General features: G+C 37.0%; 3 protein-coding genes across 3 annotated transcripts; 1 reads left to right on the top strand and 2 right to left on the bottom strand.

Annotated features, from left to right (window-relative positions):
* Positions 1–3,489: 3,489 nt before the first annotated feature.
* On the top strand, positions 3,490–19,286 carry LOC138309985 (lys-63-specific deubiquitinase-like). The gene is made up of 7 exons (XM_069251133.1): positions 3,490–3,662; positions 4,089–4,208; positions 7,314–7,401; positions 8,003–8,091; positions 8,826–8,884; positions 10,888–11,060; positions 18,533–19,286. The coding sequence occupies exons 1-7, from the start codon at positions 3,558–3,560 to the stop codon at positions 18,679–18,681; spliced, it is 783 nt and encodes a 260-aa protein (XP_069107234.1). The 5' UTR covers positions 3,490–3,557; the 3' UTR covers positions 18,682–19,286.
* Positions 19,287–19,657: 371 nt separating this feature from the next.
* Positions 19,658–28,323, bottom strand: LOC138309982 (putative leucine-rich repeat-containing protein DDB_G0290503). Its single transcript, XM_069251132.1, has 3 exons — positions 28,130–28,323; positions 24,892–25,278; positions 19,658–23,318 (listed from the first exon to the last, which is right to left on the bottom strand). Exon 3 carries the CDS (start codon positions 21,771–21,773, stop codon positions 20,856–20,858), a length of 918 nt encoding a protein of 305 aa, XP_069107233.1. The 5' UTR covers positions 21,774–23,318; positions 24,892–25,278; positions 28,130–28,323; the 3' UTR covers positions 19,658–20,855.
* A 9,422-nt stretch (positions 28,324–37,745) lies between these two features.
* Positions 37,746–38,741, bottom strand: LOC138310039 (uncharacterized). Its single transcript, XM_069251189.1, has one exon. The coding sequence runs from the start codon at positions 38,739–38,741 to the stop codon at positions 37,746–37,748; it is 996 nt and encodes a 331-aa protein (XP_069107290.1).
* Positions 38,742–63,094: the final 24,353 nt, after the last annotated feature.

The following is a 63,094-nucleotide window of genomic DNA, read 5'->3' as shown; positions in this document are numbered from 1 at the left end:
TACCATGCAGAAAATCTGCAGGTGTGTTCGCGCGGCATGAGCTAATGATCTGAGCTAGGTTAGCTTGTACCTCCACAAAGCATTTTGAACTCTCTGGTCTTAAAAAACTGTTTTGTACTTTGCCTTGACCATAGCACGCAGATGTAGTGTCACAGCCTGACCAAGCATGGATAAACAGTATGTATTTTTTCTGTGCTGGTGTGATGTGCTCACAAGCTTCCTGTATGTAATACAACTTCACTGCTTCTTGTTTTCCTTTCCGTCCTTCTCTCCGCAGATATACCTGAGCCATACCATCACCCCAATGATGAAGCAGCATAACAAAGATGTCTGTGTCCTCGGCAACGACAGTCACACTTTGTGAGTTGCGTGCAAAGGAGATTGCCTTGTTTACGATCATTGTGTCGGCATCACCTTTACTGATATGTATAGAATGATTACGCTGCTGTAAATGCTGTCCAAGCATTTTAATGAACTCAGTCTTATTTTTAGCATTGTTAAGAAAGGCGTCTTGCTTATCATGGGATTTCATGTCAGGCCTTGGAGAGACTGTAAGCTGATGTTTTGGATGCGGTCCGTCTCGAGTGCTCGTGGTCTTTGGTGTTACACTCTTCGTACCCATCGAAAACAACGGTGGTAAGACCAAATTGTCTCTCGAGATATGATGAATATTCGTTTACGATCTCCTCGTAAGTAAGGCCCTTTCTCCATCGTACCCAGTGTAGCAGCCAGCCGCCATCCACTACGACAATGGGATGCGTATCAAGTTCATGCGAAATGCAATTGCCCATGTCTTTCTGTATAACCTGTGCAAGATCTGCTTTGTCTGCTTTCCTCATGAATCCATCTTTGAAGAGGGCTGGTGGAATTGTGCACATTTCATGGGACATTGACATACCATCATTGTTGGGGCTATTCAAATCGCTTTTTGTCCGTGGTCCGTCGTCCGTCCTTCCGTCCGTCCGTCCGTCCGTTTCTCAGAAAGTACAGAAGGGATCTGTTTCAAAATTCATATGTAGGTTCCCCTAGGGCCCTAGTTGTGCATATTGCATTTTTGAGGCCGATCGGTCAACAAGATGGCCGCCAGGCCGCCATCTTGGATTTTGATAGTTAATGTTTGTTATCACTATTTCTCAGAAAGTGCTGAAGGGATCTTTCTCAAATTTCATATGAAGGTTTTCCTATGGCCCTAGTTGTGCATATTGCATTTTTGGACCAATTGATGAACAAGATGGCCGCGAGGCCGCCATCTTGGATTTTGATAGTTAAAGTTTGTTATCGCTATTTCTCAGAAAGAACTGAAGGGATCTGTGTCAAATTGCATATGTAGGTTCCCCTAGGGGTCTAGTGATGTATATTGCGTTTTAAGACCAATCGGTGAACAAGATGGCCGCCAGGCTGCCATCTTGGATTTTGATAGTTAAAGTTTGTTATCGCTATTTCTCAGACAGTACTGAAGGGATCTTCTCAAATTTCATATGTAGGTTCCCCTATGGCCCTAGTTATGCATATTGCGTTTTAAGACCAATCGGTGAACAAGATGGCCGCCAGGCTGCCATCTTGGATTTTGATAGTTAAAGTTTGTTATCGTTATTTCTCAGAAAGTGTTGCATGGAACATTCTCAAATTTCACATATAGGTTACCCAAGGGGCCTTGTTGTGCATATTGCGTTTTGGGACCGATCGGTCAACAAGATGGCCGCCAGGCAGCCATCTTGGATTTTGATATTCAAAGATTGTTATCGCTATTTCTCAGAAATCACTGAAGGGATCTGTCTCAAATTTTATATGAAGGTTCTCCTAGGGCCCTAGTTGTGCATATTGCATTTTAGGACGGATCGGTGAACAAGATGGCCGCCAGGCAGCCATCTTGGATTTTGATAGTTAAAGTTTGTTATCGCTATTTCTCGGACAGTACTGAAGGGATCTTTCGCAAATTTCATATGTAGGTTCCCCTAGGGCCCTAGTTATGCATATTGGGTTTTAAGACTGATCGGTGAACAAGATGGCCGCCAGGCGGCCATCTTGAATTTTGGTAATTAAGGTATGTTATCACTATTTCTCAGAAAGTGCTGAAGGGATCTTTTCCAAATTTAGTATGTAGGTTCCCCTAGGGACCTAGTTGTGCATATTGCATTTTTGGGGCCGATTGATCGACAAGATGGCTGCCAAGGAGCCATCTTGGATTTTGATAGTTGAAGTTTGTTACTGCTATTTTTTCAAAAAGTACTGAAACGATCTGTCTCAAATTTTGGTGTAGTATGTTTGAAAAAGTTTAAAAAGTAGAGAAAATATCCATCTTTCCATTGTCAGATATAGATCATTCTTTGGTGGGCGCTAAGATCCCTCTGGGATCTCTTGTTAACTTTTGTAACTGAACAAAAATACTAAATCGTCTGCTCCTGTTTTTGATAGTTAAAAATAATACCATTTGTCAGAGGTGGAGCATCTTAAAAGACCTACTAACTTTCCGAAACTGCTTTTAATTTTTTTAAATGGGAATGTAAAAAAAGGATTGATAATTTTGTTAAGTCGCAAATACTGAAATAGCTTACCGTTAATACTACACCTGTAATTACCTTTTGAACAATTAAATTTATATAAATTAAATGTTAGTTTTCATAACGCAGCTCGTATTATGTGTTCCGTCGTCATCCTAAATACTGTGTGGTAGTTGACTATCACTGCGCCAGGCGACAAAACAGCGAAATGAATCTTCACTGTTAAAATAGTTTACGTAGAAAATTTTGCATTTGTTTGGTATTGTAACCTCATCTTAGGCCATTGATATATATTTCCTTATGTTATCAATGCTTTTAAGAAACTTTTTTTTCTTTTTTTTTTTTGCTTCAGAATGGTAGTGGGCCTTTAAATGCCAAACCAATTGCACAAGAAAATCTATCATGCTACATTTATTTTCCATTCAATTTTTAAAATGCAAGTATAATTTATAAATATAAAGAACAGTGTATACATGTACATAGTTACATTTATACAGATAGCTGCATTTTGCATAATTTTGACCGAATAAATTGTTTTTAAATATACACACCTCTATCAACATATGAAAGTGCTCTGTATTGTCCCTCTTCTGTCAATCCCTCGATCATGGAATGGGTTTCTTACATTACAATTTTATCGAATAATATGACACTAACCATTCTCATAAATCGTATCTATTACATGAATTATACAAAATTCACAAAAAATAAAAATGATACTCTATAATTACACATTTGTACAGCCAATATTTCACACCCAAGGTTATAGACAAACATTTTTTACCTAGAATGTACATGAAGTAAAAAGATTTCTTTTATAATATTTCATCAAAATAATCCATTAGAACTGAAGTCCAAGACCATTACATGCTACAGGCAATTACATAATGTAAATTGTGCTCACGTAAAATATAACATTACATGTGTACGTGTAATCCGGTCACCGGTGGGATCTTGCTTTTAGTATTTCTCTTTCGCTCTTCTGTGTGTGAAGGTAATAAAACATTCATTTCCGGGTTGAATCATTTTACGAAAAACTGACAAATAACACTGAATATGGCTATAAATTGTGTTCATTTGGAAGCTGATGCATATATGGTCTGTCTCACACATGCATTATCCACAGAACGAGAAGAAGTCATGGGACTTTTAATCGGAGAGGTACGATATTTATAGAGAAACATACATATAAGTAGTCAGAAACAGGATTTGTTCTAATATTTTTGTTTTCAGATTGATGAGAACAGATCTAAAAGTATCACACATTTCGGCCGTTATATATATCTGTACAATGTATATGTGTTAGTGGTTCTAATATAAATTTTTTGGTTTGTTTTTAGATTGATGAGAATAGAGTATCACCAGAAACATATATACGTAACGTGAGAGATCATTTGGCAGCTGATTTATAAATATGAAACATTATTTAGCACAACATAAAGTTTCAAAAATGAAGGTGTCCTACCTGATATTTAATTGTATAAAATTGACAGAAGCAGGGATATGTTTCTGGTATCACACATATCTCTGCCGTTACATATATGTGTTTATGTGGTAAAGATTTTAATATCTTATTTTTGTTTTCAGATTGATGAGAATAGAGTTTCACACATTTCGGCCGTTATCATTCTGAGGAGATCTGATAAACAGCCTGATAGAGTAGAAATCTCGCCAGAACAGTTGTCTGACGCATCAACTAAGGCCGAGGTATAGCTAGTACATTATAATTGTAAATCAGATTTAGAAATGTGTAGGTCTTTTTTTCTTTTTTTTTTTTTTAATTTTTTTTTATTTGGGAATGGGACCTGTATGTGGCTTTCAATTTGGTAAAATTTGGGACCAAATCAAGATTTAAGAAAAAGGATAAAATTATATACCCCACGCAAAAAAAGTTAAGAGGGGCAGGGGTATAATTAGCTACTGTTGTAGCAGAAAAGATATCACCTTATGACTGACTGAAGAAACTAAATTTACCAACGCTAGCCTTCAGGAGAATCAGGGGAGATATGATAGAACTATATAAGACAACAAGTCATTTCTACGATAAAGAATGTTTCAATGCCATATTACTTTGGAAAGATGCATCAGACCGCAATAGTACTAGAGGATATACGAAAAAAATATTCCCAAAACGATCATCAACATTAGTCAGAAAGAACTATTTCGCTATAAGAACTGTAAATATTTGGAATGAACTGCCAGATCATGTAGTATCAGCATTTAATGTAAATTCGTTTAAAAATAAGTTGGATAATCACTGGAAGAATCAGGACCTTTTTTTCAATTACGAAGCAACAATATCATAATAACACAATTTTGTATGATGTGTACAGATTATAAATGCATTTATGACTTATGTAATATGTATCTATACGAGTGGGGTATAGAGGACTCATGATTGTCCTGAACCAGAATAAATGTTATCTTATCTTCATTCAGAAGGTGATATTTTTTCCACTACAACAGTAGCTAGGGTATACTGGAAGAGGGTTGTCCGTCTGTCTGTCTGTCTGTCTGTAGATCTCGACACAACTGAGGAACATCCACTAAGGCCAATGTATAGCTGTAGTATTATAGTTGGAAATCAGATTTAGGAATGTGTAGATCTTTTTTCCATTAATTTGGGAATGGGGCCTACATGTGGCTTTGAATTTGGTAAAATTTGTGACAAAATCAAGATTTCTGAAAAATGATCAAATGCTAATCAAATCATTATATTAACATTTCCGTTTTCACTTTCCTATATAACCTTACTAACGGGAAAATGTTTACACTTGTGTAAACGCAGAGGGGCTAGCTGCTGCGCAAGAACACAAACCGAAACACTGACTTCCGCCCTTATGTAAATGCGTATCTGGTTAGGCCAAAATATATGCCATGACAAATGTTCCATATTAACATCAGTTTAAAGGCAATAGAAAGCATTGTGTTAATATCAAAAAATGAAAAAAAAATGAAAACATGGAATAAATGGATTAAAAACAATAAAGTTATTGTGGAACTATATTTTATTTACTCCCGGAACTTGACACATTTTCTCACCAAATTGGAGCCAGCTGTTTCTGGGTTCCATCAATTACTCAGCTGTTCCATCAATCGTGTAACATTGGAAAAATGAAGGTTTATTTCACCAGAACACTAAATTTAAATGAAATGGTCGGTCGTAATGTAAACATAAGAAATGTTTTTAATTTTTTGTTGTTTACTGGTGTGTAAACTGCATTTTTTCAACATGACGTGCTGACGCGCGTCATATAAAATATCTGTACAAAAAAATGCAGTTTACACACCAGTAAATAACAAAAAAATAAAAATCATTCCTTAAATGAATGGGCCACAATCTCCGATGTATTCGTATCTTGTTTTCCTTTCTAAAGAAGATATGTAAGCCTTAAGTAACATAGTTCATCAAAAATAATGGTTATGATCATTTTCAAGTTCTCTGGTATATGGAGAAATATAAAGGCATGAATTAGGAAATGAAAACAATTGAGGCTTGCCATTGGGGATGGCACATAGAAGTATACTGTATAACATTTTATTTTTCACCACTCGCAAATTCCACCATTTATACCTGAAAATCGAATATTTAATTTTCGTCGCTTCATATTTTTGGTATTTAATAACATAGATTATAAATCAAAACCATCACCTGTGTCAAATATAAGGGTTCTCGCTGTGATAGCTACATGTATCTTCATTGTTTAAATACCATTGATGTATTGTAACAGAGACGTGATTTACACTGACCACTGTATCAACAGCGTAATTACAGTGTATAACGTAAAAAAAACATGGATAATTATATATTTTTTTTATTTGATGTGATCAATGTTCAGATTGGTCGCAGGTGAACTGGCATGCTTAGTATAATAAAAACATTTACACAAGTTTTATTTCTTGTCCGACTGTCCACGGGTAGGGTGGCAACGTATATACATGTACGTATACCCATTATTAGGTTATCAGCTAATTATGATATATGCATACTCCTACTCGACTGATATTTTCTGTTTATAATTTCGCAAAACTTTGATATATGGCAAAAATAGCAAAAATTAGACACTGGCAAAAAAACCACTGTTATACACATGCCAATCTGATTAAAATACAGATCCTTATTATCACTACGTTTGATAAGAGGATCTGAGAACATCCAATTAGGTGTCAAGTCAAGATGACCTGTGGAAATGGCCAATTAAATTGAGCCTGCCAGAATCTTGACTGGGGACGCAATAGTTTGAAAAAGCTGTTGGAAATATTTTCGTGTATGTAGTCATCTTGCCCAAAGTGCACATCAGAGCTAAACGTGTATGAACATGTGTAGTGGGACGAAAAGGCGTTATCAATTTACGTAGCAACGTGTGTAAATGTATTTGATCAGAAGTACACGTGGTAAAAAGGTCATCCGAACATAACCCTTTATGGGATGTTGTCAGATCCTCTATTGAACGGAGTGGTTATAGGGATCTGTATTTTAATCAGATTGATACATATGCATGTTCAGTATTTTGTCCCAATTAAATATTGACGGGAAAACAATCTCTGATTTTAGATTGTCTACTTCTTCATAGTTGATTTTTTTTTATAAATAATTTATAATTATAAAAGTGGCATTTAATTATTTTTACTTTTTAATGATATAAAGAAATAAAAAAATTAGAAATTAGATATCAATTTAATTCAATTGTTTATATTACATTAATGTATATAAAAGGGTTGCTTAATTTTGAAATTAGAAATTAATATACGTGCCTGATTTTTATTTTATATTTTGTATCTGATTCATAATTTTTAAATGTATCTTTTTAGGACTTGGCTAAAGAGCTCCAGCGTCCATTACGAGTTTTAGGCTGGTACCATTCTCACCCACACATAACTGTATGGCCTTCTCATGTAGGTAAGAATTGTGACAAACACCAGCCAGTGTAGTGAGAATAGGTCGTTCATTTGCTACAGGTACCTCAATTGAAAGAGCATCCATATTTTGACTTTACCATCAAAATTATCCAAAAAAATGTTATAATTCTCTGAAATGCAGAGGATTTTTATAAGTAGTATCTTTTATAGAGAATAAGAAGAAAAAAAAACCCATGATAATTTGTTTTTCAAAAAGCGGTCTTCCATATACAGCAAGATTACTCTGGAATCCACTTATTTGTCAGAAGAAAATATGTAAATAACCTGTGTACACCGTATACAACTTACATATTTTGTCTTTACCTATGATTGAGTTACCTCCCTTGCAGGTACATTTTCATTGTGACATCATTATTTATGAACAAAATGCACGTTGTTTTCTCTAAAATGTATGATTTTATGCTCGCAATCATATGGCGTCACAATCATAACCTACCCACAAGGGCAGATAACTCTGTAATATGCAATACAGAATAAGCGGAGATGGAATTTTGCTCCTCCCTTTGACCTTACACACATGTGAATTGTGAAATAGATTTAATGTAATCACATTTTCATTTTCTGTTTTCTTCCCCTGACAGATGTAAGAACACAAGCTATGTACCAGATGATGGATGAGGGATTTATAGGTCTAATATTCTCTGTATTTAACGAGGACAAAAACACGAAGGTTAGTATCTCTCAGTCGTATTAATTAATTATATAATGTCTTCAAAGGTAAGGGTCAGAAAAGTTATATCAACAGGATTTTCCAGATGACTAGGGATCCTATCAAACATAAGTCTGTAGGATATGAATTACTTCAAATGGTAGATATTGGACAAAGAAGTAATTCCAACTATGTGGACAACAAAATTGTCAAATTTTCGAAGCAATCCAAACCTTTATCATGACATCAAACAGTAAAACGGGACAATGAAAGTAGACAAACATTGTGCTGTTTAATATTTGTCTACTTTCATTGTCCCGTATTAATGTTTGTATCATACTATGTAATCGTGTTCGTTTAGTGTGTATTGATAAAAGGGCAGATTGCCTCGAAAATTTGATAATTGTTTTGTCCACATGGTTTGAATTACTTCCTTGTCCCATGTCTTCAAATGTAAACCTGTACTTAAACAAGTTCATTAAGGCTTACATCAATCTGGGCCCAGTTTCTCAAACAATTCTTGATATTAAGGAACCAAATCTAAGTTACTTAAGGTTAACGAATATTCACTCATGAAACTGGGCCTAGATTAAAATACAGATCTTCTCTATATACTATGCTACATAAATTAATGTATTATATTATATGTTTTTACAGTATACAATCTGAATTTTGATTGGAATAATACATTTTACCATAAATAATTCATTTTTAGAAGTGTTAAATTGGTGCTTTTTGTTGATTTCATTAAACAGCAAAATCGTATCCAAGTAACCTGTTTCCAGTCACAAGTGGTGGACAGTTTCCCTACACAGTATGTATGGAGTTAACAAAATTAAAGGGCTTAATTACGTTAAAGGGACAATTCACTCAGGCTAATTCTTTTAAATAACCAAGAAACAAAATATAGCATAAATGTATTGTTCTACATTTCTTATGCAACATATAACATAAAACATTGACAAATTCCATGACATTGTGAAGTATTTTAATTAATATCGATGAAATATCAAATTGTTGATCAATACGATTAAGCAGGTACAATATGGACGCTGTACCAATAGTGATACCCGAGCCAAAGTCACGCACGTCAAACAAATAAACTACATAACCACTGAGAAGGTGATAAAATGATTTTTAGACAAGACAATTAACCTAATAAGGTAAACATACTACTGTCAGAGCGATTTGAGCAGTTTCTTGACAACAGTTGCATTACTATACGAGCAAGGGACAGGGTTCGGCATACAAGAAGTTCGACCACAATGTGTAATGGTGGACAGCGAGAGAGTTTGAACATCTACACACATGTCACCACCATGGGCTTTTCTGGCATATCACAGTAAAACCAACTGATCAAATTTCCATTAGAACTGGGTTTTTTTCCGATATATGTACAAATTTTAATGTTCTCTTAGACTGAATTGTCCCTTTGAAGGACTTAACTAATGGACTGAATTGTTAAGTTGATTACAAATTATTGTATATAGTAAATACGGTCATATCGAACCTCTGGAAAACAACAAAATTGTTATACAATTTCAGTAATACACATGTAAGCATCAATTTGTTGTAAACATGTTTTGTTATAAACATATTTTACTTATTTTGATCAAAGTATTTTTATGAATGTGTACAGCGTTCGAAATTAACGCCTGTCCGTCTGCCCATGATCGGCAACTTTATAGTCGGGCAGACAATTTTTATCATGTAGCTGGTCCTTTGACCGGGAACTTTTGGTCCGAATAGAGGATATACAAAACAAAAATGGCAGTAGAATTATAGAAAGGTCAAAGATCAAATTGTACAAAACAAATTTTCGTAGTTCTGGTTTTCAGTCAACTTTGTTGAGAGCCTACGATACTAATCCGGATATGCAGATATATTTTGTTAGTAAAACTATTACTTTGCTAGTAATTATATAAACTACAAGAATGAATTGTAACTTTGTAAGGACCAGTAACTTTCAGTCAGGACCGGTAACTTTTAGGGTCAGCCGGTCCTTAGGACCAGCAGGAAAAAATCCTTAAGGGAAACACTGAATGTGTAATTTAAAGATAAAAAAATATTCAATATTATTGAATTTAACATGAGATGACAACTTTAAGATACAAATTTAGGTTTTAAGTAATATGATATATCTCCTTAAAATCAAACCAGCCAAGCACTAGTCTTTACCTGTAGTCCGATATACATGTATAGCACTGAAAAAGGGGAAGCAACTCTGATTGTCATAAACATCGATATCTTGTTATATTAATTACATTCAAGGTTCAAAGACTTTTAATCCTTGTTAACTTGGATTATCATCATCACAACACAAAAATATAATAGTGATTTATATGGCAATTGCTTTGGAATCAAGTTTTTTGTGTGTGACTCATCAAAATTTTGAGAACCAACTAATTTATATCAGTGTTCTGGACTTACATGTACCATTTTTCCTACTTAAATGAATTTACTGTAAAAATCACTTTAATAATGTTAAGACCGACATTGAAAGCAGACAATTATTTGCTAGTGAAAATGCTATTATATGATAACTATTTATTATGTTAACATATTAGATATACTCAAGCAGTACCTTTATAATTTATACTGTTGAAAGTTCTGATCAATCAGAGTTACTCCCCTTTGTTTCACTGGTTTGATACTTTGTATATCAGAATGAGTATAATATCATTATGATGTATCTTTACTGACAGAATTCCTGAATTTATTTGAATCCAGATCAACAAGTTTTCTGTATTTGAAGGACACATATATTTATGATGTAGTACAATTAATAGATTATGAACTATTTTCTTTATGTTCTAGGTACTCCCCAATAGAAGTGCCCCTCCACATTGTCCCCAGTTCGGGGCTGGGTAGGGCGTGTCTCGACTCCCTGGTAGAACTTCCCAAAATTCTCTCACAGGAAGAGGCTGAGGCATACCACAAGGTCACCTCGAATGACCTTGACCTTATCACCACTATACACAACTCATCAGGTAGGCATGGTAACAAACTCAGAATACCTACATTAAAACTTTGGTCTTTTGTATCAAATAAAGTTGCAATCTTGTAAAACTTTTAAAACTCAAAATTGCTGCTTTGAAATCATAAAATAGATCTATCAATTATTAGGTCACCTGAGACGAAGTCTCAAGTGACATATATTCTAATCACCTTTTGTTCGTCTTCGTCCGTCATGCGTCGTGCGTCGTATGTTCGTAAACAATTTACATTTTTGACTTTTTCTCCAAAACTGCTGAAGCAATTTCAATTAAATTTTGCACAAACCTTCTCAGGCATAAGGCCAATCAAATTGTGAATTACATAGTCCCCAACCCCCCAGGGGGCTGTAAGAAGGGCCAAAAGGGGTAAAATTGACTAAAATTTTAAAAATCTTCTTCTCCACTCACATATTTGGTGGAATCAAATACTTAATTGAAATTGGGGAGGGGGTTAAGTTTACTAGAGTTAAAATAGGGAAAACACATTTTTTAGCATTATTTGGTCATTTGTACCGATAATAGGATATGAGTCAAATATTGTCAGAATTATCAGTATAAGATGAGCATTGAATCCTATTAACAAATTTTCCATGACTGAACCCTAGGGGCCTTAGAGACAGGTTCAAATGGGGTCAAATATGCTAAAACTTCAAAAATCTTCTTCTGAAATTCTGGAAATGTAAGAATCATATACTCCTCATAGATTTAAAGATCTTAAGGTCCTTTACAAAAATTGTGAATTGTATGACCCTGGGGTCTCACATTTCTCCATGGGGAGGGGATCAAGTTTACAATAGTTTATATAGGGAAAACACATTTATGAGGTTTTTTTTTATTTTTGCTCGATTTTCATAGAAAATGAGTCAGACTTGTTTATATAATTATTAGCCTGAGATAACATTTTAATATATTAATATCTATATTGGTCCTGGTCGACCCTCTGGGGGCAGAGGGGCGGGGCCAAAAGGGGCAAATAGGCTAAAACTTCAAAAATCTTCTTAAATTCTGGAAACGGTAGAATCAAATACTCATTATAAATGGAAAAGTCTTAAGGTATTTTATGAAAATTGTGAATTATATGACCCTGGGGTCTCACGTTTTTCACTTGGGGTCAATTTATTTTAGTTTATATATGAAAAACACATTTATGAACATTATTTGCTCAATTTTCATAGGAAATGAGTCAACCTTGATTAGAATTATTAGCATGAAATATAGTATTTTAACATCCATATCAGTCCTCGCTGACCCTTTTGGGGACCAGAGGGGTGGGCCCAAGCAGGGCCAAATGACTTAAAATTTCAAAAAATCTTCGAGTTCACAGGTTTGATGGAAGCAAATACTCTTCATAGATTTAAAAGTTGAATTTAGAAAATCACTGACCGACTTCAAGGGCCAGTATATAAGTGTTCATATGTCTTTGTTTCATTCTATATCCGAACTCAGGTGACCGTTAAGGCCCATGGGCCTCTTGTTCTTTATATATTTACAAATAAACTAAATGCAAATACTTGGATAACTGTTATATAACATCCAGTCAAGACAACATCCAACATAAGACAGTGGCGTAGGAAGATGAAACGTCATGGGGGGGCAAAGGTCCTCAATATTTTGTAACCCCCCTCCCCCGCCACACCTACAGGAGGAGATTTATTCAACTCCCAACCATATAATATATGCTTTATGTTCATTTTTCATATATCACTAAATTTAATCCTTGTACACATTTATAGACAGTGGGGTCGCTAAAAGGAAATTAATGAATACGCTAATTGGCCGAATTAGCGTGTGAGCGTCGAAGGCGCGAGATTTTGGTGACCCCCGGGATTAGTTTTATGTATTTTGATGATTTTGCGATAGCCCGACAGCGCGAGATTTTGGTGTTTGGGGGGTCCGTGGGTCTCCCCGGGAAAAAATTACGATTAAGTATGGCTGAGAAGAGTTTTACGATGCATTTCGATGAATTTGCGAGCGCCCAAAGGCGTGAGAATTTGGTGTTTTGGGGGTCCGGGGGTCCCCCCTGGAAAAAAATACGATTTAGAATGGCTTAGATGAGTTTTACGATGCATTTTGATGTATTTGCGAGCGCGCAAAGGCGCGAGAATTTGGTGTTAGGGGGGTCCGGGGGTCTCCCCCGGAAAAAAAATTACGATTTAGAATGGCTGAGATGAGTTTTACGATAAATTTTAATGATTATAAAGCGTTCTTAACATGGTAATTTTTCGATTTAAAGCTACCTGCATTTAGAAATGATAATTGTGTCATCATAACATTATGCAACCCTACTCGATCTGAATATACCGGCTTCACACCATCGGCACATTGTTGTGTAACATAAAAAAATGAATTAATTGTCTCGCTAAGACATATAAACAAATTGATCTTTTAAGAGACATTTTTTTAAATAGTACATAGAATCCCTTGATGGACATTTTTAGTCTAGTTTGTGTGTATTGAATTTTTACTATTTAAGGTTTGACATTATGTGCTTGAACGTTTTAAGAAATGCGCCGCGCAGCGGAAAATTTTCTAGAATGAAGTACGAAAAATATGCAGGAGGACCCTTTTTAGCTCACCTGGTCCGAAGGACCAAGGTGAGCTTATGCCATACCGTGGCGTCCGGCGTCCGTCGTCCGGCGTCCGTCGTCCGTCGTCCGTCGTCCGTCGTCCGTCGTCCGGCCGTCCGTCCGTCCGTCAACAATCGACTTCTTCTCCATAACCGCTGGTCGGATTTCAACAAAATTTGGCTGGTAGCATCCTTATGGGCTACTAACTGAAAATTGTACAAATGATGGGTCTGACCCCCCAGGGGCCTGAGGGGCGGGGCCAAAAGGGGTCAATTTGGCTATTTCCATATAAACGACTTCTTCTCTGAAACCAAGCATGGGATAGCACCCATAATGCAATGGTAGCATCCTTATAGGGTGGGGATTCAAAATTGTACAAATGATGGGGCTGACCCCCGGGGGCCCTGAGGGGCGGGGTCAAATGGGGTCCATTTGGCTATTTCCATATAAACGACTTCTTCTCTGAAACCAAGCATGGGATAGCACCCATAATGCAATGGTAGCATCCTTATAGGGTGGGGATTCAAAATTGTACAAATGATGGGGCTGACCCCCCGGGGGCCTGAGGGGGCGGGGTCAAATGGGGTCAATTTGGCTATTTCCATATAAACGACTTCTTCTCTGAAACTAAGCATGAAATAGCACTCATAATGCAATGGTAGTATCGTTATAGGGTAGGGATTAAAAATTGTACAAATGATGTGGCTGACCCCCCAGGGGCCTGAGGGGTGGGGTCAAAAGGGGTCAATTTGGCTATTTCCATATAAACGACTTCTTCTCTGAAACCAAGCATGGGATAGCACCCATAATGCAATAGTAGCATCCTTATAGGGTGGGGATTCAAAATTGTACAAATGATGGGGCTGACCCCCGGGGGCCTGAGGGGCGGGGTCAAATGGGGTCAATTTGGCTATTTCCATATAAACAACTTCTTCTCTGAAACTAAGCATGAGATAGCACTCATAATGCAATGGTAGTATCTTTATAGGTTGGGGATTCAAAATTGTACAAATGATGTGGCTGACCGCCGGGGGGCCTGAGGGGCGGGGTCAAAAGGGTTCAATTTGGCTATTTCCATATAAACGACTTCTTCTCTGAAACCAAGCATGGGATAGCACCCATAATGCAATGGTAGCATCCTTATAGGATGGAGATTCAAAATTGTACAAATGATGGGGCTGACCCCCAGGGGGCCTGAGGGGCGGGGTCAAAAGGGGCCAATTTGGCTATTTCCATATAAACGACTTCTTCTCTGAAACTAAGCATGGTATAGCACCCATAATGCAATGGTAGCATATTTATAGGGTGGGGATTCAAAATTGTGCAAATGATGGGGCTGACCCCAAGGGGGCCTGAGGGGCGGAGTCGAAAGTGGCCAATTTGGCTATTTCCATATAAACGACTTCTTCTCTGAAACTAAGCACGGTATAGCACCCATAATACAATGGTAGTATCCTTATAGTGTGGGAATTCAAAATTGTGCACATGATAGGGCTGACCCCCGGGGGCCTGAGGGGCGGGGTCAAAAGTGGTCAATTTCCTTATAAATGACTTTTTGTCTGCAACTAAACATGGGATTACGCTCATAATGCAATGGTAACATCCTTATAGGGTTTGGATTCAAAATTTTGCAAATGATGGGGCTGACCCCCCGGGGGCCTGAAGGGTGGGGTCAAAAGGGGTCAATTTAGCTATTTCCATATAAACGACTTCTTCTCTGCAACTAAGAATGGAAGAGCACTTATAATGCAATGGTAGCATCCTTATAGGGTTGGGATTTGAAATTGTACAAATGATAGGGCTGACCCCGGGGCCTTAGACGGCAATAGATGCGAGGTCAAAAGGTCAATTAGGCTACTATTTTCATATAAATTACTTTGTCTCTGAACCTATGTATTGGATAGCATATTTGTATGGTATCAATAGCATCATTGTATGGTTGTGATTCAAAATTAAACTTTGGGAGTCAATTTTGCTTATTTTTCTAATTGTCTGAGTCTTGTGATAATTACTAACAAAAAACCAGGTGAGCGATACAGGCCCTCTGGGCCTCTTGTTTCTTTCAAATAAGCATTTTTAGAAAATTTCAGTCGGCGAAAATGGGGGGGGCAAAAAGACATGTTTGCCCCCCCCTCCTGGGGAACGGGGGGGCAGTTGCCCCCCCTGCCCCCCCGCTTCCTACGCCCCTGTAAGAGGTTTGACTGTATATAAATTGAAATATTTCAAAGGACTAGGTATGGTAAGGGTGTTTTATAGTCCCCAAATACCGCTATTTTTCAAAGTCTGTTATTTTAAGATGTGAATCTTGCAATTTGAATATTAACTACATACCTGACATATTTGATAGTGTTATTAGGTCATAAAGCTGTTCTAGTTGCCATGGCAACCATTTTTATTATACATAAATTATGCAAAATGTGAAAATTTCATCAAAATTGGCCCTTTTTATGCAGTTTTTCATCTAGTTAACATAGAGCGCATTCTAGAACAAAGTTTATATTTCTCAAAATGATGTATTCTTCGTATCTGCTCATTCCCTTGAAATATAGAGTTTGTTCTAGGTTGTGCTCTATTGTTCTTAAAAGAAAAACTAACAAAAAATATGCCAAAATTGAACAATTTTTCAAATTTGCATAATTTATGCAAAGTTACCATGGTTATATTGGAAAAACCTACTATCTGTCAACAAAAATATTACTAAGTTTTTATCAGGGGCGTATTCAATATTTCAAATGCAGCAAATTAATTTCTAAATACTTAATTTGAAATTTGGTACATTTAGGGGCCAAAAAGAGCCATTACTATATCTAGTCCTTTCATAGCTTGGAACCTGGATAATCAAGGAAATTTAACTCCAAGAGTACCTTCAATTTCAAATTTTAATTAAATACTGTAGCAAGAAATCCATCTTTTGAATAATAAGTCCTATTATGTGGAAATTCAAATCTATGATCTAATAATAATTTTTAATCTCTACATGAACACAGCATTGAACAATATACTGAGCTTAATTAATAATAACGGGAAGTTTGGATTTATTACTGTTAAAAACATCTGAGAGCCAGAAATATTTGTAAATATGCTTGATACTTATTACTATTCTTTGCCATTTGTCTGGCTGTTCGGATGTCTCAGAGTGTTGGTTTCTTGAGAATGTGGGTAAAAAGGTCAACTAAAAAAGTCACTGTTGCTAACAATAGAATGTTTTGGCAAATGTTCAGTGTTGGTTTTTTCCAGGCAATTGTATCAGAATAGGACTCACCTGGAGATGGATTTTTGTGTTGCCTGCAACGCAAGGGCGACACTTAGGTATCACTATGTCGGCGTCGGCGTTGGCGTAAACGGTTTCCGTGCGATAACTTAATTACTTATTGTCCAATTTCAACCAAATTTGGTATACATGTACTGCTTTATATCAATATGATCTCGGATGAGTTCGATAATGGTCAAAATCCTTCAATATTTGCAAGAGTTATGGGACTTTAAAATCTTCAAAACAGATAAATCCCTGGTTTTCGCTCGATAACTAAAATACATGTATTTATTATCCATTTTCAACAAAAAATTTTAAATTGCTTAATATCAATTAGATCTCGGATGAGTTCGTTAATGGTCAAAATCCATCAATGTTTGCAAGAGTTACGGAGTTTTAAAATCGTCAAAACAGATAAATCCATGGTTTCCGCTCAATAACTTTTAATTATTACTTATGTCCGATTTCAACCAAATGTGGTATACTGCATTACATCAATGAGATCATTGATGAGTTTAATAATGGTCAATATCTATCAATATTTGCAAGAGTCATGGGACTTTAAAATCGTCAATACAGATATATAAATCCCTTGTTTCCGCTTGATAACTTAAATATTTATCGTCCATTTTGAACAAAATTTTATAAATTGCTTTTTATCAATGTGATCTCGGATGAGTTTGATAATGGTCAAAATCCGTCAATGTTTGCAAGAGTTACGGGACTTTAAAATCGTCAAAACAGATAAATCCATAGTTTCGACTCAATAACTTTATTATTTATTGTCCGATTTCAACCAAATTTGGTGTATTGCTTTACAGCAATGAGATCTAAACTGGGTTCGATACTGGTCAAAATCTGTCAATATTTGCAAGCGTTATGGGATTTGATAAGTTCATCTAATTATTAACAACATTTTCAACTGTAAATAACTATTTTGTGTGATGCTGTGCAGGCGACACATCCACTTTCGTTGAATTCTTGTGTTGAAATTTCATGCAATGTTAGCTTAGTTATGATATAATCCAACCTGGGATTAGAATTAGTATCAGAAGGTCAATTATATAGGTCACTGTTACTAAAGATATGTTAAGCTCAATGTAATAGGTTGTCAATCTGATTAAAATACAGATCCTTATAATAAAAGATCTGACAACATCCCATACGGAGTCATGTTCAGATGACCTTTATACCAACTGTAACTTTTTACACCTTGCTACATCAATTGAAAACATTATTTTTCCCGGTACACATAAACATTTAGCTTTGTTGTGCTCTTTCGGCGAGATGACTTCATACAGGAAAATAATTCTGACAATTTTTCAAACTGTTTCATTCCCAAGAAAGATTCTTGCGGCAGCTATTTGATTGGTCATTTCCAAAGGTCACCTTGACATGATCCCTAATGGGATGTTGTCAGATCCTGCTTATCAAACATAGTGATAATACGGATCTGTATTTTAATCAGATTGACAGCTTGTGGAATGATAGATCAGGGCATATATTGCTTCAAAAATCTTGTTTTATATTAAGAATAATTGGTAGTTTAAAAAAATATTTAGAATTTCAGTATTTTTTCTGATGTTCCTTTGAACTCTATAATCTCAGTGTATACCAACATTTATCCTAATATTATTTACTTTCAGTTTACACCAAATCCCTGTGCCACATCATGGAAGTTATGAGCGCTCCTCTTATACAATCATTAGAAGACCGCCTGGAACAAAATAAATCACAAATCGCTCAGCTACAGAAGGAAAATGATGCACTAAAACAACAACTGAACTCTACCTGACAAAAACAGAACTTAATTTATGTATAAAAATACCTATATCCATGATCTTCCAGTCAGAGTTGGATAAACAATGTCACATATCCATTGCTTCATACACATAGACAAACACAATTGTTAATTTTAATTGTGTTTAAGAGGCTATGTGTCGGATTTCTCCAAAAGATATTCGATAAACGCTCTGATTCTTAGCTGATGTCTCACATGTTATTGGTTACATATCAAGAATTAAATGAAATGGCAGTGTTACCAGATAAGATGCACTTTCATTTCTCAGTCTTGCTTTGAGATTGACGGGTGGCTATGAAGCTCAGATTGATGCATTTGTAACCTACTGGAATGAAGGACTATCTTGTTTCTTCAAAAGATTTACCTTAACCTTCATGCAGAGAATAAAATTATCCATGTCTCTGCTTCATGCAATGTCTCACTGATACGGTGTCCTTGTAATACCCATGTACAAAATGTAGTTACATGTACTAGAATTACCAGCAAGTGATTAGGATCCATTGGGCCTTTTGTTAAAGAACTTTGAAACTATTGCAATAATTCCTTCAGCATGTTTATTATTCTATAGATAGAGGAATAAAATATGAATTTTCGATCTATACCTGGAATTACTTATATTATTCTATATTTGATTTTGATTGTTGGCTCCTATTACCTGGTATTATGTAAGATGAAAATACCATAACACCAGCTGATAATTAAGTTAAAGTACCATATTCGACCTAATAAGCCCTCAGGGTGTTTAAAAAAATGAAAAATTAAAAGATGCTTAATAAGACGAAATCATTGCAAAGTAAACTGCAGACCTATAGTGTTTTGATAGTTTTAGTCTTTATTGATGTGCGGGCAATTGAAATTGAGGCTTCAAAAGGGCAGGGGCGCTAATAGGGACATGGGTGTTTATTGGGTCGAATACAGTACTATATGCAAGTTGAGTAAGTCTGGAAGACCATTTTAGTGTAAGTCCATTTCTCCTGGTATATTACATTTGTAAATTGCATTTTAAGTAAAGAGAAGTAATTCTGGAAGACCACTCCGGTAAAAGTCCATTCTTCTTGTTCGAAATCCGAGATAAGTTACAAATATCAATTGTTATAAAATAACAACAATAAAAAGGATACATTATTTTTTTTTATAAATGACAGCAAATATACATGTATATGCACGTGTATGTAGAATATAATAGTATGTACATTATTGATGCAAATAAATCGTTCACTTTTAAGTAGGAGAATTATTCATCAAAATTAAATAACACATTATTCCAAAATGTTGATAAAACATCTATTCTTAACGAGTCCTTTGTGGGATATATGTGTGACCATGCACTTATCATGAATCAACATAATCAAGATCGGATAGTGCTGAACCAAAATTAAAGTCTATATATGTTCTTCTCTCGTTAACATGACACATCACACATAATTTGAAATTATATTAATGATTTTCAACAGTTAATGAGATTAGGGAATATCACCTATCTTTCTAACCACATCTTCACGTTCCACTTCATCACACACGATCTCCATCTTAGTCCGATTATTTTCAAGTAGATACAGTCTGGTGAGTAACTTTTGTGTTAAATGTAAGGTTTGTAGTAGGGTTACCATTGTGATATTTGTAACATACGGAAACTTCCGCACGTTTTGTCACGATGTAAAGATGACGAAAGAAAAATGTTGAAGTTGAACTTTGAAATTTAATGATGATAACTTTGACTTGACGGATGGCTATTCTGGAGTGTCCAGAATGTAGCCGTTGTGTTCCGTACAAAGTCGGAGACCTAACTGCTCTACAAATAAAATATTTCATGCTTAAATAATGTACATACAATAAAATTACAGAATTATGATTGGCAGATATCGTTCATTGGCAGATTAATCAGCCGTGGTCAGTGTCCTTTAGGCAATTAGGATGGCCGTGACATTAATCCGGTTACGTAATAGTATACACAGTTATCACACATAAGGATTTTATCTCAAATGTCACAAACGTAAATATGATCAAGAATATAACCTTAGGAATGTCAAATTACACACAATAGTATTAACTGATAATTGATGTTAAAATTTAGCAACTATTAACGCAAAGTTCAAAGCACTTTAAAATTTATCACAAAATTCTTTGTGATAACTTCCTTCCGCTCCGGGAAAGACGCGTCCCGCGTCTTAATTAAACTGTCCTCTGTTTTGATGGAGTCTATTCGCTCGGTTTTCATAGGAAATGTGTGGTCGCTGGCGTCGTGAATTATTTTGTGGTTGGTTTCGTGGTCCGGGAAAAGTATTCAGTCTGGTAGTATTTGGAGCGCTGTAGTAACTAAGTTGTTTTTGGAGGCTTGTGATTATGTTTTGTTTCTGTTTTAATTCCTCGTCCTTCTCCGAAATTTTGAACTTTAAATTCGCAATCTGTCGTTGTGTCTGTTCTTTTTGTTTCGCGGTTGTTTGTAATGTACTGATTGTTTCGTCTTTGCTTTTCATAATTTTCTTTCTGTTGTCCAATGCTTTTTCTAGTTCCTTAATTTGAGACACATAATTGGTTATATTCACATTTTTGACGCGCGCACATTCCTCTTCTAGAATTTCGTTTGATCTTTGTAATTTTGCACACTTTTCTGATATTTTGGAGATGGGAATTTTGGTACGAACAAGTTTTGACTGTAATGAAATTATCTGGTTGCTGTAGTTAGAGTCTTTCTGGAAATCGTTTTGAAGTTCACTATTTTCAATGTTACTGAATGGAAAAATACACAATACCTTTTTGGTTTCTCGGAATTTCCTGAGACGTTCAGAATCTCGCCGTCGTTTAGATGTTGACTTGGCCTTTTTCTTTGGTGCAGTGCGAATAACGGACTTACTGTCCGAAGAGTTTTTCGGGACAGGAACAGGATGGATAGGCAGTTGTCGCTGACTGGTCCAGGGATAATATCCTGTTGTACCAACATTTGTAGTACAATGTCCGGTTCGATTAAAACACATTCTCGAGAAGTGGCCAATGTTTCCACATCGGAAACAGTAACATCCGTTTGCTGGACAACACATCGGATGGTTTGGGGCGAAGTGGCCTCCACATCTATAGCATAATGCCATCCTGAATGGTTACAGTCAAAACGTTACCCTGGTTAACTCCAAAGTATGGCGAACACAGTCTTGGTTAAAATCCAGTCCGTGTGATTCCGAATAGAGTTGGTCCTTCTTTGAGTCACTCGCGGGAAATACTTGCTTGGCAGTTGAGGTTTCGGGAAAGCGTACCCAGCGTAGAAGTGGGTACTACCAGGATTATCTCCACCAATTAACATACGGAAACTTCCGCACGTTTTGTCACGATGTAAAGATGACGAAAGAAAACTGTTGAAGTTGAACTTTGGAATTTAATGATGATAACTTTGACTTGACGGATGGCTATTCTGGAGTGTCCAGAATGTAGCCGTTGTGTTCCGTACAAAGTCGGAGACCTAACTGCTCTACAAATAAAATATTTCATGCTTAAATAATGTACATACAATAAAATTACAGAATTATGATTGACAGATATCGTTCATTGGCAGATTAATCAGCCGTGGTCAGTGTCCTTTAGGCAATTAGGATGGCCGTGACATTAATCCGGTTACGTAATAGTATACACAGTTATCACACATAAGGATTTTATCTCAAATGTCACAAACGTAAATATGATCAAGAATATAACCTTAGGAATGTCAAATTACACACAATAGTATTAACTGATAATTGATGTTAAAATTTAGCAACTATTAACGCAAAGTTCAAAGCACTTTAAAATTTATCACAAAATTCTTTGTGATATTTGCACAACGCAGTAAAAACAAACCACGTAACCACAAATTCCGGAGTAGAAAAACCCTGCAGATGCTAAGTCCTTGGAGTGCTGTTTTACTTGAGGAGCCCAGTGTTGAATGACTTAACCCGGTCTCCATGGAACAAATAGTTTGAATGAATAAGTCTGATATCTGTGTATGGCATTCCATACTCCTACGGCGCTGGATTGTGTCGAAAATGTCGCACTGGCTGTCTTCTGACTTCCAATTATTTCACACCACCCTTTACAGTAAAACTTTCGCTTGTAAATGGTAAAAAAAGTCTAGTGGTGTGGCGGATTTCAATACTCGTTCTTCAAATTCTGCAAGGACAAGTTCCTTGTCTAATGTTTCTGATGCCTCGGAGAAATAGAAAAATAAATCCTCTTCGTTATGCATTAGCCAAGAGTATTGCCTTTGGCTGGAGTGGTCAATTTCACAGCAGAACGTATAGCATTTGGGTGGTGGCGACATCTTGGATCTTTTTTCTAATGAACTGACAATAGATGATCTTTCATTCGCTGTTTATGTTGTGTGGATACGTCCGTTCCATGTTGAAAACTTCTGATATTCACTTTAGACTTGATGGCGTGACAGTTGACACAAGACAATGTGGAGATCTTAAGACAATTTGGACAATCCCTCAGCGTTCAGTGGTCCACGCAAATTGTGTAAGACACTTATAAGGTTCATTAAGTTCCTTCAGAATGAAGATGCTTATTCATTACAAAAACCAATCCGTCACAAATGTAGAAGACAAGGTGTTATTGTCACACACATCGACGAAGAATTCCACTCCGATCTCCTAGACGTCCGGAACCTGGCAAAACAATGATGGAGTTCAGTATTTGTTAGTTTCTTTGGATATAAAGTCAAAGAGTATCATACAAGAGTTAAGGTCAATATTTACAGCTGGGAGAACTCCAGAGAAGTTTTATACAGATAAAGGGAGCAAATTTCATAACAGATGGGTTAAAAGCTACCTTCATTCTCAAAATTTACATTTCTACACTTTCCATATCACAGAGACTGAAACATCTCTAGTGGAGAGTGTGAATAGGACATACCGTGACAAACTATTTCGCTGCTTAACCAAAAATTATACCTACAGGTACGGTGATCACATACAGAAGATTAACAACTACAATATTACACCTCACATCTCTCAACGGTCAAAGTCCAGCACACGTTTTTCATCAAAACGAGGCAGACGCTTATAACAAGGATTTATAAGTGAGACGTCCTTGCTTATACGCTTTCCAATATCTGCGCTCTAAACACATAAAGAGAGGTACATCCAATATAAACTCAAAGTGGGGGATAAGGGAGGACTTATTCAGGTCACACCCTTTCAGAAGATCCTATCAAGAACAGCGGACGGCGGACTTATTTAAAATCAGTCAAAGGTTTCGACAACAAAGCATTTCCATGTACACAGTCAAAGACTTCGAATAAAAATCTATTAATCTATGCCAATCAGAAGTATAGAAAGTTCAGAAGAATGAGGATGAATTATCTGGAAGATTTCTAAGATCTTACAACCTTGCATTAGGGCAGCAGGCATAATAATAACATCCTACCTCAGTGAAGGCGTTGCTTGAAATAAAGCTCATAAACCCAGTCTAAATGATTTGAAATCATGCTTTGAACATGGGAAAACAGCATATACATAGTGGACAAATGATACCATCCATTGAATATGAACCTAATTTATGCACGTGACCGAGCCAATGTGACCATAGGATGTAATCATTTTAAGCAGGTCATTTCAAGATCCCATATGGAGTATTAAACAACAATTTCAAGCTATCAAGTATTTTAAAAAATCCTGGTTTTCAACAAAAAATATTAAGGTTTCAATGCTCAATTGTAATAGAATAAATGCTTAACTAGGTCACTGTGACCTACTTTTAATTTTTGATCGGTTTGCTAAATTGAATTTCATAAACCCAATATTTACAGGCAAAACATGCAAAAAATGTTATATCTGTTCTAATATTTAATTAAATAGGACTTAAACAATGAAAATGTGAATTTTCACCCTTTGACCTCTGAAATTACCATGAGCGCAGAAAAAATGGATATTCTGAAAAGCATACAATATGCAGCTGACCCTAATGTATCTTCATGCAAAATATTTTGCTTATCACTGAGCGGCCGTAAAACGGCCCAAAGTGATACCCCTCCTTTAAAAGAGATAGTCGGTTGAAAAGTTGATGGAAGGAATGCTTTTATTTTTGTTGTTGTTTACTGGTGTGTCATTTAAAATATCTGTCCAACAAATGCAGTTTACACACCAGTAAAAATAAAAAAAATAAAAATCATTTCTTTAATGATGTAGAAGTTTGTTTCGTATGATAATTTGCTTAATAAAATATGACAACACCACTTACCTTTGTTACGAACCATACATCCTCTTCTAAACACGTGGTGGAATACTGCGCATGCTTCAACACGAGCGCCACCTATCGGTCCGGACCTTTGATCTGTCTTTAACACGGTCAAAGTCATAGCCATTGGTCGTTGAGTCGTGAAAAGTCTATTGACCATCCTCGATACTCCAGGGCTTCCGATCACTTACGATCTATAGAGATCGGAAATGATGGGAAGCCCTGGTATATCGAGGATATCTATTGACAAAAGTACTGAAGCTTATATTTAGGTGGGCAGCTTTTGTTTACAGTAGTATTTAGAGTCATTCGTCAATTCTTTGCCTGGTTAGTACTATAGACAGATAGAACAAACACACTGACATCGTTGATGACATTTATTTTCGATTTCTGAAAAGAGAGAAGGACAACTGTTAGAATGTATTCAATATAAGACATTTCGTTCAGAATGAAAGCTATAAAATAATCATTTAGTCAAATTGAAAAGTTTAAAAATTAAATCACACTTACTCACATTACATCTCTAATCAGGTGTTGCGCGCCTTAAATATTTTCTTATATATTTTAACTGTGTGGAAGTCGAATGTTAAGTGAAATGAGGATGATTGAATATGAAAACTTTTTAAAAGTAAAATCGTAAGCGTAAAAAGAGAGAAAGACAAATATTAAAATGTATTTAATATATATTCAGAATGAAAGATATAAAACGGTATAGACAATGAATTGCTGTGTGACTACATTTGTTTTGGTTGATGGAATACTAAGTCTGAATAAAAAACAGATCCTTTAAACCACTCCGTTCAATAGTGATAATAAGGATATGTGTTTCAATCAGATCGATAAACAAGGATTCGGAGGCCACCTTTACGTTGTTGATTAAAGGTTCCGCTAAACCATTTTGTAAACCTGTCAGTGACGAATCGTATGTATATGTTTTAATTATTTTAATTTTTCAAATAAAATTGTTGAAGTTTCAAATTTTATATTGGTTAGAATTTACATATTTTATTATCATAGAAATATATTTGAAAGTAGGTAATGGATTGTTTGAAAAAAATGTGAGTACAGAATCATTTGTATATTTTTAATTATTTAAATTGTTCTAATAAAATTGTTGAAGTTTAAAAAATTTTAATGGTAAGAATCTACATATTATCATAAAAATCATATTTGAAGGTATATAATGAATGGTTTGATAAATGTGTGAGTGAGAAATCATATGTATATACATGTATATATTTTTGAATTGTTCTAATACAATTGTTGAAGTTTAAAATACGTTTAAAATGTTGGTGGATAAAACAGTTTTTTATCTTGGTTAATGTGTGATCGATAATTGTAGATTATAACTGTTCGGACTAAATCCTTAGGATTGTTAAATGACCTAAATATAAAAGTGGTTTGAAAGATGACGATAATAGTGGACAAATTCATCTCCTGAGCAAATGAATGTGTATTTGACCTTGAATGTATTTATGACAAGGAATTTTTCACTTGTTATACAAAATGTTGATTTCGTAAAAGAAACAAGGATCCGTAATGATTTCTTTTGACGGTCTTTTATTATGTATACAATAGCAATTTGGCCGTGAACGGTAGGCATATCCTGGATATTCCAAAATAGTGCCGTGTTGTCCGTTCGGTGGTCGTGGCTTTCGAATTCACTGATCTTACAGAGTATAAACATAAGCTTAAATGAAATACATACGATAACCACCTGACATTTACTGCTCTAAATATACTGGTCAGGCGGGTAGGCTAATTATACTTAATTGGCGTGTCCATTGTCCTGAGGCTAATATAAGTGTCATACCACCTGGTTGCCCCGTGTACGTAATATAATTACTCAATTAACTTTATGTGACAAGCAAATATAATTACCGCGGTTAATCGAACAACAATAAAATCAAGGAAATTTGTATAGCAATGTCAAATGTAGTGTCTGAAATAAATATATACATCCATCTGTCCGTTAAAATTATATGTAGGTACGCGTTCACTGTCCTTTGTTTTACAATATTGTACTGTATTACGTGTATTATAGAAAGCACTAAAATCCTTATGATATAATACTGAAAGATTGACGCGACTATTCATTTGACATACGCACGCGATTTATTATAAATATAGGGAATAGAAATTTATAAGCATTATTTACTCAATTTTCTTAGGAACAAAACTGTTTGTAAAATTGTTAGCATGAGATATCATTTAAACGCCATGTCCAAAATTATCCTTCTTCTGAATTCGCAGATGTCGTTGAATCAAACTTTAATACTCTTTATAATTTCAAGGTCAAATTGATAAAATCACTGACTCACTTCAAGGGTGTATATGGGCCATTTTTTTAGGAATTTATGTCTTTGTTTCATGATGTGTCAGAACTCGGGTGACCGTTAAGGCCCGTGAAGCTCTTAAATTATGTATCGTTTTTTTTTACATTTCTGAAGACAATTTGATAAAAATACAGATTATCACTGTGCCACGATTAACGTATGTAGAGTATAATGGTGATCTATATTTTAGTCAGGCTGTTTTCAAGAATATGTTATGTTACTTTAAATGATTTAAATGATATTATTGCTATCAAAAAGAAGATGATGCGCGTAGTGTTAGAATCAAACTTAAAGAATATTCCACCTGATTTGAAATACCATCACTTTTAATTGATTTTAAGATAATATTTATTTTAACTGATTCTAAAATAATATTAATTTCTATTGATTTTAAAACAATATCAATTTAAATTGATTGGAAAAGTAATATTAGTTTTAATTGATATTATAATAATATTACTTTTCAATAATTTAAAATTGTTCTACCTACCTTTTCATGCTGTTGATGAATTCATATATCATATACCATATCATCAATAATCAGGAAATGCATGTAGATCTGTTAACAACATTTGCAAATTGTCTGTTTACGTGTATACATGTAGCTATATCCGCTAAATATTTATATGTCTTAAGTTTTTAATATAAAACCTCCTAAATAGCTTATGAATACAGCGGCAGAGATTAAGACAGTAAGGCTACGTTGATGAGGGCTTCTTATCCCTATTGTTATATATCTAAATCTCGGATAAAGTGGTGATAATGATGACGTAAGCCGGTCTACGTACTGACTTCCCACCACTGCTTACCTCGCGTGTTAACATGTTTTAGATTAACAATCACTGATGTTACGTAATCATATAAGTAATGTAAGGTTATAATTATAATTGACTTCAAATACATACATTATTTTTCGTACGATTATACAATACTACAAATCGATGACAAACAACAGTTGATTAACATCGTTTCCGTTCATCAAGGCATGTTCCGGTGACGTGATTTCTAAAAATATACTTAAACTTCATATCCAATTTTAGTAGCCAATCGCAATCGAGATTGTCTGGCTATATATACCCACTGCTTGTCATATGGAGCTCTCTCGCGGCGTAAATACGAGTCAGATCTCCTCTAGACCCATAATACACGCCGCTTTAGGTTAATACAGAAGGTTTTTTTTTTTACATTATTTATTACTAATAGTAGGTATCGTAATTAAGTTCTAGACTATGTACGCCTGAATTTGTTTTTATTTAAATGTGTCAGTGTTTTGGTAATAGATTTGTGTTCTCTCATAGCTAATTAAGTTGCTTCGTGGAGAAGACCTAGGGTAATTAGGGTCCTGAAAAAGGATATTAATGTTTGAATTATATTTACACATGTATATATAATTAATGTCACGTGTATATATAGTTGCAGTCATTATATATAGTTGCTCTCCTATCCGGCCCGAGCCGTTGAATTTCTGTGTAATCAAAAGTGAAAGTAAAAAACATTAACATAAACAAACAAAAACTCAAAATTACAATATGTGATGTAAATTGGTCTTCAGTTCGCATTTGTAGAAAATGTATCTTAACAATTCCCTAATTACATCATTTCCCTAAACAAATCACGGACGCTTCTCATTATTTATATTTTTCCCAAATATCGATCTTCTACTGGCGTTGTCGTTAATTATCTGTGTTGACTGGGGGTTACCCATGTTCATGTGTTTCATTATATTACCCGGATATATGGATGATCACTCAGTGACTTATTCCTTTTGGACTTATTGTGTTATTCCGAGGATTCCTTTGTGTAAGGATCGCGTCATCTGAAGATTCAGTACAGATAATCTGTAAGTATATTTTCATTTCAATTATACAATCTACAGTTGAAAGAGACATACACCCGACATAAGTTGTTTTGTATATTTATATATATTTTAAATGTATGAACATTTTTTTCTTACAACAATTAATTGGAGCTAGTAAGGACAATTTATTGGGAGCTAGTATGAACATTTTTTTGTTACAACAATTAATTGGAGCTAGTAAGAACAATTTATTGGGAGCTAGTATGAACATTTTTTGTTACAACAATTAATTGGAGCTAGTAAGAACAATTTATTGGGAGCTAGTATGAACAATTTTGTGTTACAACAATTAATTGGAGCTAGTAAGAACAATTTATTGGGAGCTAGTATGAACAATTTTTTTGTTGGAACAATTAATTGTTAGCTAGTATGAACAATTCATTGTTCGACCAGAAGTTGTGTAGCCAATCAGAATCCAGTATTCTGTGACGTAGTAAGAACAATTTTTTGTTGGAACAATTAATTGTTCGACCAGAAGTTGTCTATATATCAGCGGAACCGTATAGCTTGTGCTCATTTGAAACCCTTTACGTGGTACGGTATGGACGTTAGTGGCGTTGTCGTTAATTATCTGTGTTGACTGGGGGTTACCCATGTTCATGTGTTTCATCATATTACCCGAATATATGGATGATCACTCAGTGACTTTTCCTTTTGGACTTATTGTGTTATTCCGAGGATTCCTTTGTGTAAGGATCGCGTCATCTGAAGATTCAGTACAGATAATCTGTAAGTATATTTTCATTTCAATTATACAATCTACAGTTGAAAGAGACACACACCCGAAGTTGTTTTGTACATTTATATATAATTTTAAGGCGTAATTGATGATTTAATTACAATTACTGGCTATCTTAAACGTCAGTAAAACGTGGGGAATACCAACCCCCAACATTTAATATATATATATATATATATATAAATAAAAAAGAACAATGTCCATGTGATGGTTTCCATATACATAAAAAGAAAACACAACTATAAAACAGTTTTTTCCTCCCTAGCGCTTTCTCGGCTCATGCCGGTCTTCAGGGGTTTGAATTCTTTTTTGAATTCTTTTTTGAAAAGAATTCAAACCCCTGAAGACCGGCATGAGCCGAGAAAGCGCTAGGGAGGAAAAAAAAACTGTTTTATAGTTGTGTTTTCTTTTTATGTATATATATAGTATGATTTTTTGTTTGTTTCAACAATTAATTGGAGCTAGTAAGCACAATTTATTGGGAGCTAGTATGAACAATTTTTTGTTACAACAATTAATTGGAGCTAGTAAGAACAATTTATTGGGAGCTAGTATGAACAATTTTTTGTTACAACAATTAATTGGAGCTAGTAAGAACAATTTATTGGGAGCTAGTATGAACAATTTTTTGTTACAACAATTAATTGGAGCTAGTAAGAACAATTTATTGGGAGCTAGTATGAACAATTTTTTTGTTGGAACAATTAATTGTTAGCTAGTATGAACAATTCATTGTTCGACCAGAAGTTGTGTAGCCAATCAGAATCCAGTATTCTGTGACGTAGTAAGAACAATTTTTTGTTGGAACAATTAATTGTTCGACCAGAAGTTGTCTATATATCAGCGGAACCGTATAGCTTGTGCTCATTTGAAACCCTTTACGTGGTACGGTACGGACGTTAGTGGCGTTGTCGTTAATTATCTGTGTTGACTAGGGGTTACCCATGTTCATGTGTTTCATCATATTACCCGAATATATGGATGATAACTCAGTGACTTTTCCTTTTGGACTTATTGTGTTATTCCGAGGATTCCTTTGTGTAAGGATCGCGTCATCTGAAGATTCAGTACAGATAATCTGTAAGTATATTTTCATTTCAATTATACAATCTACAGTTGAAAGAGACACACACCCGAAGTTGTTTTGTACATTTATATATACTTTTAAGGCGTAATTGATGATTTAATTACAATGACTGGCTATCTTAAACGTCAGTAAAACGTGGGGAATACCAACCCCCAACATTTTGAAAATATACCGTCAAATTTATATTTTTGGAACACAAAACAAAAGCTGGACGAAAGCGAGGATAATTAAAGTTGCTGACTCAGCATGGAACATTCCTATTTATGTAATAGGCATTTTTAGCTGACTATTAACATTGGACTTCAATTACACACATTATTTTTCGTAGTACAAATCGATGACAAACAACAGTTGATTGACATCGTTTCCGTTCATCAAGGAATGTTCCGGTGACGCGATTTCTAAAAATATACTTTAACTTCATATCCAATTTTAGTAGCCAATCGCAATCGAGATTGTCTGGCTATATATACCCACTGCTTGTCATATGGAGCACTCCTAACCGGCTCTCTCGCGGCGTAAATACGAGTCAGATCTCCTCTAGGCCCATAATACACGCCGCTTTAGGTTAATACAGTAGGTTTTTTTTACATTATTTTTTACTAATAGTAGGTATCGTAATTTAGTTCTAGACTATGTATGCCTGAATTTGTTTTTATTTAAATGTGTCAGTGTTTTGGTAATAGATTTGTGTTCTCTCATAGCTAAGTTGCTTTGTGGAGAAGGCCTAGGGTAAGGGTTCTGAAAAAGGATATTAATGTTTGAATTATATTTATACATGTATATATGATTACTGTCAGGTGTATATATAGTGGCAGTCATTACTTCAAAAGCACAAGCTCTCCTATCCGGCCCGAGCCGTTGAATTTCGATGGAATCAAAAGTGAAAGTAAAAAACATAAACATAAACAAAACAAAAACTGAAAATTACAATATGTGATGTAAATTGGTCTTCAGTTCGCTTTTGTAGAAAATGTTTCTTAACAATTCCCTAATTACATCATTTCCCTAAACAAATCACGGACGCTTCTCATTATTCATCTTTTTCCCAAATATCGATCTTCTACTGGCGTTGTCGTTAATTATCTGTGTTGACTGGGGGTTACCCATGTTCATGTGTTTCATCATATTACCCGAATATATGCATGATCACTCAGTGACTTATTCCTTTTGGATTAATTAACAATTAATTGGTAGCAAGTATGAACAATTTATTGTTCGACCAGAAGTAGTGTAGCCAATCAGAATCCAGTATTCTGTGACGTAGTAAGAACAAATTTTTGTTGGAACAATTAATTGTTCGACCAGAAGTTGTCTATATATCAGCGGAACCGTATAGCTTGTGCTCATTTGAAACCCTTTACGTGGTACGGTACGGACGTTAGATTTTTAAAATTATTAGTGTTGATGATTTAGTTTAGTTATAGGGTTATACATCAGAACGTCGTACAGGTCGGGTCTGTTTTTCATTCTGAGTGTAAGAGAAATGAATATCCCTCTCGTTTGATAAAACATGACTCTGACCGACGGACTGTGTTAGTATCGTACCGTATCCGGGGGTTTCATCAAACCTAACCTGTTGATTCTAATTAGGGTTAGGTTTGTGATCTATAGTACAGGTTTCGTGTATAGAACAGGTTATACCGTCATATTCTATTTTTGGAACACAAAACGAAAGCTGGCCGAAAGCGAAGATGATTAAAGTTGCTGACTCGGCATGGAACATTCCTATTTCTTTCATAACTACGGGTGTAATACTGGCTGGTCTAGGGCAATAAATTCATGTCACCTGAGGCTGTATTGCATGACTACCCATGCAATAAAGCCTCGTGACGTCACGGCGTCAACAAAATTGCTATTTCCTCCGTAAAATTTTAAGATTGTTTTACTGGTTTTAATATAAAAGATGCAAACAACGGAATTTTTGTTGAAAATATCACGTAATTTTTCATGTATGGAAAATTGACTCTCAGTCGTGGATTTCTTGGAATTTATTTCAAAATGGCGGGATATTATAGTTGTAAAATTGCAATAAAACGTTGAGGTATGAAAGAAAAATACTCTTTCATAAGTGGATATGAAGGATAGGGATATTCTACCCTCGGGATCACAAAATGTTGCAAAACCCTCGGAAAGCCTCGGGTTTTACTACATTTTGTGACCCTCGGGTAGAATATCCCTATCCTTCATATCCACATATGAAAGAGTCTTATATTATGTTATAGGCATGTTTAGCTTACTACATGTATGTGCACATGTTTATATATGTTTATTTATCATAGTTCAGCCTGATATCTATTAATTTCGCCCGTTTGATATATATTTCTGCATACACGCAGTCACTAGTGTGATACATGTACATGTATAGCCTAGAATTGGCTGTGCCTGGCAGGAAATCCACTGTGATGTGATGACAGAAACAAAATATAACGCCTAGAAAAATGATGTGATTTCAAAATTGCTGCCTGGATTTTTGCGTAACATTTTGGCATTTAAATTTGTGTTAATTTCATATGAGATTTTATCAAAGTTCTCTCGCAGTATTTTGTTCTCGCAAAGACCCGGGGAGAACACTACATGGACCCTTATTTTTTCTTATTGTTAGTTACAGTAATCAGAGACTAGGTAAAACCATTATCACTGACCATAAACGGACCCCACACAATACATGTACATCCTATATTGATTTACTAATTCAAAACCAAAAGAATATAATCCAAGGGCATCAATTTAGGTAAATAATCCAAACTAAAACCTCACACATAAGATCCACATTGAAATGAACACTTATGTATGATCCTTTATATATAAATAATATTATTATATTTGATCAAATAAACTCCCAGGTTTTTTTGAAAAATAAAAAATGAAAGGGTGCTTAATAAGACAAATTTTGGGGTAACATTTCACAAAATTACTGCAGAGAATAAGCCACTAATCCATTTACAAAATAAATGAAATGGAGAAACGTGTTTACGTGTATACATGTAGCTATATCCGCTAAATATTTATATGTCTTAAGTTTTTAATATAAAATCTCCTAAATAGCTTATGAATACAGTGGCAGAGATTAAGACAGTAAGGCTACGTTTATGAGGGCTTCTTATCCCTATTGTTATATATCTAAATATCGGATAAAGTGGTGATAGTGATGACGTAAGCCGGTCTACGTACTGACTTCCCGCGACCGCTTACCTCGCGTGTTAACATGTTTTAGATTAACAATCACTGATGTTACGTTATCATATAAGTAATGTAAGGTTATAATTATTAACATTTGACTTCAAATACATACATTATTTTTCGTACGATTATACAATAGTACAAATCGATGACAAACAACAGTTGATTGACATCGTTTCCGTTCATCAAGGCATGTTCCGGTGACGTGATTTCTAAAAATATACTTAAACTTCATATCCAATTTTAGTAGCCAATCGCAATCGAGATATCTGTATATCCGGGATAATCTGTAGCTCTGTGTTACTATAGTGAAGATCTGAGGTGTATGAATGTAGGCCTGTGTTGCCATGGTGAAGGTCTGAGTAATGTGAGTGTAAGCCTTTTTTACCATAGAAAATATCTGAGGTGTGTGAGTGTAGGCCTGTGTTACCATGGTGAAGATCTGAGGTGTGTGAGTGTAGGCCTGTGTTACCATGGTGAAGATCTGAGGTGTGTGAGTGTAGGCCTGTGTTACCATGGTGAAGATCTGAGGTGTGTGAGTGTAGGTCTGTGTTACCATGGTGAAGATCTGAGGTGTGTGAGTGTAGGCCTGTGTTACCATGGTGAAGATTTGAGGTGTGTGAGTGTAGGCCTGTGTTACTATAGTGAAGATCTGAGGTGTGTGAGTGTAGGCCTGTGTTACCATGGTGAAGATCTGAGGTGTGTGAGTGTAGGCCTGTGTTACTATAGTGAAGATCTGAGGTGTGTGAGTGTAGGCCTGTGTTGCCATAGTGAAGGTGTGAGGTGTGTGAGTGTAGGCTTGTGTTACCATGGTGAAGATCTGAGGTGTTTGACTGTAGACCTGTGTTGCCATAGTGAAGGTGTGAGGTGTGTGAGTGTAGGCTTGTGTTACCATGGTGAAGATCTGAGGTGTGTGAGTGTAGGCTTGTGTTACCATGGTGAAGATCTGAGGTGTGTGAGTGTAGGCCTGTGTTACCATGGTGAAGATCTGAGGTGTGTGAGTGTAGGCCTGTGTTACTATAGTGAAGATCTGAGGTGTGTGAGTGTAGGCCTGTGTTGCCATAGTGAAGGTGTGAGGTGTGTGAGTGTAGGTTTGTGTTACCATGGTGAAGATCTGAGGTGTGTGAGTGTAGGCCTGTTTTACCATAGTGAAGATCTGAGTAATGTGAGTGTAAGCCTGTGTTACCATGGTGAAGATCTGAGGTGTTTGACTGTAGACCTGTGTTGCCATAGTGAAGAAGTGAGGTATGTGAGTATAGGTCTGTGTTGCCATAGTGAAGATCTGAGGTGTGTGAGTGTAGGCTTGTGTTACCATGGTGAAGATCTGAGGTGTGTGACTGTAGGCTTGTGTTACCATGGTGAAGATCTGAGGTGTGTGACTGTAGGCCTGTATTTCCATAGTGAAGATCTGAGGTGTATAAGTGTAGGCCTGTGTTACCAGTGTGAATATCTGCGGTGTGTGCATGTAGACATGTGTTATTATATAGTGAAGATCTGAGGTGTGTTACTTTAGGCATGTGTTACCATGGTGAAGGTCTGAGGTATGTGAGTGTAAGCCTATGTTACCATAGAAAATATCTGAGGTGTGTGAGTGTAGCCCTGTGTTGCCATAGTGAAAGTCTGGTGTGTGAGTGTAGGCCTGTGCTGCAATAGGAGATTTCAGAAAAGATGGCGATGACGTCACACAAAGGTACATCCGGGCGCTCAAAGGTACAACTCCGTATATGTACACATAAACATAGTGGGAACACAACCGCTTGCGATGTTTGTTTACATTTTATTGTAATAAATAGTACGACAATCTGAGAACTATTGCGTTATTTTAATTTTAAAAAGTGTAAATAAAAATATTTAACAATTATATTTAGATATAACCATCTGGTATTCATATATTTTACTCTGTTTATACTCCATTTTCGACCGCCACGAGATAAAACACGGTCGCCATTAGACCTACGTATAAACATTGACAGATATTACAAAATTGACGGAAATTACACATTAAATTCCAAGTTTCCCAAAATATTATACTGACATTTTAATAAGCGGTTACTGTTATCTAAATCTGACTTGGTAAAACACCTTACGATGTGTGATTATGACCAAATTAAAATTTGCCTTCGTAGATTACCCCAAACGCACGGCAGCCATTACGTACAGTACTAGTACTGCCGAGATCCCGAATTTCGTCATTTTCCAGAGTCACAAAATAATGTATTCTGGATACCTTTTCCGTCAGAAATATTGGAATTTAGTTTATGACATTCAAATGAGTCATTTTATAGTTACTTTTTATCATATTTTTAAACAAAACTTCGAGTATTTTAAGATTCTCGAAGCCGTGCGCAATGTGTCCTGGTCGGTATTTATAGTAGTTATATACTACGATCTAGCTATATTCATCAATTTAAATGTTGTCTATCTAACATGTATTCAAATTATTTAAAAGTAATATCACTTCAATTTGGTACTTCACATAGCGGCACATGGAATAAAAGTGACTGAAAAAATACGGCCCGGCACCGCTTCGCAAGATGGCTTCAACACTAAATCTACACAAATATATTTAGCAATAAACAATTGTAAATATGAAAATATCAATGTCTGTAACCTCTGAAACAATAAGAAACCATTTTAAAATCAGAATTTGCAAGTATGAATGTGTACACTTTTGTCAAAGTATCGATTGTACGTATCTGTTATTGTTTTTATAAGTCGCCATACTGTGTTTGTACCTTTGAGGACCCGGATGTAAACTTTCTGTGACGTCACGCCATCTTTTCTGAAATCTCCTATAGTGAAGATCTGAGGTGTGTGTGTATAGGTCTGTGCTGCCATGGTGAAGATCTGAGGTGTGTGACTGTAGGCTTGTGTTGCCATGGTGAAGATCTGAGGTATGTGTGTGTAGGCCTGTGTTACCATGGTGAAGATCTGAGGTGTGTGTGTGTAGGTCTGATGTGTGTAGGCCTGTGTTACTATTGTGAATATTTGAGGTATGGGAGTATAGGTCTGTGTTATAGTAGTTACGATATGAGGTATGGTAGTGTAGTGTTATAGTTGGGGGTCTCAGGTTAGAATCCCGGTTTGTCATGCATTGTCCTGCTCCTGTCCCACTAGTATCGGTAGAATATAACATGTTACCATGGTACCGTGTTACCATGGAGAAGATCTGAGGTGTGTGACTGTAGGCTTGTGTTACCATAGTGAAGATATGAGGTGTGTGACTGTAGGCCTGTGTTGCCATGGTGAAGATCTGAGGTGTGTGAGTGTAAGCCTGTGTTGCCATGGTGAAGATCTGAGGTGTGTGACTGTAGGCCTGTGTTGCCATGGTGAAGATCTGAGGTGTGTGAGTGTAGGCCTGTGTTGCCATGGTGAAGATCTGAGGTGTGTGACTGTAGGCCTGTGTTGCCATGGTGAAGATCTGAGGTGTGTGACTGTAGGCCTGTGTTGCCATGGTGAAGATCTGAGGTGTGTGACTGTAGGCCTGTGTTGCCATGGTGAAGATCTGAGGTGTGTGAGTGTAGGCCTGTGTTACCAGTGTGAATATCTGCGGTGTGTGCATGTAGACATGTGTTAGTATATAGTGAAGATCTGAGGTGTGTTACTGTAGGCATGTGTTACCATGGTGAAGGTCTGAGGTATGTGAGTGTAAGCCTATGTTACCATAGAAAATATCTGAGGTGTGAGAGTGTAGGCCTGTGTTGCCATGGTGAAGGTCTGAGGTGTGTGTGTGTAAGTAACCCTGGGTTGCCATGGTGAAGGTCTGAGGTGTGCATGTAGGCCTGTGTCACCATTGTGAATATTTGAGGTGTGTGTGTAGGTCTGTGTTACCATGGTGAAGATCTGAGGTGTGTGAGTGTAGGTCTGTGTTACCATGGTGAAGGTCTGAGGTGTGTGTGTGTGTGTGTGTAGGCCTGTGTTGCCATGGTGAAGGTCTGAGGTGTGTGTGTGTGTAAGTAACCCTGGGTTGCCATGGTGAAGGTCTGAGGTGTGAATGTAGGCCTGTGTTACCATGGTGAATATTTGAGGTGTATGTGTGTAGGTCTGTGTTGCCATGGTGAAGATCTGAGGTGTGTGAGTGTAGGTCTGTGTTACCATGGTGAAGATCTGAGGTGTGTGAGTGTAGGTCTGTGTTACCATGGTGAAGATCTGAGGTGTGTGAGTGTAGGCCTGTGTTACCATGGTGAAGATCTGAGGTGTATGAGTGTAGGTCTGTGTTACCATGTTGAAGATCTGAGGTGTGTGAGTGTAGGTCTGTGTTGCCATGGTGAAGATCTGAGGTGTGTGAGTGTAGGCCTGTGTTGCCATGGTGAAGGTCTGAGGTGTGTGTGTGTGTGTAAGTAACCCTGGGTTGCCATGGTGATGGTCTGAGGTGTGAATGTAGGCCTGTGTTACCATGGTGAATATTTGAGGTGTGTGTGTGTAGGTCTGTGTTACCATGGTGAAGATCTGAAGTGTGTGAGTGTAGGTCTGTGTTACCATAGTGAATATCTGAGGTGTGTGAATGTAGGCCTGTATTACCATGGTGAATATTTGAGGTGTGTGTGTGTAGACCTGTGTTACCAAGGTGAATAATTGAGGTGTGTGTGTGTAGGTCTGTGTTACCAGTGTGAATATCTGCGGTGTGTGAGTGTAGGCCTGTGTTGCCATGGTGAAGGTCTGAGGTGTGTGTGTGTAAGTAACCCTGGGTTGCCATGGTGATGGTCTGAGGTGTGAATGTAGGCCTGTGTTACCATGGTGAATATTTGAGGTGTGTGTGTGTAGGTCTGTGTTACCATGGTGAAGATCTGAGGTGTGTGAGTGTAGGTCTGTGTTACCATAGTGAATATCTGAGGTGTGTGAGTGTAGGCCTGTATTACCATGGTGAATATTTGAGGTGTGTGTGTGTAGACCTGTGTTACCATGGTGAATAATTGAGGTGTGTGTGTAGGTCTGTGTTACCATGTCGAAGATCTGAGGTGTGTGAGTGTAGGTCTGTGTTGCCATGGTGAAGATCTGAGGTGTGTGAGTGTAGGCCTGTGTTGCCATGGTGAAGGTCTGAGGTGTGTGTGTGTAAGTAACCCTGGGTTGCCATGGTGATAGTCTGAGGTGTGAATGTAGGCCTGTGTTACCATGGTGAATATTTGAGGTGTGTGTGTGTAGGTCGGTGTTACCATGGTGAATATCTGAGGTGTGTGAGTGTAGGTCTGTGTTACCATAGTGAATATCTGAGGTGTGTGAGTGTAGGCCTGTATTACCATGGTGAATATTTGAGGTGTGTGTGTGTAGACCTGTGTTACCATGGTGAATAATTGAGGTGTGTGTGTGTAGGTCTGTGTTACCATGGTGAAGATCTAAGGTGTGTGAGTGAAGGCCTGTGTTACCATGGTGAATATTTGAGGTATGGGAGTTTAGGTATGTGTTATCATAGTTAAGATATGAGATATGGTAGTGTAGTGTTACAGTTGGGGTTATCGGGTTCGAACCCCGGTGTGTCGTGCATCGTCCTGCTCCTGTCCCACTAGTATCAGTAGAATATACAATACTCCACACAATTTCTAGGGACAAGGAAGATGATGAAATTATTATAAATTTTGCCTCTGATCCCCTTAAGCAGGAAGGGTGAAAGAGTGGTAAGATTTTGTAACCCTATCGTTTTTGTATATGAGATTTTATGAAACAAGTCTAATACGTTGTAATTTTCGCAAGTCTTGACGAGTAAAAATCTGATATGGAGCAGAGGCCGCCTTGTTGTCCCGTAGTCCTTGAAATCCTGAAGTCCCGTCATTTTTTCCTGACGTCATTTTATTGTTTCTGTCATTACGTTACAATGAATTTTCAGGCTATATTACGCTAGTGACATATACAAAAATATCATACGGATTATCTTAAAAACGAGACAAGCAATAGATTTATAACAGCTATATTGCCAATTTATTTTGAAAACCTGGCTATTTCGGCCTAATATTATGGCCCTGATGACATCTGTTTTGAACAGTTATGCTGTATTGTGGTTCACATGTGGTTCGTATGCTGACGTATTAAATTTGAGATATGTCGAGCAGAGTTTTCGGCAGTATTTTTGTCGTACAATCGTTATCAGCCCATCAACGTACATTAACTTCATTGATGAAATATGCGGTACAATCACACTACAGAAGATACTGGAATGAAAACACTACCTGGAATATACAGTGGAGAAAAAGGTAGGTTAAAACTAAATCTGTTAATTATATTGTTTTGTCTGAGGTGTACGTCACGCATGAATTAGGTGTATTGGGCTAGGGCGATGTCACAAGTCCACAACGGAAAGAGGGCGATATAATGTGACATGTCCCCGAAATGCCCAAGAAAATCTTTCCGGCCAATAAATCATGCGGTCCCAATGGGTGCTGCTCGTTACTGGTGACAGTAGACGAAGTTCTTCGCACGAACGCCATAGGACCTTTGTAACGAGGTCCTTTAATCAGACAAACTAATAAACATTTTAAATTTAACAATAGCGAATATATATCACAATATAAATACACTAATGATAGTTTAGCCATCACCATACGAACAACGATCGTCAATAACCTGGTTATCACCATATGTGCGATGGCATTCATCAGATTGGCCATTACTGGATGTATGTTTAACATCGCGAACCAGGCCATCATCACATCTACCAATACCGTTGACAACCGGTCTATTACCACGTCTATGATTATCGAAATTATCCTTCCCATTAACTCGTCTAGGATTCTTGTAAGAAGTCTTGTCAAGGACAAGGTAACAATGTGAGTAAGGAGTGACATCGGTTCATCCATAATAGCAATAGTAGTGGTGGTAGTTTGTTGTCTTTTCCTGAAGGAGTTGAATATCTTTTAATAATTTAAAACTCTATGACTGCGATATGTATACATGTAGTGATTTGCTTAGTGACGTCATATATTTCGGAGTCATATTCCAACCTATAGGATACCTCGTACCATCACTAGTCTGATCACGTGATATCGTATATAGAAATATCGAAAAGCCAATTCGTCAATTATGAGAAACACAATCCGGAATACGGACGTGGATGATCCGCTATGATATGGTCTGGGGTGGTGTTTGATTTAAATAGGGTGTCTAAATCAAAGACCATCTGACAGCGGACGTCTCAATCAAAGACCATCTCATAGTGGATGTCTTAATCAAAGGCCATTTCATATAAGGTGTCTGAATCAAACGCCATCTCCTAGTGGATGCCTAAACTAAAGACCATCTCATAGCAGATGCTTAAATCAAAGACCATCTCTGATAGGATGTCTAAATCAAAGACCATCTGATAGCGGACGCCTCAATCAAAGGACCATCTCATAGTGGATGCTTTAATTAAAGAGCATTTCATATATGGTGTATTAATCGAAGACCATCGTATAGCGGATTCTTGAATCAAAGACCATCTCGTAACGGATGTCTAAATCAATGACCATCTCATAGCGGATGCCTAAATCAAAGGCTGAATGATAAACATGTGTGCATTGCCGCAATCAATCTGGCCAATACTATTTGAAAATATCACAGAAGTTTGAATATTATATGGTAAGAAGTTGTTTTATTAAGGATTGATGAGGAACTGAAGACAGACAATCTGAAGAAGCCAGCGTGTGTGATGACACAGCTAAAGGAGCCGCACGTATCGTACAATGTCGTGAAATATAGCATTATGCTCTCAGCAGGTCAGTTTTTTCTTTGATGTCGGCGACGAGATAATCTTCAAAATTGACTAGTGTTTCGTCTTTAATGACATTACGTCTCCATCGTGGATGTCTTTCTCAGAATGACTAGTGATGCAATGTCGAGTCCGAATCGAAGTGAGTAAATTATAGATCCTTCTTGATAATCATCAGACTATTGCTGTCCTCAATCTCGCCACTACCGTGTTAATTATTCTTGTCCGAAGTTTAGCCATCACCATACGAACAACGATCGTCAATAACCTGGTTATCACCATATGTGCGATGGCATTCATCAGATTGGCCATTACTGGATGTATGTTTAACATCGCGAACCAGGCCATCATCACATCTACCAATACCGTTGACAACCGGCCTATTACCACGTCTATGATCCTTCCCATTAACTTGTCTAGGATTCTTGTAATAAGTCTTGTCAAGGACAAGGTAACAATGTGAGTAAGGAGTGACATCGGTTCATCCATAATAGCAATAGTAGTGGTGGTAGTTTGTTGTCTTTTCCTGAAGGAGTTGAATACCTTTTAATAATTTAAAACTCTATGACTGCGATATATATACATGTAGTGATTTGCTTAGTGACATCATATATTTCGGAGTCATATTCCAACCTATAGGATACCTCGTACCATCACTAGTCTGATCACGTGATATCGTATATAGAAATATCGAAAAGCCAATTCGTCAATTATGAGAAACACAATCCGGAATACGGACGTGGATGATCCGCTATGATATGGTCTGGGGTGGTGTTTGATTTAAATAGGGTGTCTAAATCAAAGACCATCTGACAGCGGACGTCTCAATCAAAGACCATCTCATAGTGGATGTCTTAATCAAAGGCCATTTCATATAAGGTGTCTGAATCAAACGCCATCTCCTAGTGGATGCCTAAACTAAAGACCATCTCATAGCAGATGAAATCAAAGACCATCTCTGATAGGATGTCTAAATCAAAGACCATCTGATAACGGACGCCTCAATCAAAGCATCTCATAGACGCTTAATTAAAGAGCATCTCATATATGGTGTATATCGAAGACATTTAGCAATTAAAAAGCATTTCTAAATAAGACATGTGTGTATTTCATATAGTTATTAATCGAAGACCATCGTATAGCGGATTCTTGAATCAAAGACCATCTCGTAACGGATGTCTAAATCAATGACCATCTCATAGCGGATGCCTAAATCAAAGGCTGAATGATAAACATGTGTGCATTGCCGCAATCAATCTGGCCAATACTATTTGAAAATATCACAGAAGTTTGAATATTATATGGTAAGTAAGTTGTTTTATTAAGGATTGATGAGGAACTGAAGACAGACAATCTAAAGAAGCCAGCGTGTGTGATGACACAGCTAAAGGAGCCGCACGTATCGTACAATGTCGTGAAATATAGCATTATGCTCTCAGCAGGTCAGTTTTTCTTTGATGTCGACGACGAGATAATCTTCAAAATTGGCTAGTGTTTCGTCTTTAATGATTTTACGTCTCCATCGTGGATGTCTTTCTCAGAATGAATATTGATGCAATGTCGAGTCCGAATCGAAGTCAATGAGTAAGTTATAGATCCTTCTTGATAATCATCAGACTATTGCCGTCCTCAATCTCCCACTACCGTGTTAATTATTCTTGTCCGAAGTTTAGCCATCACCATACGAACAACGATCGTCAATAACCTGGTTATCACCATATGTGCGATGGCATTCATCAGATTGGCCATTACTGGATGTATGTTTAACATCGCGAACCAGGCCATCATCACATCTACTAATATCGTTGACAACCGGCCTATTACCACGTCTATGATTATCGAAATTATCCTTCCCATTAACTCGTCTAGGATTCTTGTAATAAGTCTTGTCAAGGACAAGGTAACAATGTGAGTAAGGAGTGACATCGGTTCATCCATAATAGCAATAGTAGTGGTGGTAGTTTGTTGTCTTTTCCTGAAGGTGTTAAATACCTTTTAATAATTTAAAACTCTATGACTGCGATATATATACATGTAGTGATTTGCTTAGTGACATCATATATTTCGGAGTCATATTCCAACCTATAGGATACCTCGTACCATCACTAGTCTGATCACGTGATATCGTATATAGAAATATCGAAAAGCCAATTCGTCAATTATGAGAAACACAATCCGGAATACGGACGTGGATGATCCGCTATGATATGGTCTGGGGTGGTGTTTGATTTAAATAGGGTGTCTAAATCAAAGACCATCTGACAGCGGACGTCTCAATCAAAGACCATCTCATAGTGGATGTCTTAATCAAAGGCCATTTCATATAAGGTGTCTGAATCAAACGCCATCTCCTAGTGGATGCCTAAACTAAAGACCATCTCATAGCAGATGCTTAAATCAAAGACCATCTCTGATAGGATGTCTAAATCAAAGACCATCTGATAGCGGACGCCTCAATCAAAGACCATCTCATAGTGGTTGCTTTAATTAAAGAGCATTTCATATATGGTGTATTAATCGAAGACCATCGTATAGCGGATTCTTGAATCAAAGACCATCTCGTAACGGATGTCTAAATCAATGACCATCTCATAGCGGATGCCTAAATCAAAGGCTGAATGATAAACATGTGTGCATTGCCGCAATCAATCTGGCCAATACTATTTGAAAATATCACAGAAATTTGAATATTGTATGGTAAGTAAGTTGTTTTATTAAGGATTGATGAGGAACTGAAGACAGACAATCTAAAGAAGCCAGCGTGTGTGATGACACAGCTAAAGGAGCCGCACGTATTGTACACTGTCGTGAAATATAGCATTATGCTCTCAGCAGGTCAGTTTTTTCTTTGATGTCGGCGACGAGATAATCTTCAAAATTGACTAGTGTTTCGTCTTTAATGACATTACGTCTCCATCGTGGATGTCTTTCTCAAAATGAATATTGATGCAATGTCGAGTCCGAATCGAAGTCAATGAGTAAATTATAGATCCTTCTTGATAATCATCAGACTATTGCCGTCCTCAATCTCGCCACTACCGTGTTAATTATTCTTGTCCGAAGTTTAGCCATCACCATACGAACAACGATCGTCAATAACCTGGTTATCACCATATGTGCGATGGCATTCATCAGATTGGCCATTACTGGATGTATGTTTAACATCGCGAACCAGGCCATCATCACATCTACTAATATCGTTGACAACCGGCCTATTACCACGTCTATGATTATCGAAATTATCCTTCCCATTAACTCGTCTAGGATTCTTGTAATAAGTCTTGTCAAGGACAAGGTAACAATGTGAGTAAGGAGTGACATCGGTTCATCCATAATAGCAATAGTAGTGGTGGTAGTTTGTTGTCTTTTCCTGAAGGGTTGAATACCTTTTAATAATTTAAAACTCTATGACTGCGATATATATACATGTAGTGATTTGCTTAGTGACATCATATATTTCGGAGTCATATTCCAACCTATAGGATACCTCGTATCATCACTAGTCTGATCACGTGATATCGTATATAGAAATATCGAAAAGCCAATTCGTCAATTATGAGAAACACAATCCGGAATACGGACGTGGATGATCCGCTATGATATGGTCTGGGGTGGTGTTTTTATTTAAATAGGGTGTCTAAATCAAAGACCACCTGACAGCGGACGACTCAATCAAAGACCATCTCATAGTGGATGTCTTAATAATCAAAGGCCATTTCATATAAGGTGTCTGAATCAAACGCCATCTCCTAGTGGATGCCTAAACTAAAGACCATGTCATAGCAGATGCTTAAATCAAAGACCATCTCTGATAGGATGTCTAAATCAAAGACCATCTGATAGCGGACGCCTCAATCAAAGACCATCTCTGATAGGATGTCTAAATCAAAGACCATCTCATAGTGGACGCTTTAATTAAAGAGCATTTCATATATGGTGTATTAATCGAAGACCATCGTATAGCGGATTCTTGAATCAAAGACCATCTCGTAACGGATGTCTAAATCAATGACCATCTCATAGCGGATGCCTAAATCAAAGGCTGAATGATAAACATGTGTGCATTGCCGCAATCAATCTGGCCAATACTATTTGAAAATATCACAGAAGTTTGAATATTATATGGTAAGTAAGTTGTTTTATTAAGGATTTATGAAGAACTGAAGACAGACAATCTGAAGAAGCCAGCGTGTGTGATGACACAGCTAAAGGAGCCGCACGTATTGTACACTGTCGTGAAATATAGCATTATGCTCTCAGCAGGTCAGTTTTTTCTTTGATGTCGGCGACGAGATAATCTTCAAAATTGACTAGTGTTTCGTCTTTAATGACATTACGTCTCCATCGTGGATGTCTTTCTCAAAATGAATATTGATGCAATGTCGAGTCCGAATCGAAGTCAATGAGTAAATTATAGATCCTTCTTGATAATCATCAGACTATTGCTGTCCTCAATCTCGCCACACCGTGTTAATTATTCTTGTCCGAAGTTTAGCCATCACCATACGAACAACGATCGTCAATAACCTGGTTATCACCATATGTGCGATGGCATTCATCAGATTGGCCATTACTGGATGTATGTTTAACATCGCGAACCAGGCCATCATCACATCTACTAATATCGTTGACAACCGGCCTATTACCACGTCTATGATTATCGAAATTATCCTTCCCATTAACTCGTCTAGAATTCTTGTAATAAGTCTTGTCAAGGACAAGGTAACAATGTGAGTAAGGAGTGACATCGGTTCATCCATAATAGCAATAGTAGTGGTGGTAGTTTGTTGTCTTTTCCTGAAGGTGTTGAATACCTTTTAATAATTTAAAACTCTATGACTGCGATATATATACATGTAGTGATTTGCTTAGTGACATCATATATTTCGGAGTCATATTCCAACCTATAGGATACCTCGTACCATCACTAGTCTGATCACGTGATATCGTATATAGAAATATCGAAAAGCCAATTCGTCAATTATGAGAAACACAATCCAGAATACGGACGTGGATGATCCGCTATGATATGGTCTGGGGTGGTGTTTTATTTAAAATAGGGTGTCTAAATCAAAGACCACCTGACAGCGGACGACTCAATCAAAGACCATCTCATAGTGGATGTCTTAATCAAAGGCCATTTCATATAAGGTGTCTGAATCAAACGCCATCTCCTAGTGGATGCCTAAACTAAAGACCATCTCATAGCAGATGCTTAAATCAAAGACCATCTCTGATAGGATGTCTAAATCAAAGACCATCTGATAACGGACGCCTCAATCAAAGACCATCTCATAGTGGATGCTTTAATTAAAAAGCATTTCATATATGGTGTATTAATCAAAGACCATCGTATAGGGATTCTTGAATCAAAGACCATCTCGTAACGGATGTCTAAATCAATGACCATCTCATAGCGGATGCCTAAATCAAAGGCTGAATGATAAACATGTGTGCATTGCCGCAATCAATCTGGCCAATACTATTTGAAAATATCACAGAAGTTTGAATATTATATGGTAAGTAAGTTGTTTTATTAAGGATTGATGAGGAACTGAAGACAGACAATCTGAAGAAGCCAGCGTGTGTGATGACACAGCTAAAGGAGCCGCACGTATTGTACACTGTCGTGAAATATAGCATTATGCTCTCAGCAGGTCAGTTTTTTCTTTGATGTCGGCGACGAGATAATCTTCAAAATTGACTAGTGTTTCGTCTTTAATGACATTACGTCTCCATCGTGGATGTCTTTCTCAAAATGAATATTGATGCAATGTCGAGTCCGAATCGAAGTCAATGAGTAAATTATAGATCCTTCTTGATAATCATCAGACTATTGCTGTCCTCAATCTCGCCACTACCGTGTTAATTATTCTTGTCCGAAGTTTAGCCATCACCATACGAACAACGATCGTCAATAACCTGGTTATCACCATATGTGCGATGGCATTCATCAGATTGGCCATTACTGGATGTATGTTTAACATCGCGAACCAGGCCATCATCACATCTACCAATACCGTTGACAACCGGCCTATTACCACGTCTATGATTATCGAAATTATCCTTCCCATTAACTCGTCTAGAATTCTTGTAATAAGTCTTGTCAAGGACAAGGTAACAATGTGAGTAAGGAGTGACATCGGTTCATCCATAATAGCAATAGTAGTGGTGGTAGTTTGTTGTCTTTTCCTGAAGGGTTGAATACCTTTTAATAATTTAAAACTCTATGACTGCGATATATATACATGTAGTGATTTGCTTAGTGACATCAAATATTTCGGAGTCATATTCCAACCTATAGGATACCTCGTACCATCACTAGTCTGATCACGTGATATCGTATATAGAAATATCGAAAAGCCAATTCGTCAATTATGAGAAACACAATCCAGAATACGGACGTGGATGATCCGCTATGATATGGTCTGGGGTGGTGTTTTATTTAAATAGGGTGTCTAAATCAAAGACCACCTGACAGCGGACGACTCAATCAAAGACCATCTCATAGTGGATGTCTTAATCAAAGGCCATTTCATATAAGGTGTCTGAATCAAACGCCATCTCCTAGTGGATGCCTAAACTAAAGACCATCTCATAGCAGATGCTTAAATCAAAGACCATCTCTGATAGGATGTCTAAATCAAAGACCATCTGATAACGGACGCCTCAATCAAAGACCATCTCATAGTGGATGCTTTAATTAAAGAGCATTTCATATATGGTGTATTAATCGAAGACCATCGTATAGCGGATTCTTGAATCAAAGACCATCTCGTAACGGATGTCTAAATCAATGACCATCTCATAGCGGATGCCTAAATCAAAGGCTGTAGGATAAACATGTGTGCATTGCCGCAATCAATCTGGCCAATACTATTTGAAAATATCACAGAAGTTTGAATATTATATGGTAAGTAAGTTGTTTTATTAAGGATTGATGAGGAACTGAAGACAGACAATCTGAAGAAGCCAGCGTGTGTGATGACACAGCTAAAGGAGCCGCACGTATCGTACAATGTCGTGAAATATAGCATTATGCTCTCAGCAGGTCAGTTTTTCTTTGATGTCGGCGACGAGATAATCTTCAAAATTGACTAGTGTTTCGTCTTTAATGGCATTACATCTCCATCGTGGATGTCTTTCTCAGAATGAATATTGATGCAATGTCGAGTCCGAATCGAAGTCAATGAGTAAATTATAGATCCTTCTTGATAATCATCAGACTATTGCTGTCCTCAATCTCGTACATACACCGATGTTAATTATTCTTGTCCGAAGTTTAGCCATCACCATACGAACAACGATCGTCAATAACCTGGTTATCACCATATGTGCGATGGCATTCATCAGATTGGCCATTACTGGATGTATGTTTAACATCGCGAACCAGGCCATCATCACATCTACTAATATCGTTGACAACCGGCCTATTACCACGTCTATGATTATCGAAATTATCCTTCCCATTAACTCGTCTAGGATTCTTGTAAGAAGTCTTGTCAAGGACAAGGTAACAATGTGAGTAAGGAGTGACATCGGTTCATCCATAATAGCAATAGTAGTGGTGGTAGTTTGTTGTCTTTTCCTGAAGGAGTTGAATACCTTCTAATACTTTAAAACTCTATGACTGCGATATATATACATGTATTGATTTGCTTAGTGACATCATATATTTCGGAGTCATATTCCAACCTATAGGATACCTCGTACCATCACTAGTCTGATCACGTGATATCGTATATAGAAATATCGAAAAACCAATTCGTCAATTATGAGAAACACAATCCAGAATACGGACGTGGATGATCCGCTATGATATGGTCTGGGGTGGTGTTTGATTTAAATAGGGTGTCTAAATCAAAGACCATCTGACAGCGGACGTCTCAATCAAAGACCATCTCATAGTGGATGTCTTAATCAAAGGCCATTTCATATAAGGTGTCTGAATCAAACGCCATCTCCTAGTGGATGCCTAAACTAAAGACCATCTCATAGCAGATGCTTAAATCAAAGACCATCTCTGATAGGATGTCTAAATCAAAGACCATCTGATAACGGACGCCTCAATCAAAGACCATCTCATAGTGGATGCTTTAATTAAAAAGCATTTCATATATGGTGTATTAATCAAAGACCATCGTATAGCGGATTCTTGAATCAAAGACCATCTCGTAACGGATGTCTAAATCAATGACCATCTCATAGCGGATGCCTAAATCAAAGGCTGAATGATAAACATGTGTGCATTGCCGCAATCAATCTGGCCAATACTATTTGAAAATATCACAGAAGTTTGAGTATTATATGGTAAGTAAGTTGTTTTATTAAGGATTTATGAAGAAACTGAAGACAGACAATCTGATGAAGCCAGCGTGTGTGATGACACAGCTAAAGGAGCCGCACGTATCGTACAATGTCGTGAAATATAGCATTATGCTCTCAGCAGGTCAGTTTTTCTTTGATGTCGGCGACGAGATAATCTTCAAAATTGACTAGTGTTTCGTCTTTAATGACATTACGTCTCCATCGTGGATGTCTTTCTCATACTGAATATTGATGCAATGTCGAGTCCGAATTGAAATCAAGGAGTGAATTATAGATCCTTATTGATAATCATCAGACTATTGCTGTCCTCGATCTCGCCACTACCGTGTTAATTATTCTTGTCCGAAAGTTTAGCCATCACCATACGAACAACGATCGTCAATAACCTGGTTATCACCATATGTGCGATGGCATTCATCAGATTGGCCATTACTGGATGTATGTTTAACATCGCGAACCAGGCCATCATCACATCTCCCAATACCGTTGACAACCGGCCTATTACCACGTCTATGATTATCGAAATTATCCTTCCCATTAACTCGTCTAGGATTCTTGTAATAAGTCTTGTCAAGGACAAGGTAACAATGTGAGTAAGGAGTGACATCGGTTCATCCATAATAGCAATAGTAGTGGTGGTAGTTTGTTGTCTTTTCCTGAAGGAGTTGAATACCTTTTAATAATTTAAAACTCTATGACTGCGATATATATACATGTAGTGATTTGCTTAGTGACATCATATATTTCGGAGTCATATTCCAACCTATAGGATACCTCGTATCATCACTAGTCTGATCACGTGATATCGTATATAGAAATATCGAAAAGCCAATTCGTCAATTATGAGAAACACAATCCAGAATACGGACGTGGATGATCCGCTATGATATGGTCTGGGGTGGTGTTTGATTTAAATAGGGTGTCTAAATCAAAGAGCATCTGACAGCGGACGTCTCAATCAAAGACCATCTCATAGTGGATGTCTTAATCAAAGGCCATTTCATATAAGGTGTCTGAATCAAACGCCATCTCCTAGTGGATGCCTAAACTAAAGACCATCTCATAGCAGATGATGATTCTAAATCAAAGACCATCTCTGATAGGATGTCTAAATCAAAGACCATCTGATAACGGACGCCTCAATCAAAGACCATCTCATAGTGGATGCTTTAATTAAAAAGCCATTTCATATATGGTGTATTAATCGAAGACCATCGTATAGCGGATTCTTGAATCAAAGACCATCTCGTAACGGATGTCTAAATCAATGACCATCTCATAGCGGATGCCTAAATCAAAGGCTGAATGATAAACATGTGTGCATTGCCGCAATCAATCTGGCCAATACTATTTGAAAATATCACAGAAGTTTGAATATTATATGGTAAGTAAGTTGTTTTATTAAGGATTTATGAGGAACTGAAGACAGACGATCTGAAGAAGCCAGCGTGTGTGATGACACAGCTAAAGGAGCCACACGTGTCGTCCAATGTCGTGAAATATAGCATTATGCTCTCAGCAGGTCAGTTTTTCTTTGATGTCGGCGACGAGATAATCTTCAAAATTGACTAGTGTTTCGTCTTTAATGACATTACGTCTCCATCGTGGATGTCTTTCTCAGAATGAATATTGATGCAATGTCGAGTCCGAATCGAAATCAATGAGTAAATTATAGATCCTTCTTGATAATCATCAGACTATTGCTGTCCTCAATCTCGCCACTACCGTGTTAATTATTCTTGTCCGAAGTTTAGCCATCACCAAACGAACAACGATCGTCAATAACCTGGTTATCACCATATGTGCGATGGCATTCATCAGATTGGCCATTACTGGATGTATGTTTAACATCGCGAACCAGGCCATCATCACATCTACCAATACCGTTGACAACCGGCCTATTACCACGTCTATGATTATCGAAATTATCCTTCCCATTAACTCGTCTAGGATTCTTGTAATAAGTCTTGTCAAGGACAAGGTAACAATGTGAGTAAGGAGTGACATCGGTTCATCCATAATAGCAATAGTAGTGGTGGTAGTTTGTTGTCTTTTCCTGAAGGTGTTGAATACCTTTTAATAATTTAAAACTCTATGACTGCGATATATATACATGTAGTGATTTGCTTAGTGACATCATATATTTCGGAGTCATATTCCAACCTATAGGATACCTCGTACCATCACTAGTCTGATCACGTGATATCGTATATAGAAATATCGAAAAGCCAATTCGTCAATTATGAGAAACACAATCCGGAATACGGACGTGGATGATCCGCTATGATATGGTCTGGGGTGGTGTTTGATTTAAATAGGGTGTCTAAATCAAAGACCATCTGACAGCGGACGTCTCAATAAAGACCATCTCATAGTGGATGTCTTAATCAAAGGCCATTTCATATAAGGTGTCTGAATCAAACGCCATCTCCTAGTGGATGCCTAAACTAAAGACCATCTCATAACAGATGCTTAAATCAAAGACCATCTCTGATAGGATGTCTAAATCAAAGATCATCTGATAGCGGACGCCTCAATCAAAGACCATCTCATAGTGGATGCTTTAATTAAAAAGCATTTCATATATGGTGTATTAATTAAAGACCATCGGATAGCGGATTCTTGAATCAAAGACCATCTCGTAACGGATGTCTAAATCAATATCCATCTCATAGCGGATGCCTAAATCAAAGGCTGTAGGATAAACATGTGTGCATTGCAGCAATCAATCTGGCCAATACTATTTGAAAATATCACAGAAGTTTGAATATCATATGGTAAGTAAGTTGTTTTATTAAGGATTGATGAGGAACTGAAGACAGACAATCTGAAGAAGCCAGCGTGTGTGATGACACAGCTAAAGGAGCCGCACGTATCGTACAATGTCGTGAAATATAGCATTATGCTCTCAGCAGGTCAGTTTTTCTTTGATGTCGGCGACGAGATAATCTTCAAAATTGACTAGTGTTTCGTCTTTAATGACATTACGTCTCCATCGTGGATGTCTTTCTCAGAATGAATATTGATGCAATGTCGAGTCCGAATCGAAGTCAATGAGTAAATTATAGATCCTTCTTGATAATCATCAGACTATTGCTGTCCTCAATCTCGCCACTACCGTGTTAATTATTCTTGTCCGAAGTTTAGCCATCACCATACGAACAACGATCGTCAATAACCTGGTTATCACCATATGTGCGATGGCATTCATCAGATTGGCCATTACTGGATGTATGTTTAACATCGCGAACCAGGCCATCATCACATCTACCAATACCGTTGACAACCGGCCTATTACCACGTCTATGATTATCGAAATTATCCTTCCCATTAACTCGTCTAGGATTCTTGTAATAAGTCTTGTCAAGGACAAGGTAACAATGTGAGTAAGGAGTGACATCGGTTCATCCATAATAGCAATAGTAGTGGTGGTAGTTTGTTGTCTTTTCCTGAAGGAGTTGAATATCTTTAAATAATTTAAAACTCTATGACTGCGATATATATACATGTAGTGATTTGCTTAGTGACGTCATATATTTCGGAGTCATATTCCAACCTATAGGATACCTCGTACCATCACTAGTCTGATCACGTGATATCGTATATAGAAATATCGAAAAGCCAATTCGTCAATTATGAGAAACACAATCCGGAATACGGACGTGGATGATCCGCTATGATATGGCCTGGGGTGGTGTTTGATTTAAATAGGGTGTCTAAATCAAAGAGCATCTGACAGCGGACGTCTCAATCAAAGACCATCTCATAGTGGATGTCTTAATCAAAGAGGGTGCTATAACGTGAAAAATACAGGCGTAAATGAAGTAATAAGTCATTCTGCAGAAGACCCCGGAACGAGAAGCATCAGAACCCTTGGAATATATACAGCTGAGGAAAAGGTAAGTTTCAGCACAATTACTAACAAAGTCTGAGGTGTTTGTCACGCATGAATTAGGTGTACTGGATTAGGGCGATGTCACAAGTCCACAACGGAAAGAGGGTGCTATAATGTGACATGTCCCCGCGATATCCAGGAAGCTCTTTCCGACTAAAAAAATCATGTGGACCCTTCGGGTGATGCCAGTTACTGGTGACAGGAGCTTGTGTTCTTCGCACGAACGCCATAGGACTCCGGTCCTTTAATCAGACACAATTATACTCAATAGATTGCATAGTAGGAATTAATCAAACATAAAATTATAATTCAATATTAAGTAATTAGAACAACTGAGGTGTTTTTCACGCATGGATTATGTGTACTGGATTAGGGCGATGTCACAAGTCCACAACGGAAAGAGGGCGCTATAATGTGACATGTCCCCGCGAGTAGTACAAAAGTACCGGTTTTTTGCGCAGGGTCACCCAGTGCACCTCCTATATAATCCTTACTACCCCCCCTGGCACCTCCCTATGACACCCCCCTTCAACAGGGGGTACCGATCGATGACGTCATGGGAAGAGGGGGGTTCTAATCGATATAGGTTTTCCCATTTATTTAAATCGTCATTGGGGAATCCATCTATTGATAACGGCAACGATTGCATCACGTTTAGAAATAGTCAAACAAGTTTCAACCTGTTGTGTAAACAACACCGAGAATGGCTACTAAACCAGGTCACACACTACCTTGTAAATTTCGATTAAGATCAGTTATTAACTATGCTATTCATGTTTCGTCAAACCTTCAGGAATATTATATTTCCATGATACATGTATATATTGAATAAGAATTTTATTGTTTACTATAGAACCACAGAGTTGGCACACATAAATAACACACGAATTCAGATTTCCGTAGCAAAAACGTTTGAAGATGAACATCCCTAAATTATAAATATAAAATAGAGAAACACTGCAACAATGGCTTTATTTACAAACCGTTAGAGAATAACAATCCGTTTATCATATAAATCAACACGATTACATATCTCTATATATAACTACATACTACGGGTTTACATATACATTGTACAACGATTAGCTCTAGCGAATACGATTGCATCACGTTTCGAAATAGTGACACTGTTGACCAGTTCCATATGAATATATCGATGTGATTTGATAACGTATAAAATTATCAAAAACTATAGGAAGTTGTTTTAAAAGTTACCACGAACTAAATGTTCTTTGGTGTTCACATACAACACTGTTTAGTGGTTTAGTTATATACCCGTAAACATTAAGTATATGTGCCGGTAAATCGGTACATTTCCTCGTATATAGTTATACGTTATTACTCGAAATGTAGTCATTGTGTAAAACGTATTTAGGTATAATCTCAACATAGTGGAGGATAAATGTTTTTAATAACAAACCTTAAACGTATTAAATTCCGCTAACACTATTATCACTATAACTGCAAATGGCCCCTTACAGGAAGCGTTACCTATTTATGTGTATATACACACACAGGTGTATACATACAAACCATACATAAAATTTGTAATTCCTACAGAGCAATGTAAAACACGTCCGACCACTACGATGAGACTAAAAAATGAAAAATAAAATTGCACAAAAATATATATATTAGCCAAATCAAATTACGTGAAAATAATGGAGTGTCTGAGAGGTTATAAATACAGGCGTAAATGAAGTAATAAGTCATTCTGCAGAAGTCCCCGGAACGAGAAGCATCAGAACCCTTGGAATATATACAGCTGAGGAAAAGGTAAGTTTCAGCACAATTACTAACAAAGTCTGAGGTGTTTGTCACGCATGAATTAGGTGTACTGGATTAGGGCGATGTCACAAGTCCACAACGGAAAGAGGGTGCTATAATGTGACATGTCCCCGCGATATCCAGGAAGCTCTTTCCGACTAAAACATTCATGTGGACCCTTCGGGTGATGCCAGTTACTGGTGACAGGAGCTTGTGTTCTTCGCACGAACGCCATAGGACTCCGGTCCTTTAATCAGACACAATTATACTCAATAGATTGCATAGTAGGAATTAATCAAACATAAAATCTTAATTCGATATTAAGTAATTAGAACAACTGAGGTGTTTGTCACACATGAATTAGGTGTACTGGATTAGGGCGATGTCACAAGTCCACAACGGAAAGAGGGCGCTATAATGTGACATGTCCCCGCGATATCCAGGAAGCTCTTTCCGACTAAAAAAATCATGTGGACCCTTCGGGTGATGCCAGTTACTTGTGACAGGAGCTTGTGTTCTTCGCACGAACGCCATAGGACTCCGGTTCTTTAATCAGACACAATTATACTCAATAGATTTGCATAGTAGGAATTAATCAAACATAAAATTATAATTCAATGTTAAGTAATTAGAACAACTGAGGTGTTTTTCACGCATGGATTATGTGTACTGGATTAGGGCGATGTCACAAGTCCACAACGGAAAGAGGGCGCTATAATGTGACATGTCCCCGCGAGTAGTACAAAAGTACCGGTTTTTTGCTCAGGGTCACCCAGTGCACCTCCTATATAATCCTTACTACCCCCCACATGGCACCTCCCTATGACACCCCCCTTCAACAGGGGGTACCGATCGATGACGTCATGGGAAGAGGGGGGTTCTAATCGATATAGGTTTTCCCATTTATTTAAATCGTCATTGGGGAATCCATCTATTGATAACGGCAACGATTGCATCACGTTTAGAAATAGTCAAACAAGTTTCAACCTGTTTGTAAACAACACCGAGAATGGCTACTAAACTAGGTCACACACTACCTTGTAAATTTCGATTAAGATCAGTTATTAACTATGCTATTCATGTTTCGTCAAACCTTCAGGAATATTATATTTCCATGATACACGTATATATTGAATAATAATTTTATTGTTTACTATAGAACCACAGAGTTGGCACACATAAATAACACACGAATTCAGATTTCCGTAGCAAAAACGTTTGAAGATGAACATCCCTAAATTATAAATATAAAATAGAGAAACACTGCAACAATGGCTTCAACATAGTGGAGGATAAATGTTTTTAATAACAAACCTTAAACGTATTAAATTCCGCTAACACTATTATCACTATAACTGCAAATGGCCCCTTACAGGAAGCGTTACCTATTTATGTGTATATACACACACAGGTGTATACATACAAACCATACATAAAATTTGTAATTCCTACAGAGCAATGTAAAACACGTCCGACCACTACGATGAGACTAAAAAAATGAAAAATAAAATTGCACAAAAATATATTAGCCAATCAAATTACGTGAAAATAATGGAGTGTCTGAGAGGGTATAAATACAGGCGTAAATGAAGTAATAAGTCATTCTGCAGAAGACGCCGGAACGAGAAGCATCAGAACCCTTGGAATATATACAGCTGAGGAAAAGGTAAGTTTCAGCACAATTACTAACAAAGTCTGAGGTGTTTGTCACGCATGAATTAGGTGTACTGGATTAGGGCGATGTCACAAGTCCACAACGGAAAGAGGGTGCTATAATGTGACATGTCCCCGCGATATCCAGGAAGCTCTTTCCGACTAAAAAAATCATGTGGACCCTTCGGGTGATGCCAGTTACTGGTGACAGGAGCTTGTGTTCTTCGCATGAACGCCATTGGACTCCGGTCGTTTAATCAGACATAATTATACTCAATAGATTGCATAGTAGGAATTAATCAAACATAAAATCATAATTCGATATTAAGTAATTAGAACAACTGAGGTGTTTGTCACGCATGAATTAGGTGTACTGGATTAGGGCGATGTCACAAGTCCACAACGGAAAGAGGGCGCTATAATGTGACATGTCCCCGCGAGTAGTACAAAAGTACCGGTTTTGGCGCAGGGTCACCCAGTGCACCTCCTATATAATCCTTACCGCCCTCCCTGGCACCTCCCTATGGCACCCCCCTTCAACAGGGGGGTACCGATCGATGACGTCATGGGAAGAGGGGGTTTCTAATCGATATGGGTTTTCCCATCTATTTATATCGTCATGGGGTAATCGTCATGGGGTAATCCATCTATTGATAACGGCAACGACTGCATCACCTTTAGAAATAGTCAAATAAGTTTCAACCTGTTGTGTAAACAACACCGAGAATGGCTACTAAACCAGGTCACACACTACCTTGTAAATTTCGATTATGATCACTCCTTAGAAATATCGAAAAGCCAATTCGTCAATTATGAGAAACACATTCCGGAATACGGACGTGGATGATCCGCTATGATATGGTCTGGGGTGGTGTTTGATTTAAATAGGGTGTCTAAATCAAAGACCATCTAACAGCGGACGTCTCAATCAAAGACCATCTCATAGTGGATGTCTTAATCAAAGGCCATTTCATATAAGGTGTCTGAATCAAACGCCATCTCCTAGTGGATGCCTAAACTAAAGACCATGTCATAGCAGATACTTAAATCAAAGACCATCTCTGATAGGATGTTTAAATCAAAGACCATCTGATAGAGGACGCCTCAATCAAAGAACATTTCATAGTGGATGCTTTAATTAAAGAGCATTTCATATATGGTGTCTGAATCAAACGCCATTTCCTAATGGATGCCTAAACTAAAGACCATCTCATAGCAGAGACCATCTCTGATAGGATGTCTAAATCAAAGACCATCTGATAACGGACGCCTTAATCAAAGGCCATCTCATAGTGGTTGCTTTAATTAAAGAGCATTTCATATATGGTGTATTAATCGAATACCATCGTATAGCGGATTCTTGAATCAAAGACCATCTCGTAACGGATGTCTAAATCAATGACCATCTCATAGTGGATGCCTAAATCAAAGGCTGAATGATAAACATGTGTGCATTGACGCAATCAATCTGGCCAATATTATTTGAAAATATCACAGAAATTTGAATATTGTATGGTAAGTAAGTTATTTTATTAAGGATTGATGAGGAACTGAAGACAGACGATCTGAAGAAGCCAGCGTGTGTGATGACACAGCTAAAGGAGCCACACGTGTCGTCCAATGTCGTGAAATATAGCATTATGCTCTCAGCAGGTCAGTTTTTCTTTGATGTCGGCGACGAGATAATCTTCAAAATTGACTAGTGTTTCGTCTTTAATGACATTACGTTTTCATCGTGGATGTCTTTCTCAGAATGAATATTGATGCAATGTCGAGTCCGAATCGAAGTCAATGAGTACATTTTAGATCCTTCTTGATAATCACCAGACTATTGCTGTCCGCAATCTCGCCACTACCGTGTTCATTATTCTTGTCCGAAGTTTATCCATCACCATACGAACAACGATCGTCAATAACCTAGTTATCACCATATGTGCGATGGCATTCATCAGATTGGTCATTACTGAATGTATGTTTAACATCGCAAACCAGGCCATCATCACATCTACCAATACCGTTGACAACCGGCCTATTACCACGTCTATGCATATCGAAATTATCCTTCCCATTCACTCGTCTAGGATTCTTGTAAAAAGTCTTGTCAAGGACAAGGTAACAATGTGAGTAAGGAGTGACATCGCTTCATCCATAATAGCAATAGTAGTGGTGGTAGTTTGTTGTCTTTTCCTGAAGGAGTTGAATACATTTTAATAATTTAAAACTCTATGACTGCGATATATATACATGTAGTGATTTGCTTAGTGACGTCATATATTTCGGAGTCATATTCCAACCTATAGGACACCTCGTACCATCACTAGTCTGATCACGTAATATCGTATATAGAAATATCGAAAAGCCAATTCGTCAATTGTGAGAAACACAATCCGGAATTCGGACGTGGATGATCCGCTATGATATGGCCGGGATGGTGTTTGATTTAAATAGGGTATCTAAATCAAAGAGCATCTGACAGCGGACGTCTCAATCAAAGACCATCTCATAGTGGATGTCTTAATCAAAGAGGGTGCTATAATGTGAAAAATACAGGCGTAAATGAAGTAATAAGTCATTCTGCAGAAGACCCCGGAACGAGAAGCATCAGAAGCCTTGGAATATATACAGCTGAGGAAAAGGTAAGTTTCAGCACAATTACTAACAAAGTCTGAGGTGTTTCTCACGCATGAATTAGGTGTACTGGATTAGGGCGATGTCACAAGTCCACAACGGAAAGAGGGTGCTATAATGTGACATGTCCCCGCGATATCCAGGAAGCTCTTTCCGACTAAAAAATTCATGTGGACCCTTCGGGTGATGCCAGTTACTGGTGACAGGAGCTTGTGTTCTTCGCATGAACGCCATAGGACTCCGGTCGTTTAATCAGACATAATTATACTCAATAGATTGCATAGTAGGAATTAATCAAACATAAAATCATAATTCGATATTAAGTAATTAGAACAACTGAGGTGTTTGTCACACATGAATTAGGTGTACTGGATTAGGGCGATGTCACAAGTCCACAACGGAAAGAGGGCGCTATAATGTGACATGTCCCCGCGATATCCAGGAAGCTCTTTCCGACTAAAAAGTTCATGTGGACCCTTCGGGTGATGCCAGTTACTTGTGACAGGAGCTTGTGTTCTTCGCACGAACGCCATAGGACTCCGGTCCTTTAATCAGACACAATTATACTCAATAGATTGCATAGTAGGAATTAATCAAACATAAAATCTTAATTCGATATTAAGTAATTAGAACAACTGAGGTGTTTGTCACGCATGAATTAGGTGTACTGGATTAGGGCGATGTCACAAGTCCACAACGGAAAGAGGGCGCTATAATGTGACATGTCCCCGCGATATCCAGGAAGCTCTTTCCGATTAAAAAAATCATGTGGACCCTTCGGGTGATGCCAGTTACTTGTGACAGGAGCTTGTGTTCTTCGCACGAACGCCATAGGACTCCGGTCCTTTAATCAGACACAATTATACTCAATAGATTTGCATAGTAGGAATTAATCAAACATAAAATTATAATTCAATATTAAGTAATTAGAACAACTGAGGTGTTTGTCACGCATGGATTATGTGTATTGGATTAGAGCGATGTCACAAGTCCACAACGGAAAGAGGGCGCTATAATGTGACATGTCCCCACGAGTAGTACAAAAGTACCGGTTTTTTGCGCAGGGTCACCCAGTGCACCTCCTATATAATCCTTACTACCCTCCTGGCACCTCCCTAAGACACCCCCCTTCAACAGGGGGTACCGATCGATGACGTCATGGGAAGAGGGGGGTTCTAATCGATATAGGTTTTCCCATTTATTTAAATCGTCATTGGGTAATCCATCTATTGATAACGGCAACGATTGCATCACGTTTAGAAATAGTCAAACAAGTATCAACCTGTTGTGTAAACAACACCGAGAATGGCTACTAAACCAGGTCACACACTACCTTGTAAATTTTGATTAAAGGGACTAAATCGCTAAAAAATCATGTAATAAAAGATAAAAAGAGTTATAGGACTAAAATTAATTGTAAAAGTTGTGTACTTTGTGTTAATAACAGGATTTAAAAGTTTGTATAACAATTTTGTTCAAAATGGAGAAAAACTGAAAATAAATAGGACCGACCTAGTCACTATTTCATATTATTATCTTTCGGCGAGTGTAAACAACCCCTATGTGCATGCGCGACGCGTGAACATTCCAAACATCCGATCGAAGGAAATCTCATCTGTCTAATGGACATATCCACTATCGACTGAAAACACAAATTTATCGACTACAGGTTCCTGATTACTGTGTTAATCTAATAAATGTTGAAACGTATGCAAAAGTTTTGTGAAGAGTTTCTAAGTGTAAATCATCCTATACTGTACAGGTTTTTGTAGCCATAAAGAAGGGTTTTCACTATATTATATGGTTTTATACTTGCTTCTACCATTATTTTATTTTCATTTGTCATGATATCATGTACTATTCCGCTAAACCTGCAAATATTATTAGGCTTTAAAAAAATGGCCTAATATATAGACTTTATAATAAGGAAAAAATGGCGAAAAACTAATAATATAGGCATGTTTAACGGACTAAGTAAACACGTGTATTTCTTTTATCATTATATCAATATTTGACATTCCGTATTCATTGTATATCCTTAGTTATAATGTCTGTCCGTCTAATGGCCATTCCCTATATATCTCTAGTTATAGTCTTTATTCGTCTAATGGACTTTCCTTATATAGCCCTAGCTATAACATATATCCGTCTAATGGAAATTCCCTATATATCCTTAGTTATAGTGTCTATCCGTCTAATGGACATTCCCTATATATCTCTAGTTATAGTCTTTATCCGTCTAATGGACTTTCCTTATATAGCCCTAGCTATAACATATATCCGTCTAATGGAAATTCCCTATATATTAAGGACGTATTCATCAATTACCAATTCTTCCTAAAGCAAACTATGAAATAAAAAGAAGTGTATCTAAAAATCTGTTTATCATTAAAAATGTCCATGATCATACAAATTGGAATTAATTTAAATCATGACCATCGTCATTTTAGATGTCTGCTTTCAAACACACCAAATCTCGCATAGACCATTGGAATGCTACACATCTCAAAAGTATAATCGTAAAATTCTCTAAATATATCGTAATGTATTTCCCATGAGAAATATCGATGACTCATAACAAAAATCATCCTCATTCAAGGATGTGTGCTCTTCGCAAAATCCATCAAAATTACGATCGTACACTATTCAGTATTCAATCATTATATATCATCAAAGATGATATGGATGTATTAATTAAAATAATCAAAATATCATCATATTCATGGTGAAGAATCATGAAATCAAAGGAAACCCCCTATTTCATATACGATTCTGTACTTTAAGCCATTCTGATAACTTGATTGCATCACGTTTAGAAGATCACTTATTAACTATGCTATTCATGTTTCGTCAAACCTTCAGGAATATTATATTTCCATGATACATGTATATATTGAATAAGAATTTTATTGTTTACTATAGAACCACAGAGTTGGCACACATAAATAACACACGAATTCAGATTTCCGTAGCAAAAACGTTTGAAGATGAACATCCCTAAATTATAAATATAAAATAGAGAAACACTGCAACAATGGCTTTATTTACAAACCG

Source organism: Argopecten irradians, chromosome 16, assembly GCF_041381155.1.
Source record: "Argopecten irradians isolate NY chromosome 16, Ai_NY, whole genome shotgun sequence".
In the NCBI taxonomy this organism is placed as follows: domain Eukaryota; kingdom Metazoa; phylum Mollusca; class Bivalvia; order Pectinida; family Pectinidae; genus Argopecten; species Argopecten irradians.
The sequence above is the reverse complement of the archived record's forward strand: the minus strand, read 5'-3'. Positions and strand labels throughout refer to the sequence as shown.

Excerpts from the sequence above, each read along its gene's own strand:
- LOC138310039 (XM_069251189.1), bottom strand. The coding sequence starts at position 38,741 with ATGGCAACACAGGCCTACACTCACACACCGCAGATATTCACACTGGTA.
- LOC138309985 (XM_069251133.1), top strand. The coding sequence starts at position 3,558 with ATGGCTATAAATTGTGTTCATTTGGAAGCTGATGCATATATGGTCTGT. Across the intron at positions 3,663-4,088 it reads TGGGACTTTTAATCGGAGAG|ATTGATGAGAATAGAGTTTC; the intron begins GTACGATATTTA and ends TTTTGTTTTCAG. Across the intron at positions 11,061-18,532 it reads CACTATACACAACTCATCAG|TTTACACCAAATCCCTGTGC; the intron begins GTAGGCATGGTA and ends ATTTACTTTCAG.
- LOC138309982 (XM_069251132.1), bottom strand. The coding sequence starts at position 21,773 with ATGGCATTATGCTATAGATGTGGAGGCCACTTCGCCCCAAACCATCCG.